Source organism: Ctenocephalides felis, unplaced genomic scaffold, assembly GCF_003426905.1.
Source record: "Ctenocephalides felis isolate EL2017-DRISC unplaced genomic scaffold, ASM342690v1 CF-g0.4_SCAFFOLD_01886, whole genome shotgun sequence".
In the NCBI taxonomy this organism is placed as follows: Eukaryota; Metazoa; Arthropoda; class Insecta; order Siphonaptera; family Pulicidae; genus Ctenocephalides; species Ctenocephalides felis.
Window position 1 is genome coordinate 160,924,585 of NW_020538040.1, and position 72,089 is coordinate 160,996,673.

Below are 72,089 nucleotides of genomic sequence, written 5' to 3' on the forward strand. Positions count from 1 at the left end.
TTGCGGATGGAACGAAGTCCTTATTCATTGAAATGCATTGATGTTCGATTTGCGTAAGATTATTATAAGATAGATCGCAAAGTGTCGATACCAAAAGAAGAATATATGCATATGCAAATAGAACTGCCATGCTCATATGTATATATGTATATTTATATATGTAAGTATAACGAATTAAATTTATGATCAATAATGACGTTCTTATAAGTTCAGGTTAAATTAGTGTGTTTATACGAAAATAAAAAACATTATTTAAATTAATATTAAAACCCGTGAGACAGATAATGGATATTTTATTCAAGTTCATACATGCAATAATAACATTGTATTAAGTTAAAAAGTATCGGATTTTACATATGTTTACATATACTAATTGTAAGAACAAAAAGTACATCCAACACAAATCCAGCGTTCGTTCTTAGAAGTTCAGGTTACATGTAAGGTGTTCATGCAAATATAAAAAACAACATTTAAATTAATATTAAAACCCGTGCGACTAATGATGGATATTTTATTCAAGTTCATAAACGTAATAACAACATTATAGTATGTCAAAAAATAGCGGATTTTACATATGATTACATATAATAAGATCAAAAATTAATATAAGTTAAAAAAAAATTAAGAAATTTTGAAAATCTGGGCTGTGTATATAAGAAAATAACATTGTATAATATAAACATTGTATAAACATTGTATTAATCACATAGCAAATTTCAGTAGCGACATTAAGAATTTGTGTTTGAATTTGAGCGTAACGTAAATAAAATGAGCAAATAAAGTTGAGTAAGAGTAGTGTTCTACTTATATGTATATATATATATATATATATATATTTAAAATATATGTAAAACTAGTGGTGTATGGCATCGTGCCTTAAGGCAAATTGCTGGTACTTCCCGTACCAAAAATTAAATTTAAAAAAAAAGATTAAATATGTTTTAAACTTAGATCTTTGAGAAATTTCAAATCTTTAGTTTGAAATATTTTTGAAATTTTGAACCTTTTTCAAAGCAATCGCTTCAGCTGCATAGAGACGGAATTTCGAAGCGCGTAAGCGCCGCGTCGTCGTCTAACGGACAAACAATGCTACGAAACTCATAGATATGTAAACAAAATTGATACACATTATTAAAATCTCCATAAAATATCTGATAATTTGATGTGCATATTTCTAATGATGATTTTTGACCTCAAAATGGCATTTTTTATACTTTTTTTACTAGATCTCCGAAACCACTAGGCCTGCCTTTCCAAAAATTTAACCAGTTCTGCAAGTAAAATGTTTTTTGAATTATTAAAATTCGTTCTCTTAAAAACTGAGTTACCGTTTTTGGCACTTTTTGCCCCGTATCTTTGAAACGGCTAGATCTGCCCATGCCAAAAACTAATCAGCACGTGTCCTTATTAATAGGAATCGAATGTTTTTTGAATAATTGAAATCGGTGGAACCGTGTTCCCGAAATCGTCGACAAACACACATGTACATCCATTTTTTAAGGTATGCCAAAATGTTCAGAAACCTCTAAAACGTAAAGATATATACAAATGTTCATTTTCGATTTTTTCGGATTACTATAACTTCCCCTACGGGAAGTTAAAAAAATTCAAAGATTTATTATTTTTAGTTATTTGACCGTAGATTGAATAGTGAACGTAGATTGAATATGAACTGAAGTAATAATGTATAATAAGTTAGTAGTAAAAAAATTGAATTAAGATATTATAATTACTAAGAACCAATTGAAATATGGTACGAGATTGTAAAAAAATATAGGCAACATTACTGAAGCAATTATTCTGGGTGGAAAAATTCAAGGTGACATTGTACTTTTACCACAGATTCTATAATAATATAGTTCTTTCTGAATTTGTTGTACTGTTTAAAAGACTGCACTTTCCAAAACGAATATTTTATGTTAAGACCATAAATGAATCACAAAAGCAGGACATTAAATGAGATATTATAAAGTATAGGTTAGTTAGGATATTAAAAATTGTTGGAGTTTTTAAATTGTAGGGGGTACAGGATAACGTCTGTCGGGTCATCTAGTATATATATATATATATATATATATATGTATATATATATATATATATATAGATATATATATATAAGATCGGATGATCCTTAATATGGACATTTTCGAATTTTATTGCTCCCAGGGGCTTAAATGCTTCCAAATTGATAAGAAAAAATTTCTCTTTTTAGCTCTTAATATTAAATTTTAGATAGGTAAAAAGAAAAAACAGAAAAGAAAAAAAGAAAAGAAAGAACGAAATAGGTAAAAATAGAAAAGTAAAAAGTGAATTCTCTATTTTAAAATAATTGATTATATTTATAATAACATTTTTTATTTGTTATCAATAGTTTCTAAGTAAGTGGACATTCCACATGCCCGAAACGTCGAATAAAATAAATGAAAAATTAAATCAATTTTTTTTTTTAAAAATAAGGAATAAAATTAACAAATAATAATTAAAACTTATATATATGCATTATAGCATTATAGCGACAATTATAGCATCTAATGCTATAATTATCGCTAAATGGTATAACAATTGAAAAAGTTAATGAACTTTCTCAAACAAGTACGTACAATATATTTCAAAACGCATTAAATTAAGAACAAACGCGTGCTTTTGACTAAAAACAGGTTTATTATGAATCGTAATAATTATTGTAATATTACCTAAAGAATCCCGAAATAACAAAGACATTGTACTTAATGGTGTAATTATTACGTGAGTCGCCTACAAAGAAAAAAATTAATCGGTCACAGTGTCGAATTACTAATTGTAAAAATGAGTGCTGTTTGAGCACTTTTGATGTTTGAAGTATTTCAAATGTGCCATATATGTGTAAAGACAGCATTTTAATTAGGACAATAAATTATTTCAGTAGGCATTATTGCATATATAAATTAAAGTATGACAATGACTTATTTTGTTTAGTACCAGATTCATATTTTGCTGATTTAATGCACATAATAGCGCGCTATTGGCCCACTTGAAATAAGTCATTAAGAAAACCACTGACTTAGTTATAATAAATAATATAAATTTTCTTTACTTATATCTTATATTTTTTGAATTTTATATTCTTTATATTATTAGATTATTACATCATATATTTTAGTAACAGAAGTTATCACTTTATAATTTAATATTCTTTAATACTTTTTAAAATACAATATCATCATAATCACTTATGAATTGTAGAAAATAGAATTATTATATTCATCAAAAGAACAAAAATCTTATCATACGAATTTAAATCAAAACTCTTTCAAAATAGAGAAAGTAGCATTTTTACTAAAAATCTTTGAATTAATTATCATGCTCGTAATCATGCTTTATATTATTACTATACATTTATTGTGAAATTTATGTTCATAGTTCTTTGTTCGCTCTGAGATATTTTGTTTTAAAATAGTATAAAATGAATTATTTATTTTGCTGATCTATTTTTATAAATAATGTACCTATGGAAATGTTATGAAAAACATATGAATTCGATTGGCTGAAATGGACTCGATCTCCTAATTGCAAATACACCTCTGTATAAACAATTTTATATAATGTAAAATACAAAAACAACGTACTTTACTAACTTCTATATTTCGTCTCTATGCAGTTAAAGCACTACGATTGCTTGAAAAAAAGTTCAGATATTCCAAAATATTTCAAAATAAATTTTTTTTCAAAAAAATGTAAGTTTTTGTCAAAAACTTATAGTTTCTCGAAAAACTATTTTTTTCAGAGTAAGTTTTTTTCAAAAATGTTAATCTTTTTAAAAAAAATATTTTTTGGTACGGGAAGTTCCAGCAATTTGCCTTAAGGCACGATGCCATGCGCCCCACTAGTTTTATTATAATATTTGTGTTCATGAATAATGTTTCATATATAATTTTTCATTAAATTATACTGGTTTACATTAATGGCATTAGACAAAAGTGTAAATTTTCAATGGCAACGAGAAGAAGCCAAAACGTTTGTATCTTTAGAAATAGTCAATAAAGTATGAAAGAGGTAGTGTGTATTCATGTTTACAATTAAAATTATATATATATATATATATATATATATATATATATATTTCTCATTACGTATTAGGTCAATGTCACCAAAAAGATTTCTTTATCTGAAAACATTATGAAATGCATATTAAATATAATAGACAAACAATAATGAAGGTGAAGAAAAACAAATATTTTGTTACGAAGTTTGAAACATTTCAGAGTAATGAACCAATATTAGTGATGCTAATTTAATAATTAACCATTTTCGATGTAATTTCTGAATTTAAATAATAAAACTAACATTTAACAATAATATGTTTTAATTATTAAATAAGTACATTAATGGGATAAAAATATTATATATATTTGGGAAAATATCTAATTTTCGATCGCCAAATGTAATGAATTTTTTTTCAACTATTTTTTCTGGGTCTCCAAAACCGCTGGACCTGCTTTTGCAAAAGTTAGGCTAATTCTTCATTACATCAATGCAAGTGAAATGTTTTTTGTCAAAAAAAGTTTCATTGACAACGACAGGAAAAGATTAAACAAACGTTTCGCACATATTATTAATAACATGTGATGAAAGCATTTATTATTAAAATAATCAATTTTTGAAATCCCAAATAGCTTTTCTCTACACTCAGTGTATTGATTTTTTATATACAATCGCAATTAAGTTCACACAAATGGATAAATAAAAATTATTGGCTCTTAATCCAACACTAAAACATCTAAACTAAGAAATATACAAAAAGCAAAGATAAATAATAAGGTCTATTTACCAATCTTAATTGTTCATAACCCTTGTAATAAAGAAAAGAAATTCATCGATTGCAGCTTTGTATATATAAAAAAATATCCCTGTCGATAATTTAAATTAAGTATTAATTAGATCAATTAAATATAAATTCAAACAAAATGAAATTTCCCAAGTTTCTTGCATTATGCAAGGCAATAATGATTAACCTAATAAAATTATCGTAGACGCATGTGCCGTGTACTAAATATTAAATATCGAATGTAATCATAACCTGAATATCATTCTATAAAACCATTACGCACATTTTGACTCATCATTTTTTTCTTTTAATATTTCAAAACGATATGCCCTCAAAATATAATTGGTGTTTTATTGATTTCTGAACTATAATACTTAAATAGGCGTCCCCAATTCTGAAAAAATAACATTGTTTTAACGCTGACTCTCAAAATTTGCTTAAACATTGTGATAATGCATTGCGTATACAAAAGTAAATCACATGGTGACATGATGTTTTAAAGTAATTTTTGTAAATAAAGCTTATTTGATAAATAGTGCCGATTTCTAAATTCTGACCCATCTCATTTAAAACGCATCGTGCATTAGGGCAAATTGCTGGAACTTCCCGTACCGTAATATTCTAGGAATATTAAATGTTTTCAAATAGATTATTATAGTTACTGTAACTTATATATGTTTACAGAAAAGTAAATAAACAAAACTTAATTAATCGAATTTAAAATGAAGGACAGCAATTGCAAAGTTAAAGTTATTTATGTTAACTATATAAGTGAGCTTTAGAACTTTAGCTAGAAAAAAAATTAAAATTCGAATTATTTTCGATAATCAAAAAAAAAAATCTTTTAGAAATTAAAAAAAAAAATAGTTTTAATGTCTAAAAACAATTGTTTCGTCCACAAAAGGAAAGTTTCTTAAATCATTCAAATCGAATGCATAGTTCTCTCAAGAACTGCCATTTTTTGCACATTTAGCTTGGTATCTCCAAAACGGTCAAACTTGCCTTTGCGAAAAACTAATGACCACTTCTCCCCTTCATTAAAAATTGAACTTTTTTTGGATCATTCAAATCGGATGCTCCATTATCTCAAAAACTCGAGTTCTATTTTCTTAACTCTTTCCTCCGTATCTCCGAAACTGTTGGACCTGGCTTTGCCCAAAAACTAATCAGCACATCTCCCCATCAATGAAAACAAATGTTTTTTAAACCATTGAAATAGGTTGATCCGTGCGCCCGAAAACGTGGACGAAAAATTGTACATACACAAACACACATCCAGTTTTTCTGAGGTATGCCACAATGTTCAGAAACCTTCGAAACGTGAAGAAATGTAAAAATTTTAAACTTAGGTTTTTGGACGATTATAATAACTTACCCTACGTGGAGTTAAAAATAGTTATAAAACACTGAATTTACATACAAATGTGTGTGGCATGATTGTCAACTTCTTATTGCTCAATTTAAATAATTAATTAGAATACCATATTTCATAAGTACATTTAACATTTATTAACTTCCCGTAGGGCAAGTTATAGTAATCGCAAAAAAATCGAAAATGAAAATTTTTATATATCTTTACGTTTCAAAGGATGTATGTGTGTGTGTGTGTGTGTGTGTATGTATGTGTGTATGTATGTATGTATGTATGTACGTGTGTGTATGTATGTGCGGATACAAATTTTCGTCGACGATTTCGGGAACACGGAACAACCGATTTGAATAATTCAAAAAACATTCGATTCGTATTGATAAGGAGACGTGCTGATTAGTTTTTGGCGAAGGCAGGTCTAGCCGTTACGAAGATACGGGGCAAAAAGTGCCAAAAACGGTACATCCGTTTTTAAGAGAACGTAGCGTCCGATTTGAATAATTCAAAAAACATTTTACTTGTATTGACAAGATAAAGAATTGATCAAATTTTCATGAAGGCAGGTCTAGCGGTTTCGGAGATCTAATGAAAAAAGTAAAAAAAATGCTATTCGGCGGTTAAAAATGATCATTAGACATATGCACATCAAATTATCAGATATTTGATAGAGATTTTAACAATAAGTATAATTAACTTCCCGTAGGGCAAGTTATAGTAATCGCAAAAAAATCGAAAATGAAAATTTTTATATATCTTTACGTTTCAAAGGTTTCTGAACATTTTGGCATACCTTAGAAAAAATGGATGTATGTGTGTGTGTGTGTGTGTGTGTGTGTGTGTGTGTATGTATGTATGTATGTGCGTGTGTGTATGTATGTGCGGATACAAATTTTCGTCGACGATTTCGGGAACACGGATCAACCGATTTGAATAATTCAAAAAACATTCGATTCGTATTGATAAGGAGACGTGCTGATTAGTTTTTGGCGAAGGCAGGTCTGGCCGTTCCGAAGATACGGGGCAAAAAGTGCCGAAAACGGTAACTCAGTTTTTAAGAGAACGGAGCGTCCGATTTGAATAATTCAAAAAACATTTCACTTGTATTGACAAGATGAAGAATCGACAAAATTTTCATGAAGGTAGGTCTAGCGGTTTCGGAGATATGGAGGAAAAAGTAAAAAAATGAGCCATTTGGCGGTCAAAAATGATCATTAGACATATGCACATCAAATTATCAGATATTTTATAGAGATTTTAACAATAAGTATACATTTTGTTAACATTTCTATGGGTTCCGTACCAATGCTTATGCGTTGAACAGAGACGCGGCGCTTACGCGCTTTATATTTTGTCCCTATGCAGTTAAAGCAGTACGATTGCTTTGAAAAAAAGTTCAGATCTTCTACAATATGTCAAAATAAAGAAAAAAAAATTTTTTTTCAAAAAAAAAAAATTAAAAAAAAATGTTTTTTAAAAAAAAATTATTTTTTTTCAAAAAAAAGTATTTTTTTGTCCAATTTATAGTTTCTCAAAAATCTTATTCTTTCAAAGTAATTTTTTTTCAAAAATGTTAATTGTTTTTAAAAAAATAATAATTTTTGGTACGGGAAGTTCCAGCAATTTGCCTTAAGGCACTATGCCTTAATTGCCTTAAGACAGAATTCCACTTACAACTAGTTTTTTTTTTACATTTCTATGGGTTCCGTACCATTGCTTATGCGTTAGGCGGCGGCGCGGCACTTGCGCTGTGACATTTCGTCTCTATGCAGTTCAAGCAGTACGATTGCATTGAAAAAGAGTTCAGAATTTCCAAAATATGTCAAAATGAAGAAAACATTTTTCTTTTCAAAAAAATTTTTTGTTTTCAAAAAAAAAATTTTTCTTTCAAAAAAAATTTTTTTTTTCAAATAGTTTTTTTTTTTCAAAAAATAGTAATTTTTTATCAAATTTATAGTTTTTCAAAAATCTAATTTTTTCGAAGTAAATTTTTTTCAAAAATATTAATCGTTTTTAAAAAAAATAATAATTTTTGGTACGGGAAGTTCCAGCAATTTGCCTTAAGGCACGATGCCCTAATTGCCTTAAGACAGAATTCCACTTACAGCTAGTTGTTATAATAAATATGTAAATTTAGGTATACTTTTAACATCAACGTTTCAATACTAGTCAAATCTTCAATTTGTTAGAATTATATTTTTTACGTTGCTAATTTTTAGTCTAAAAATTTTAAATAATATAATAATGATGTAGTTAATAATAAATGATATCATAGGTCAATATCTAAATCCATTTTGTATCGAGAATCCCCATAATCATTTATGTGAAGGTGAAAAGTGATAGTTTCACTTCCAGACAGACCTTCTACCGCATGGTCTGTTCTGTTGCAATTCTGACCACGCTTATACAACAAAAGTAGATTTAAAATCAAATATGTATAATATATATATATATATATATACATATATATATATATAAATCTATACATATATATAATATTGGAGTGTCTGTTTCTAATATTGAAATAGCCGTTTTATAATACATGCATATGAATACAAATAAATGGGGTACCAAAATAACAACTTATAAAATTATTGCATGACCGATTTTGATAAAACTTTTTATGGAAGGTAGCTGATTTAGTTGGACGTCACTTAGGCTACTTTTATTTTAGAAAAAAATCTGATCTTATCTTATCTCATCTAGCGATATATGCGATTTCGTCCGCGTGAATTTATTAAAAAAGTTTAATAGTTTATTTAGTTTTTTTTTCCTAATTCAAATTTTATCTTTTTCAAAATAATTCAAAACATTTTATGAATCTTAAATCTTCTATGTTATAAATCTTACCTTAATTTAAAATTCAAATTATAGGTTATTTTAGTTAGTAACGTAGATAGTAGTTTTTTCGTAAAATAGTTTAGGCTAGTATTTTGTTTTTTTTAATACACGCCTATTGAATATGGGGGCACATCTAGTATATATATATATATATATATATATATATATTAGGGTGGTCCTTAATATGGACATTTTCGAGTTTCCTTGCTCCCAGAGCTCAAATGGTTCCAAATTGATAAAAAACAATTCTCTGAAAGTTTTGATGTGCATATGTCTAATGATCATTTTTGACCGCCAAATGGCATTTTTTACTAGATCTCCGAAACCGCTAGACCTGCCTTCATAAAAATTTGGTCAGTTCTTCATCTTGTTGATACAAGTAAAATGTTTTTTGAATTATTCAAATCTGACGCTCCGTTCCCTTAAAAACTGAGTTATTGTTTTTGGCACTTTTTGTCCCATATTTTCGAAACGGCTAGACCTGTCTTCGCCAAAAACTAATCAGCACGTCTCCTTATCAAAACGAATCGAATGTTTTCTGAATTATTCAAATCGCTTCATCCGTGTTCCCGAAATCGTCGACGAAAATTTGTATCCGCACACACACACATACACACACACACATACATCCATTTATTCTAAGGTATGCCAAAATGTTCACAAGGTTTTGAAACATAAAGATATATAAAAACTTTCATTTTCGATTTTTTTGCGATTACTATAACTTGCCCTACGGGAAGTTAACTAGGTACCATACAAATCTACGCCAAAAATGAATGTTCGGATTCTCCTTTGTAAATAAAAATAAGAAATTAATGGATTAATAAAAAACAATTCAATTTAAATGTAATGAGTTTCAGATTAAAGCTAGCACTTGCAATGACTATTAATAAGCCTCAGAAACATTTATACGTTTGCAGGGTCAGCTAGTATATATTTATATATATATATATATATATATATATATATTCGCGTATGTACTTCTGGATACCTAAACGAGAGCTACATTTGACGGCCTCGAAATTCGTTGCAAAACTGCGTTACTATGTGCTAATGTTACATTATAGAAATTTCCAATGTTTAGTGTTCATCAAATCTCTACATAATGATTATTGTTAATAAAACATTACTCATTTGCTAAATTTGCGAAATAAATCATTCCTCATTATAAAAATAGCTTTTGTTACAATAATCGATTTAGATAAGTTTTGTCTTAACAGATGGGTTTTTTGGGTGATTTGAAGACATAATTTTGAAAGTATGTAGTTGGTAAAATGAAGGTTGAATAATTATTATTTACGATGATTGCCATATTTTCCTTGCAACTATAAACCCTACACTAGAATATAATAAAATATAAAAATTGCTACTTTGAAATAATTAATTTTAGTATATGTTGTTTACTATGAGTTGTATTGAGGCGTATCAAAGAAAAAATATCCTTAATATAAAACAATATCACTTTACTATTTATTACTATTACTACTAACAATTACACAAAGCATTCAAAATGTATTATGACTTTTACTATATTTTTTTCCCGGCGGCATCCGAGTGGAAAAGGTTAAAATATTGTGTTAATTAAAATAAACCACTAAATTGAGAATTGTAAAAAGTATATTGGTTGGTGGATTTACGTTTTAGAATACATTCATTTTCGAAGAATTCGGAATACATTCATTGCATACTTTGTACGTGATCTACATTCTTCTTTTCCTTAAAATTAAGTTTATATATACATACATGTTTTAAAATTAATTGCATATAGAAAAACAATCACAAATTCGATTAAATAGACATCTTTATGATACTGACAAGTTAGAGCAAATGTATGAGTAAATTTACTCGACACTTTACAAATCGATTTTAATAGTTCAAAAAAACATTGATTCTTATTGATGAAAACATGTACTGATTAGTTTTTGGCAAAGGCAGGTCCAGCCGTTTCGAAAATACGGTGCAAAAAGTGACAAACAAGGTAATTCAGTTTTTGAGAGAACGGAGCGCTCTTTTCAAATGATAGAAAAACTGATTGAGTTTTTGGAAAGGCAGGCCTAGCGACTTAGCAAAACATTAAATTCGTTTTTTAACTTCCCGTAGGATTGTTATAGTAATGGGCCGAAAATCGAAAATGAAAATTTTTGCATATCTTCACATTTTGAAAGTTTCTGAACATTTTGTGTGTATGTGTTTTGTATGTCCGCTTTTTTCGTCCACGTGTTCGGTCGCACGGATGAACCGATTTGAATGATTCAAAAAACATTCGATTCCTATTGATTGGGAAATGTGCTGATTAGATTTTTGGCAAAGGCAGGTCCAGCCGTTACGGAGATACGGAGCAAAGAGTGCAGAAAATACAAATCGAGTTTCTGAGAGAACGGAGCATCCGATTTGAATGATCCAAAAAAACATTCAATTTGTAATGATTTGGATAATGGTGTTTAGTTTTTGGCAAAAGCAGGTCGAGCCGTTTTGAAGATACCGAGCAAATTGTGCAAAAAAATGCAGTTTTTTGAGAGAACTAAGCATCCGATTTGAACGATTCAAAAACTTTCTGCTTGTTTTGACAAAATAATTACTTTTGAAAAAAAAAATTTTTTTTTGTATATCGAAAATAATTCAGATTTAAATTTTAATTCTTGCTAAAAATCTAAAGCTCACTTATATACTTTAAATAAATAATTTCAACTTTGCAATTCAGTTTATATAATTCTTATAAATATTAGACAATGTTATAGTATTTACAATGATCTATCTCAAAACATTTAATATTCCTAGAACATTTCGTTACGGTACGGGAAGTTCCAGCAATTTGCCTTAAGGCACGATGCTATGCACAACTACTTTGTTATTACTATTATGGAATTACTAGATTGATGCAATATATTAAGCACAGTATTTATACGATTTTTTTTCAATTTGTTTATAGGATATGAATATTATGTAGGTACCTTTATCGTGAATAATGAAAAGCAATCCTAAAACTTTTATACAATTATATATCGCAAAAGAATTCAAATTTCCTTCGAATCATTTTTAAATTGTACATTTTTTTAAATTTGTTTAAGAAAACATTTTTAACAAAACCTTTAAAGTTTTAAACGTCGTTTGAATGTCAAAGTGCGTTTACTAGATGACATTTCAAAACGGTTCCGTTTGCGGCATATTAGACCATTTCAAAGAAACCACATTAGATGTTTTGCAACCAATTTTACACTAAGTTTCGATATATAAATTTCCAGCTAATCTGTCGGAAATGAAATCCATTACATATTAAAAAATATGTTCTTCGCGCATTTAAAACACTAATAATAAGTATGCGTCATCATTGAGCTGTTGTAAAATAATAATTATATTACAAATGAAATTTGAATATTAGAATAAAACTAGTAGGGCGCATGGGATCGTGCCTTAAGGCAAATTGTTGGAACTGCCAGTACTAAATTTTTTTTTTTAAAAAAAAACATTAACATTTTTGAAAAAAAATTACTTTGAAAAAATTAGATTTTTGGGAAATTTTTGACAAAAATTTACTTTTTTAGAAAAAAAAACACTTTTTGAAAAAAAAGTTTTCTTTATTTTGAAATATTTTGTAAATTCTGAACTTTTTTCAAAGCAATAGTACTGCTTTAACTACATAGAGACAAGATATCGAAGCACTGATAAACATTGGTAGGGAACCCATAGGAATGTAAACAAAATTTATACTTATTAAAATCTCTATAAAATACCTGATAATGCATATGTCTAATGATCATTTCTGACCGCCAAATGGCTTTTTTTTACTTTTTTCACTAGATCTCCGAAACCGCTAGACCTGACTTCATGAAAATTTGATTCTTCATCTTGTCAATACAAGTAAAATGTTTTTTGAATTATTAAAATCGGACGTTCCGTTCTCTTACAAACTGAGTTACCATTTTTGGCACTTTTTGCCCCGTATCTTCGAAACAGCTAGACCTGCCTTTGCCAAAAACTAATCAGCACCTTATCAATAAGAATCGAATGTTTTTTGAATTATTCAAATCGGTTGATCGGTGTAAAATTTGAAATAAAATACAAATGAAAATTTGTATCCACCCACACACACACACACATACATCCATTTTTTCTAAGGTATGCCAAAATGTTCAGAAACCTCTGAAACCTAGATTTATAAAAATTTTCGTTTTCGATTTTTTGCGATTACTATAACTTACCCTACGAGAAGTTAACAAGGACAAAAAATACTTTTGTTATGAATTTTCAAACATTGCCGTTTTTCTCCCGATAACAATGTCATAAGAATCAAAGTGATGGCTGGTTATGCATCTTTTTCCCTCTACTTTCAAATATTATTGTTAAAAGATTTTTAACCTTAACTAAAGAGACATCGGTGGTGGACCTTTTTACCCGCGGACCTTTAGGCTCCGCTCTACCCTAGGTGTTGAAAATGAATGCAACAGACCATTACAAATCACAAGTACAGTAGAACCTCGATTATCCGGACCTCGGTTATCCGGATTCGCGATTATCCGGACATAATAGCGTCGGAACTTGCATATTCTTATGTGCATATATACATTAATACATTCTCTGTTTTGACGTGCATATATGCATTTTTAAAGGGTGTATATCCCTTAAAGATAAAATAAATATTATAGAATCATTAAAAAAGGCGAAACCGGCAGTAAGTTAGCTGATAGGTATGGTGTAGATACATCCACTATAAGCGATATTAAAAAGAATGCCGATTCAATTTTGTCGTACACTTGCAAGTTAGATAGTAAAGAGGGTAGTGAAAATCGGAAAATGGTGAAGAGACCGAAAAATGAACTTTTAGAAGAAGCTCTGTATTGTTGGTTTTTACAAAAACGATCAACAAATTATTTGTAAGCAACTTTTCTTCTTCATTGATACTTTACGTACCACCTGATTATTTTACCTCATGATTAATATAATATGTATAGTGTAATCTAAGAAAATATGTAAGTGTTAATTTTCTAATAAACATCGATTTTTGTTGATATCTATGTATGCATTTGTTATTTTTGATAAACAAAACATTATTCTTCATAATTTGGATTATCCGGATTTTCGATTATCCGGATGCCTATCGACAACAATTAGTCCGGATAATCGAGGTTCTGCTGTATTCTGTATTATCAAAACACAGTGGGAAAACGAGAGGTTAAAATTTAAGCGCCAAATCTAATTTACGTGAATTCGAAAAAGAGAACTCCGTTCAAACATGAAAATAATTTAATAATTAGAGCAAGGTAAATTTAAAAAAAAAATGAATTTATCAACATATTTATATAAAATATGTATGAAAAATTTTATTTAAAAAAATACTATTTTGTGCAAACAAAATCGTTGTAAATACCAATTTTGGGTAAAATGAATGACTATGCTAAATAAAACTGTATTCTCACCTTTAACTTAATTTTTTGTTAAAATTATAGTATCACCTTTACACAATTTTTTCGCACTTATTAATTCTTTTGCTTTATCACAATATAAACATTAAGAAAAACAAACGATCGAAAAAACTCATGTTAATACATTGTCGTAAGCAGAAGTTAGTTGTTTGTTCACGTTATTAAAACACAAAATGTTATTTAAATTATTTTCAAAATACATATATTGCAAAAGTCGCACTTGTATACGCCGCGGCTGCAGTTTGTAAACTGACATGTTACAGAAAACAAGAAACGTCAGTTGGTGGTTCAGGAATTCGCAAAGCGAGAAGAGTGAGGGAAGCAGTGACGTTGCGCAAGGTGCCAAACCGTGTGCACTCTTTCAAACATGAATTAAAGTAAAATCCGATTAATATGACGCCGGATATATTGACAACCGCTTATAATGACGTAATTGCACTAGGAAGTTTGGTTTCCGTATAAAATTCCTTAAAAAAACAGCTGTCTAGTCGGATATATTGACATTGCTTACATTGACATGTAATGACCCATTTTTGCAAAAAATATGTCCAATTATAATGACCGACATGATTTTACATGATGTGGCCAAGTCTACGAAAGCAATTGCTATGTCTTTTGTGCACAATAGCACCAGGGACTGTTTTTACAATAAATTTATGTTAAGATATCAATCAAAAATTTCTGATTATTTACATTAAAAAATCACATTTGTATGTTTATGGGTAGGGTAGACCAATTATTAATGGTCCACCACGGATATCTCGTAAACAAATAAAATTAGATTTTTTTTAACAAAAATATTTGATAGTAGCGATTTGATAGTAGAGGACAAAAAATGTATAAATTCATAACCAGCCATCACCTCTATTTTTATGACTTTGCTATCAGAAGATAAGCAGCACATGAGTGGGATAAAAAGGACCAGCAGAACCTTTACTTTGGCAAAGGTGTAAGCAATAAAAAAGTAAAGTTTTAAAAAAAGCAATTTTACAAGAGATTAATTAAATAAATTGCTATTCCTCGTCTGATGAATATTTCTGACCAATCAGATCAATGTAATATACCGTGTTATCTTTGTAACGAATGTACCCACAGAATTAATATTTTGCATTGATTCAATAATGTAGCGTAAAATCCCTTTAAAATTTAATAGAAGAAATTGCATCTGTTTGCCCCCTGGTCGGCCCACTTTACCGCGTATGTGGGGTAAAATGGGTCAGATACCAAATTTAAAAAAAATAGTAAAAAAATAATATTTATATAATTAGGAATTATGTGAAATTTTTTCTGTACATAGTTTGATAGATGCTTGTTTGATGTGTGTTAGTGTTGCAAGGTTGTTCATTGGGTTTAGAGAGTATAATTACTGAAAGTCAAATTTTGTGCCCCGCCCTAATCCATGTCAATTTTTTTTATATTAAATTTTAATATGTGTCATTTTTATTTTTAATTAAAATGTATGTATAGGATTTTCTTTTAAATTACTGAAACATGTAATATATTTACATATTATAATGTTTTTCTTCAGTATGCTTTGTATGACGACCGGTTAATATGACGAGATTTCGGCGTCCCTTCGATGTCATACTAAGCGGATTCTACTGTACCTGATTGATAGACTATAGATTTCCTCCGATTCTTCTTCACCTTGCAATTTTAGTAAAAAAAACGCTAAATGTAACTAGTGGTGCATGGCATCGTACCTTAAGGCAAATTGCTGGAACTTCCCGTACCAAAAATAGTTTTAAATTTTTTTTAAACTCTAGATTTGTATGAAATTATTAAATTCTTGAACAAAATTTACTTTTTTGGAAAAAAAATAACTGAAAAAATTTTTTTTCTTTATTTTGAAAATTTTGAACTTTTTTTCAAAGCAATCGTACTGCTTTAGCTACATAGAGACGAAATATCGAAGCGCGTAAGCGCCGCCTCGCCGTTAGACAAACGATGTTACAGAATCCATAGAAATGTAAACAAATTTTATACGTATCATTAAAACCTCCATAAAATATCTGATAATTTGATGTGCCTATGTCTAATGATCATTTTTTACCCACAAATGGCTTGTTGGAATCGAATGGCTCGACTAATGGAAGTTAACCATGGCATTGGCCTTAAGTGAAATTGCTGGAACTTCCCGTACCTAAAATCAAAATTAAACTAGCTGTAAGTGGAATTGTGTCTTAAGGCAATTAGGGCATCGTGCCTTAAGGCAAATTGATGGAACTTCCCGTACCAAATATTATTATTTTTTTAAAAACGATTAACATTTTTTAAAAAAAATTACTTCGAAAAAATTAAAGTTTTTGAGAAACTAGGAATTTGACAAAAAATTACTTTTTTTGAAAAAAAAAATTGAAAAAAAAATGTTTTCTATATTTTGACATATTTTGGAAATTCTGAACTTTTTTTAAAGCAATAGTACTGTTTTAACTGCATAGAGACAAAATGTCAAAGCGCGTAAGCGCCGCGTCGCCGTCTAACGAATAAACATTGGTACGGAACCCATAGGAATGCAAACAAAATTTATAATTATTGTTAAAATCTCTATAAAATATCTGATAATTTGATGTGCATATGTCTAATGATCATTTTTGACCGCCAAATGGCATCTTTTTTTTACTTTTTTCTTTAGATCTCCGAAACCGCTAGACCTACCTTTATAAACATTTGATCAGTTCTTCATCTTATCAATACAAGTAGAATATTTTTTGAATTATTAAAATCGGACGCTCCGTTCTCTTAAAAACTGAGTTACTGTTTTTGGCACTTTTTGCCCCGTATCTTCGAAACGATTACACCTGCCTTCGCCAAAAACTAATCAGCACGTCTCCTTATCAATAGAAATCGAATGTTTTCTGAATAATTGAAATCGGTTGAACCATGTTCCCAAAATCGTCGATGAAAATTCGTATCCGCGCACGCGCACGCGCACACACACACACATCATCCGTTTTTGCAAAGTGTGCCAAAATGTTGAAAAACCTCTGAAACGTAAAGATGTATAAAAAAATTTATTTTTGATTTTTTTTGCGATTACTATAGCTTACCCTACGGGAAGTTAACCATGGCATTGGCCTTAAGTGAAATTGCTGGAACTTCCCATACCTAAAATTAAAATTAAAAAAAATTAGACTTTTGACAATTTTGAAATTTTTGAAAAAATAACTTGTAAAATTTGATTTTTTTTATATTTTGAAATATTTTGGAAATTTTTAACTTTTTTTCGGAGCAATCGCGCTGCGTTAGCTGCGTAATGCGAAATATCAAAGCGTGCAAGCGCCGAGTCTTAATCCAACAGATAAACATTGGAACGAAATCCATAAAAATGTAAACAAAATTTGTTCTTACAGAAACATCTGATAATTTTATATGAATTTGCCTAATGATCATTTTTGACCGCCAAACGGCCTTTTTTTACTTTTTTTGTTGGATTTTCGAATCTTAGACCTTACCTCCCAAAAATTTGTCAGTTCTTCATTTCGTCAATACAAATAAAATATTGTTTGAATCATTTAAATCGTCATCTCAAAAACTGAATTAATAATTTTGGCACTTTTTCGCCAATACGAATCAAATGTTTTTTGAGTTATTCAAATCGGTTGATCCGTGTTCATGAAATCATCAACGAAAATTTATTTCGCTAATTTTATGTTTTCTTGAGGTATTAAAAATTATTCTTTAAGTCAAATTTGAAAAAAGTATGTGTACGTAGTGAGCCAATTTTTTATTTTTTGTCGACGTTTACTCAAAAACGGCTGGACCGATTTTAAACATTTAAAAGCTATACGATGCAGCTCGACAATTAAATAATAGCGTTTGTTTTGTGCAACGATCTTATCGTTTTTTTTGTGGCCGTTCCTTTATAATTAGCGAAAAAGTGTAGAATTTTTTGTCCTCATATTAGCTCACGAATCGATTTTGAAAATTCAAAAAATGTTCGAAAAATATTAGGTCGGATGTTGTAACTAGTTTTAAACTTGATATTATAAATAGCCTTGATGGAGCAATTCAATTTTATGAGCTATTATTATTAAATTGAAATAAAGCTAATATTATTTAAGAAAAAAATGTAGACAAATTACTTCCTTGCCTTTGTTTTTCCTGGTCTTTTTTATAACTGGTAACATGCTAGTAACATTGAGAACTAGTCTTAGTGACTCATTAGGAATATTCTCAATTTTTGATATATGAGTACTGCGTTTTATCTTTTATTATTTTATCTGTGTAAGGTATTCTCAAGTCATCATTGATTGTAAAATTAGAGAATTACCAAGGTGCGTGTGTAATATTCCTTAAACTCTTTGATTGTATTCGCTGCATTTTAACAATATTGGACTTACTTGCGAAAACCCATAGTTCAATGCCATAAGTTCAGCTCATACATGCTTCAGAACTCATTTATATATATATTTATATATATATATATATATATATATATATATATATATATTTATATATATATATATATATATATACAGGGCCGGTCCTGGGGTCCTTAGCGCCCGCAAGCAATTTTTTTTTCTAGCGCCCCTCCCCCTATTAAATATGTTTAGTTTATCATTAAAATTATATAAATATTTACATTTTTTTTAAATTAATTTTTAATTCTTTTGGATTTAGTACACAAAAAATTAGATATAATCTAAACGCGTATAAAATATATTGATTTTAAATTTATTTAGAAAATCGAGGCGATTCGCGATATCAAATATTTTTAAGCTTTTAATTATTTTTATGTGCAATTTTATTATTATTACTTATTATTCGATTTATTCTATTGAGCAAATCATGCCAAAAGAGCTAAAAAACTAGCTTTTTATTTTCAAGTGTTATACACTCGTATTTCATGTTGGATTTTTTAAATTTTAATTTAATTTAATTTTTCATTATTCACAATATCCAAAATTGCGTCGTAAACTTCTCCTTATTGATATCGAATTGTATTCATCCTTGCTTTCCCGTCATATTTATAGTATCAGATTGTTTCAATTGTGATTGTGATCATTTTTTAACGGAGTGAAGAGGTATTGTCCAAAAATCAGTAAAAAAAAATGCAAAGAAATTACACATTTCTTGAACTATATTTAAAAAAAAAAACTAATTCTATTTGATATATATTATTTCTCCATAGTTAATAATTATTAAATTTAGAGTATGGATATCACAAGGTATGAAAAATGCCTTAAGATTTTCGTTCCAAAGTAAATTGTGCTTCCATTTTTCATATTTGTTCCATTTCCATAACCCTAATCACGCATATCTTCAACGTTCAAAGTTCATCAGTTGCGAAACATTTGCAATAAAAACAAAGTTACAGTCCAATTTCTCGGAATAAACATGCCATTTTCTAAGCACTGTCTTCCCATTTTTCATTTTTCTGATTATAATTTGTTCATATTTTTTAACAAGTTCCATTTCAACTAAATCAGTTAGCAATTTTTTGTCAATAATGCCCAATAATTAATTTAATCTTTGGCAGGTTTTCGCTTATGTGATTATGAGATTGAACAAAATATTTTCTTTTTCGACTTCACGGTACTTTCAAACAGAGAAAAATTGAATAAGAAGATTAAGCAATAGAGATGTTATTTACTAATTTGCAGCTGTTATTATTAATCATTTAATTGTTTCTACTGATATCACATTGCCAAATAAATATGCTTTTTGTGTCACCGTATTCATAGTTAAGTTAGATTTTTTATTATAATTCAATAAATATTCTAGATTGTATATAAATAATAAATTATAAATTTATTTTCCGAAACTTGTTTTAGCGCCCCCTAAGGCGTGCGCCCGCATTTTTTGCATGCATCGCATGCAAGGCAGGACCGGCCCTATGTATATATATATATATATATATATATATATATATATATATATTATAATACTATATATTCTTATTATAAGCCACTGCAATTCTTGCATTTTAAGTTTGATTTGTTTGATGGATATTTGACTTGATGTCAAATGCACTCTAAGACGGCCGACAAAAATAATACAGCATTTGAAAAACCGGATGCCACAGAGTATTTTCATATTGTATTTGTGTCTGAAAATTTCAAATTATATTTTTGTTTGACACATGTATTAAATATACTAAATAGGCGGGTATTGCAACGTTCAAATAAAATCTTCTTTGCTTCCATCTTGAACCAAGTTTCACTATATAGTGCAAGTATATACTTTGCATGGAACAAGAGCTACTTAGCAACATTATCTGTTACCAGAAAAGCCATATCCAATAAATTTTAAAGGTGCAATACTGCATGCTAATTTACATATAATACTACATGAGCCTGTCCATCGCACCGCATAAAAATTACTATTTTGAGAATAAGATGTGTCAAAAAGCAAAAAGGACAATAATAATTCTTGATAAAAAAATCAAAATAGAGTTCAAGAAAAATGGCTAAAGGGTATGGGCGTGTTTCCATACAGAATTGGCCCCACCCTGGTATTTAAATTATTTTGATGCCATTTTATAGGTATTTTCGAGAAAATTCGATATACCAAATTTCAAATCCGTAGATCATCATTTGGCCGAGATATCAGTGAAAACATGTGAAAGTGGCCCCTTTTTTCAAACTTGCTTTTTGTCGGTATTATAAAAGATATCGAAATAAAATTGACGTGGTTCTATTTGCATTGGTCTTGACTATATTATTTATAATGAATAATGTTAAAAAATTGTCATTTACTGGATGAGAAGTTGGAAATAAGTTTTTATTTGAAATTTTCGACCAGTACGGTTGATTTGACTACTTTCTAAATAGCATCATTTTAAAGCCTGTATATTTTACTTTTATTGTCCAAAATTATATTTAAATTGAAGTGGAACTTTTTATAAAACGTTGAAAAAACCGAAGGTAGTACACGCGGAACCCGTAGAATATCCGTGTAAGTAGCTTCTCTCAATAGCAAACCAGTGCACATTGCGCTTGGCGCGCATCGGAACATACTCTATATAAAGGTAATACTTATTTAAAAAATAAAACTAGATATATACATTTATGTCTTTTATATTCATATATTTATGTATATAATTATTGTGCTTATATATTTATATACAATGTTTTTTTGTTCTGGAATTATACCTAAAACTTTGTGTGCTTTTTATATTTTATATTGTTACTGTATATTATTTTATAACGATAGAAATACATAAATAAATAGTCACTATATTTACCATAGTAATATGGAAGTTAAGTTACCAAGTTATTAAGACACTTTTAATCGTAGTCGCTATCATTGTTAATAGAAACTGTAGTTCTTTCTGTTATGTGTCAATAACGCGTTCCATTGGTACAAAAAAATTATAAATCGTATGAAAAGATTTATATATTACATTTATATATGTGGCGTTTGTTGCAAAATAATAAAATAAAAAATTAGAACGTACCTCTAGCAATTCTGCACCAATACCTAATTTCTGAAATGGTGGCAAAACAAGCATCTGACTGTCGAATGTTATTTGGGTGATTAAGGTACCGATAAACAGTGGAGTAACCTGCCACAGCGTAAGCTGAATTCCCTGAATCACGTGCGTACTTTTCATAACTGAAGATATACATGTTGCTTCACATTGAATATATTTAATATAGAAGATTTCACAAATAAGCATTACTTACACTGTAAAAAATGTCCACTGGCGATCATCTACGTCTATAAAACTGGATCCATCGATATACCACAATAGGAATGTTTGCAGTCTAGTATGGAATTTCAAATAGTTTTGGTCACCAATGTAGCAATAATAAATTTCAAATTTTCTCTGCTCAACATCTAAATTTTAAAAATATTTTGAAGCACCATTAGAACAAAATTTGAGGTAACATGCTGAATGTATTAGAGTACATGTACTCTTAATTGCAATTAATAATTTCCAAATGAGCAAATTTTGATATGATTTTTTTGTGGTGAATAGAATGTAATACTATTTCATATTACATATGTAAGTAAGGCATTATTATTCTCAAAAACATTTATATCCATTCAAGAGCCATAAAAATGAGTTACCTGAATTCCTTGAATGGAATGAATGAATTTGGGTTCCAAAAGGTTTAAAGTTTTTATCTTGATCAACAGCAACTCTAAATTCATCTAGGTTGGTGAAATATTGGGGTGCCAAACAAGGAGTTAGCAACTTTAAAATATCATCAGGTTTAGAATTTTCACCAGGTGTAGTAGGCAACTGAAATCGGATACATATATATATACATACAATGTGCGTAAATATATATATATACAGGGCCGGTCCTGGGGTCCTTAGCGCCCGCATGCAACTTTTTTTCTCCCCTATTAATTTTCACCGTTTTAACAGTTTATCATTAAAATTATATAAATATTCACATATTTTTTAAAAATTACTTTTTAATTATTCTGGATTTAGTACACAAAAAATTAGATATAATCTAGAAGGGTATAAAATATATTGATTTTGAATTTATTTATTACTATCGATATCAATAAATAAAACAATCATAATTTCATATTTTAGTAATATTCAATATGTAGTAAATTGGTTAAGGATGTTAGTTCGAAGTAACTACCATAGCAAAAGAATTAATATTTTTGTTAGATTAAAATTATAGAATTTAAGATATGAATTTCAGAAATAGTATTTATTATTTTGATATAAGATCTTGATATCAAAAAAATACTATTTCTGAAATGCATTTCTTAAATTCTATAACTTTAATTTAATGAAAATATTAAGTGAAATAAATAAATAAATTTTTACTTATTCTGGATTTTTTGCACAAAAAATTAGATATAATCTAAAAGCGTATATAATTTAGTAGTAGTAATATATTTTATATTGATTTTAAATTTATTTAGAAAATTGAGGCGATTCGGGGGTTGATTATAATCAAGTATTTTGAAATTTTCAATTATTTTTAACGTATGTGCAATAAACATAACACTCGTAATTCATGTTGGATTTTTTTAATTTTAATTTAATTTAATTTTTCATCATTTACAATATCCAAAATTGCGTCATAAACTTCTCCTTATTGATATCGTAAGACCATATTCAGAGTATCAGCTTGTTGTTTTAAAGTTAAATTTTTAACGTATTTTAGAAGTATTGTTCAAAAATCAGTAAAAAATGCAAAGAAATTACACATTTCTTGAACAATATTGAAAAAAAAACTTATTATATTTGATATGTATTATTTCTGTATAGTTAATAATTATTAAATTTAGAATATGAACACCACTAGGTATAAAACAAGCCTTAAGATTTTCGTTCCAAAGTAAATTTTGCTTCCGTTTTTCAAATTTGTTCCACGCATGTCTTCAACATTCAAAGTTCAACAGATGCGAAACATTTGCAACAAAAGCAAAAGTTACAATTCAATTTCTCGGAATAAACAAGTCATTTTCTAAGCGCTGACTCCCAATTTTTTATAATTTGTTTATATTTTTTTAACAAGTTCCGATTCAACTAAATCAGCTCGAAATTTTTCGTCAATAATGTCAACAATTAATTTAATCTTTCGCAGATTTGCGCTTACGGGATTGAACACTAGATAATTTCTTTTTCGATTCCACGGTAACTTCAAGCAAAGAAAAAATTGAATAAGTAGATTAAGCAATAAACAGAGCTGTTATTTACTAACTTGCAGAATTATTAATCGGTTAATTGTTTCTACTGATATCACATTGCAAAATAAATATGCTTTTTGTGTCTCCGTATCCCAAGTTAAGTTAAATTATTTATTATAATTTATTAAGTATTCTAGATTTTAAATAAATAATTCTAGATTTTATATAAAAAATATAAATATTATATTATAAATTTAATTTCCGAAACTCGTTTTGGCGCCCCTAACTAAAAGAACAAAATAATGCAAATTAAGAATACAATAAAATAGAAACAGCTAATGCAAAACTATGTTTTAACAAGATAGATTTTAAGTCTGAAATGGTATTGTATCCAAAGAAAAAACAGTTTCAATATAATAATCATGCACAGTAACTCATTTGCGTAATTCTCAATGTTTGATACATAAATACTGTTTGTCTTTAATTACTTTATCTGCATAAAATATTCCCAAGTCATCATTGATTGTAAAATTGGAGAATTACCAATGTTCATGTGTAATCTTCGAATGCGTTTGTTGCACTTTAACAATATTGGTCTTACTTGCATAAACCATAAGCCATGCTTCAGATCTGATATATATATATATATATATATATATATATATATATATATATATATATGTCAACTTTGTTTTTTAATTAAATTTTCGAGCTTTTTCTCATAAGCCTGTGCAATTCTTGCATTTTAAGTTTTATGCGTTGGATTTTTGACTTGATATATGCTAAATTAATTTTCTGTTTCTCTGCATGATCAGAGGCATACACTCTAAGAAAGGACAACAAAAACATGCAGCACTTGAAAAAGTGGATGTCACATAGTCGTGGTAAATTGTATTTTTGTCTTACACAAAAATATGCCAAAAAGCAAAAACGATACTAAAACTTGATAAAGAAAATCAAAATGGAATTCAAGAAAAATGACTAACTTTATTCATTTCATAAATAAACAATGTTGATAAAATTTTTAACAATCAATGAACAATTTTCATGCTTCAAAAACAATTTTCAGGCTTGAGCTTTTTCCATTCTTCGTAAGACTCGCATGTAAGTTTCTTCCAAAGTTTTGTAATCAGAAGTTAATTTTGACATTCTTTCATCATCTCCAAAAACATTAAGAGCATTTGTGAATTCTTGGGGCTTCATTACTTTCTGAAGTTTTTTTAAATCATTTTGTTGTTTCTGAAAATTAATACAATAGTAATAAATATAATATATTACTTAAAGTCTTGGTTACATACTTTAAAAGGGCAATTTAATCTTTGCTTAACTGCCAGTCTATATTCTTTATATTGCTCTTCATTATTGATATTTGTTTCTTTCAAACGCAAAATTTCATAAATCCGTCGTACTTGCTTCGCATTTAATTTATGCTTTGATTTAGCTTCTGCAGCCATTGCTTTGTCATATCCTTTCAATAAATTTTCTTTTGAAAATGAAGCCAATTTTGAGCATCTACAACAATCTACATAATCCCTTAATCTTTGAAAATCTTCAGAAGGATCTTCAACAGTAATATCAATAACATCTTCCATTGGCACAAAAAAATTATAAATCGTCTGAAAAAATTTAAAATTAATTACATTACTTGTGTTTGTTGTAAAATAATAAAATAATAAATTTAAAACGTACCTCTAGCAATTCCGCACCAATACCTAAATTTTGAAATGGTGGCAAAACAAGCATTTGACTAATTCTAGGACGAATGTTATTGGGGTAAGCGTAGTATCGGTAAACAGTGGAGTAACCTACCACAGCGTAAACTGAGTTTCCTGAATCACCTACGTACTTCTCATAGCTGAAGAATACATAATGTGTTTCTTATCATTGAATATATTTAATATAAAAAATTTCACAAATAAGCATTACTTACACTGTAAAAAATGTCCACTGGCTATCATCTACATCTATGAAACTAGAACCATCAACATACCACAATAAAAATGTTTGTAATCTGGTATGAAATTTCAAAAAGTTCTGGTCACTAATATAGCAATAATAAATTTCAAATTTCCTCTCCACACCATCTAATGCAATTATCAAAATAAGTGAAATTAATCATTTCGAAATGAGCAAATTTTTATATGATTTTCTGAAGTAAATAAAATACAATATTATTTCGTAAAAGTAAGCAAGGCATTAATATTCTCTATAACATTTATATCCATCCAACAGCCATAAAAACAAGTTACCTGAATTTGTTGAATGAAATGAATGAATTTGGGTTCCGAAAGGTTTAAAGTTTGTATCTTGATCAACAGCAACTCTAAATTCATCTAGATTGGTGAAATATTGGGGTGCCAAATAAGGAGTTAGCAACTTTAGAATATCATCAGGTTCCACATCTTCACCTGGTGTGGGAGGCAACTGAAATGGGACACAAATACATACAATGTGCGTACACACACACACATTATTTATATAGACTTGTTTACTTTCAATATTTAAATATGTTTAATATGATTTGCAACCAATTCATAAAAAGAACTAGTGGGGTGTATGGCATCGTGCCTTAAGGCAAATTGCTGGAACTTCCCGTACCGTAACGAAATTATGAAAGAATATTAAATGTTTTAAAATAGATTATTATAAATATTGTAACATTGTCTAATATTTATTATAAAAATTATATAAAATGAATTGGAAAGTTGAAATTATTTGCTTAAAGTATATTAGAACAGAATTAAAATAAAAATCTGAATTATTTTCGATATACAAAAAAAAATGTTATTCGAAAAAAAATTTTTGAAAAAAAAAATTGAAACAATTTTTTTTCCAAAATCAGTTATTTTGTTAAAGCAAGCAGAAAATTCTTTGAATCATTTAAATAGGACGCTTAGTTCTCTCAAAAACTGCCATTTTTTACACATTTAGCTCCGTATCTTAGAAATGGCTGGGCCTGCCTTTGCCAAAAACTAATAACCACTTCTCCCAATCATTACTAATTGAATGCTTTTTTAGATCATTCAAATCGGATGCTCCGTTCTCTCAAAAACTCTATTTCTATTTTCTGCACTCTTTGCACTGTATCTCCGAAACGGCTGGACCTGCCTTTGCCAAAAACTAATCAGCACATCTCCCTATCAATAGAAATCGAATGTTTTTTAAACCATTCAAATCGGTTGATCCCTGCGCCCGAAAACGTGGACGAAAATTTGTATCCATACATACATACATACACACACAAACATCCATTTTTTCTGAAGTATGCCAAAATGTTCAGAAACCTTGAAAACGTCAAAAAATGCTAAAATTTTCGATTTCGATTTTTGGACGATTACAATAACTTACCCTACGGAAAGTTAAATAGGGTAAATTGATTTTCAATTTCTTATTTACACAACAGTTTTAATAATCACGAATTAAGCATCATTAGTTTCAAATACTCAAAGTAATATTGTATTTTAATTAGCTTAGAAAATCATATGTTTGTTGTCAGTTTTTATTACAATTAAATTTTTCTTTTTGAAAATTAATATAGTTTCAGGATGTGTAATTTGTTTTTTTCCTGATATCATCTACTGAACGATGACACACATCAAGTGTCGATACAAGTAGATAAATAATTGAAAATCAATTTACCGTTTTTAATTGGATGAATTGGCTGCAAATTGCATCATATATCTTTCAATGTTAAATGTTATATATATATATATATATATATATATATATATATATATAAATACATATGAACACATAACCAGTAAACCAAATAATTTTGTAAAATAAGATAAATATAAAATCGTAATCATGTCAACTTAAATATTTATTAGAGTATTTGTATGAGTATTTCATTTGATATTTATTCAAACATGTTTATATAATACATAAATAAATGATTGCCATTATGTAAAAATTGCATCAGAATTTCATTATCTAAAAGAACTAAATAAATGAGACCAATTATATAATAAAATAAATGCAGCTTATGCAAAACATCTATATTTTAACAATATAGGTTTCAAGTGTCATAGTATTATTATCTAATGAAAAAAGCAATATAAAAAGCAAATATAATTAAAGAACCAAGCTAATTGACTGAGCCAAATTGATTACAAATCTGCAAACTATTTTTTGTATCAGCTCTAGTTTTTGAGATACAAAGAAGTTACCGAACCAGGTCCATTCGAGGTCGTCACGGAAAAGAGCTTTTCACAGTGTCAACTATTGTCCCAACTAAGGCCGAATGGGTCTTGTAAGTTTGTGTGTACGAGTAGGCATTAAAATAACATTCATTAGTGTCATTATTCATAGTGTCATTAAAATAACATTCTGAATTGTATTACTATTTTGTACTTTCGTTCCTTATATTAGGTGCGCAACTAAGTTCTCGCTGTTTGTCAGTATATGGCTCTAGCAGTAAGGGTTGGTCGATTTTGACAAATCCAAAATGTCTTGAAGCAAGCTTAGAGTAAGTGAACAAACTGCTGCAAAACATAATTGATTTCGTTTTTGCATTATATAATTCTGGTTAAGTGAATATATCCAATTTTATGCCAAACAATCGTCATTTGCGCAAAGTGTTGATTTTCGTCTTCCATTCAAAAAAAAAAAAAAACGGCAGCTCAAGCGCATCGAGATCTACGGAAATGTTGCTCTGAGCGAAACAACATGCCGTGAAAGGTTTTGTCGCTTCAAAAATGGTGATTTTGATGTTGACGACCACCCTCGTGAAGGAAGGCCAAAACCTTCAAAAACGCTAAATTGAAGGCCTTTTTCAAAGAGGATTCGTGCCAAACTCAAGAAAATCTTGCTTCAGAACTAGGAGTTACCTATCAAGCCATTTCCAAGCTATTGGATGCGTTGGGGATGATTTAGAAGCAAGAAACTTCGGTTCGTTGTGCGTTGAAGCCAAGAGACGTCAAGCGTCGTTTTTTCGCCTGTAAACAACTGCTCCAGCAGCAAAAAAAGAAGAGGTTCTTCATCACATCGTGACAAGTGATAAAAAATGAATACATTACAGCAATCCAAAGAGGAGAAAATCTCGGTTCGGCCGAATATTCACTGCAAAGGTGATGCTCTACATATGATGGGACCAGGTCGGTGTTATTTGTTATGAGCTGTTAAAACCGAGCGAAACCATCACTGGAGAACTGTATCAAACTCGATTGAAGCAATTTTTTTATAATAAAGTTACATTTTCATGGAAAAAACAGCGAGAACTTAGTTGCGCACCTAATATATCATATATATCGTATCTTGAAAACTAAAGCTCATAGAAAAAAAACAATGTCATTTTTTAAATCAGCGCCCCAAATATACTTAAAAACAGCTACTTACTTTCATTTTTGAAAATGCTTCATCTATATTTGTTGAAGATAACTCATTTCAGTAAAAATATATATAATTATTTTTAGCAAAAACATATATTAATCTACCAATATGAGTCATAACAATGACTCCTAAGTTACAAGATAAAGACTAGAACTTTTTTCAACTTACCTTCTGTGAATACTGCACATTAAGATAGGTTTGTAATGATCCTGCACTATAGTATAATTTAATCCTTAGGTTTGAATATCCAAATATACTTTCATTGTCTCCAAATACTTGATGAGACATGACTGGTTTAAATGTAATGGTATCATCATCAACATCTTCTGATGTTCTCGCTGAAAATGTGAAATATCATTAATTATTTGTTAGTATTAGTAAGTTTGATACACTATAAAACATGAACACAAAAATACCTAATTTGAACTCTAATGCATCATTACTGTCAACTACGTATTTCTTCAAGTTATTTATATTAGCCATGATTTTCAAAGATACTATCTAACAAACACTAAAATTAATTTAATTAATTGCAGAAGTGCCGGCACAATTCTCAAATAAAAACTGAATTCACTCAATTGTTTCTAGATTGCTTCCTTCTATTGTTTTTAAAACGAAAATTGTCGCTGAACCTCGGCTAATACCGGTGGCTCGAAACAATTTAATACTTTTGTTTTGAATATCTATCAAAATATTTTGGCATAGCTTGCTTGAACTTTTGAAGTGTTGACATGTTGTTAACGCGGGAAAAATTACTAAGTATTGCCAGCAGCACATAATTTAAATTAACGGTAGTTTTATTTCAAATATTAAATCTGATAAACAACGTGCCATATAAACATTTCACTTTTAAAATAATTTAGATAGATTTTTTTAATACTTTTAATAACTAAAGAATTTACCTATACTTACATACAAATCACACTAATGGCTACACTAATCAATGGAAATGGCTTTCAAAATAAGCTCGTTCACATGTTCCAGTATGAATAAAGAAATATTTGAAGTTCAAAGAGTAAGCGTAAATTTATTAAAGAATATATATTTAATACACAATTAAACTTTTTAAAGAGCTGCAGCACTTTATATGTATATTAACAAAATGCATTTTTCTCTTTATATCTAATTATAGATAAATATTTGTAACAATGTGTAATGCACAAGATGTGCACAAGCCATAACAATAACAAATGTTATAATAATACAACAATTTATCTTTTGTTTTTAATTTTTTTATAGAATCTATACAATTTTATTGGAATTCATCTATTCATCTAACAGTTTTTGCACAAAACCAAACAGTTTGCTATATGTTTGAACTGTTTGTTTATGTAAAAATTAAATTAAATTTATCTGCATAAAACAACTGTAAATAACGTCATTCGATCTTGACGAGTACAATTTATATAAATTTTTCTGAAACTACAATATTAATGCACTGTGGTTGAAACGGGTTCAAATAGAGAGTCATCTTGCCACCGATCTCCACCTGACAGTAAAGCTTCCGCATCTTCATCTTTAACACACAGGGGAAAAACAATTCCATCCCCCATACTGCCCTCAAAATGAAAAATTTGAAATTAACATTCAGCTGATCGCTTTTCTAATTATTATTTACTATAAGTTATAATTGATAATAACAATAAGTAAAATCACAGCTTTTTCTATGAAAGCGCTACGTTATAGTATTTTTGTTATTAAGATATGATAAAATTATAATACAACAATAACTCTATAAGAAACTATTGGATAACTTGACTAGAAACATGTTTAGATTATTTTATTTTATAAAATCTAACAGCAGGAGCCCTTTATAAGTTCAAAATTAGATTAAATTATCCATCTTTTATAATTGAAAAAAAAAGCACTACTTTAATTGCATTACCTCCAAACATTGACAAGTTTTGAAAGAACAATAACCATTAACAAAAAATTATAGTATATTGTAGAAACATGTGTTGGTTGGCGCAAGCTTCTGCATATACTAAAATTCTTTGAAAATGGACTTATTGATCTTATGAAGTTATGATATAAAATACTATTTAGCAAAACTATTTGTATTTTGTCAGTAATTTACATACAGTATACAAAACATCACTCTTATGATTTTTAAAACACAAACTATGAATAGCAAAACAAAATATGAGTAGCATCAGCACGAGAAGTATATTCTATTTTAGATGCAATATGCATAAAACTAATAAATAAGCAAGCATATCTATAAAATATTTTAAATAACTTTGTAAATTATTTATATAAATACATCAAACACAACTTTCATTTGAAAATAATATTCTCCAAAATATTCTTCCTAAAGCTTTTTATACATATATTGCTATGAATGAGTCAAACTAAAATATTATATACATTTAATGAGCTGCTCAAACTTCAGCATGATAATTTTATTATTACACAAACAGTTGGAAGACAATTGTGCAAGTTTTTTATAATTACTGTTATTAAAATGGAAATCATAAATACATAAAATCCATAGCGATCACATAAAAAGAATAGCCTTGTGAAAGAGTATTTTTTGATGCAATGTTAATAAATTATATGATTCAAAAACTGTTTTAACATAATGTACTTTTCTAGTTCTTATTAAAGTATATATATATATATATATATATATATATATATATATATATATATATATATATGTAGAGCTCCGAACAAAGAAACCAAACAATACACTTAAGAAAAATAGAAATTGGCAGATTTTTATCGAAATACTTTGTTATATAATACACTCACTCACTATTTTATATAACGTCTTCTCTTTCACAATTTTGTTCATTTTATAAAAATCCAGCAATTTCTATTTTACTTAAGTATATTGTTTGTTTAAGATGATGTTTCTTGCCAAATGTCCTGCAGGTGAACCATACTTAGTTCCGAAACGTCGACAGTAAATAAAAAAATTGTTTCAACAAACTTTGTTGGTTTTTTATTACCTTTGGATTCTTTGTTCGAAGCTCTTCAAAATATTTACAAATCCAAGCCTCTACCATCATATATATATATATATATATATATATATATATATATATATATGTATGTATGCATGTACATGTATACTTACATACACATAGTAAAATATATTTTTTTAAATATAAATGCCTTTATCATGAACAAAGTAAAATACATATTTAAATTAAATTAAATCATGTCAAGTTTCACATCTAAATAGAACATTTTCAATATATTTGACATAAATATACACAATGTTGGTGATCATTCCTAATAATTCAAATATAGAAAAAAAATACAGAACTTACACACTAATACGATTTGCGAATACAATGTGTAAATGCACTATATATGGCTGGACTTGCTGCCACAATTCCTAAGTTAAGGCCAACTATCAAAGGTGATTATTATTCTGCATGACAATCAATATCTGCTTGTGAAGATTTCAAATTACAATTATAATGCATTTTATTAAAATTTAAAATACGATTAAATTTTAATAATACCATTATAATAAACACTCTTAAATATACAAAAATTATGTTTAATGATTATGCAGATTGAATATTGTTTAATAAGTACCAAGACAAGCATTATATATATATATATATATATATATATATATATATACTATATTAAGGTGGTCCTTAATATGGATGTTTTTAAATTTCCTTGCTCCCAGGGACTCAAATAATATTAAGTACCACCCTAATATATATATATATATATATATATATATATATATATATATATTATGAACCTGCATAGATGAAATGTTCACTTCAAATCCTCCCTTTACATCATATTTATCATATAATTTCCCAAACTAGTTTTATTTGTGATATCTTATTGCTTTAAATATTCACTTTGATATTATACAATTATTAAGTTATTTCGCATTAAATAGCACCTAATATTAAAGTAATAATGAAAAGTAAGAATCTTACATTTTCATAACTTAATAAAAATGTGTTTTTTAAAAAATTACTTAAGCTCATTATTATCTGATTAAATATCACTTAAAGCATCATATATCGTAAAAGATGAATGTTTCAGAAAGCTCGTCATTTTACTACAAGTAAAACACAAGAACTATAACTGAAACTAATTAATTAATATGCTCATTGTTAAATGAAGGATTCTCAATTTTATTATAACACAAGTATGTAAATTGTTTTCAAAATCATCATAGAAACCAACAAATTATTATTTGCAAAGATTTTCAACAAGCTTTAATAATAATTGGATCTCTTTATTATAAATATATAATTAAATAAAATTTAAACTCCTAACAGTATCTTATTAGTTTAAATTATCTATTTTAGGTATATATATTATTTTTTATTAAAATTCTGTTGCTTTTATTGTGTAAATGTTCACTCTAGCATTGGTTAAAAAACAAAACAAAAGAAGGTCGCATTACGCCTTGTTAATATAGGCCTCAAAACACAATTAATAGGAGCAAAATAATTGATAGTTAGTTGATCAGCTTGTTTCTAACCTTGCTTGTGTGTTTCCCATAGAATCATACACATTAACTTGATGCTGTGCTTGAACAGGATATATGACCCCATCTCCCAAACTAGAAAATAATGCAAGCATTTCAACCATATCAAATATTCTTTCTGTATAGTAGCTTCAATGTAAGATTTTCACACACTACATATTAAATAATGGTTTGATCAGTCAAAAACTACACATTTTTTAATATGTCATCTAACTAACTACAGTAATTACAACTAAAGTGGACTGCACCACACATTTTTCCATACCGATGAGTTCTTAAGTAATTTTTTAATTGTTACATTTCAAAAATACATTTAGAGTACTAAAACTAGTATCTGTTTATCAAGACTCCAATAATGCCACTCACAGCATCCTTCATATAAAAGCTTTCCCATTGAAAACAAGCTTAATGCAATATAGCTTAATGCAAAAAGCAATATTGGAAGAAAAATCTATACTGTTACTCAACAAGCAATTTACAATCATAAAGCACTCAACAAATACTCTTAATTAGCGAATTGCTTTTACACATTCATAAGAAATCACATGTTTTGTATATATAGTAAATTTTATTTATTATTATTTACTGACAGAAACTGATTATAAAATTAAATATTTCATGCAAAATTTTATATAGAAGAGAATTTTTATTTATTATTCAGAATTGAACTAACCTGGTAAACACTGGAATTAACCAAGTTTTTGGATTATCGCCAAATACCTCTCGAAAATTATTGTACTTTCCTAAGCTAAAGCCATCCTTATCAGGTCCAGTTCGAAATATTGGAGCACGAAAAGCTTCTAAAATAAAATACTGAATTACATCTGTCCTTTACATATCAAAGCATATTAACTTAAATTCAGGTTATTTCCAAATAACTGATAATGATATATTAATATCAAAGATACACTTATTTTAATGTAATTAAAAAATAATAAGTTAAGTTTAAAATAATATCGAGCTGCATTTCACTTACCTAAAGTTGATCGGTTATGTAACACTAAATAACAATGATAACAGAACAGGCTAACAAGACTGACAGCAAACATTATTGAAACAAAAAATAAAAATAGTATATGAAATCGACCCATGCCTTCCAATTCACCCTGTAAATAAATTTTCGAAATAAATGAGCATAATGAAAAATACCTATAAATGTAATGAAATTTAGACTTACTTTCCAAAATAAAATAAAGTAATGCAAACTTGTAAAAGATATGTAAAGGCAATATATGAGAGCATATCCCAGGAACAAGATAAAATACTTATAATTAAAGAATGATACACAATTATTAACCCAAGGGCAATGGTGATCCATTTTTAAAACACATGTACCACACACACTACAATGATGTGCTCTGTCAGGTTTGATATGTTGACATTTATCGCAATAACGAGCTACTCCACTAGCAGTCCTGAAAAAAGTAATACCATATAAACAATAAACAATAGAAATTTAGTTGTAAAGCTGTGATATTTCCAAGACCCAAAAAACTCACCTATTTGTAGTAGGCAAGTTAGAAGAAAAATTATCTAAAATCCTTTTTTGCTGATCTGTGCTTTCAGCTTGTAATAATAAATTCATTTCGCTACGTGGTATTTTGAACTAAAAGTTAGATATCTTTCAATCACTATGCAATTCAAACCTCAATTATATATATATATATATATATATATATATATATATATATTTAATGTATTCATATATACAAATGCAATAACTTTAACCATAACATTACCTTCACAGGTACTGTTCCAATTTCAGTAAATATAGTTTGCCAGTAAGACCAGAAAAACATTACAAATAATATATGGAAAAACAGTAAGTAAAATACTTTTTCTAAGTCACTGTTTACTGTAACTAAAACGAAGGGGATTAAAAAAGACAACGAAACAATTAAAATTCAGGAATGCATTTAAACTTACGAAAACATAATTGAATGACATATGCATAGTAAGACCACATTACAATCGTAACAATAAATAATACTGGTATCCATTTAACTGCCCGAATGCACCAAAAGCATGTACTTCTTGACGTTCCATTCTGAAGCCCATCCGAAGCCATATTCAAATGTTGATGAAATTTTATATATCATAAATCCTAAAGCCAACCAAACTAGTTCGAGGATAGTTATGTGCTAAACACATATTCACAATTCATAAAACATTCAATCATAAATAAATAATCACAAGCAAGATAAGACAAGGCAATCCTTTAGCGAACCGATGACCACTTAGACCCATAGTCATGTTGTTGTCTCTGTCATTTTCGAAGTCATCTCAAGTCGAGTGTAAGAGACAGAAATACCTTTAATACTTAAGATAGTTTACAACTGGAATGGAATACTTTCAGAATCGCAAACTGTCAAAATAACAAGTAGACCAACATAAGAATTTGACACTTCAGCCACGGTCCAGTGAAGTTATCACATTGCTAATCATAATAATCACCAAACTGTTGCCTAATTTAAAATAATCTCAAAATAATATTCAAATTAAGGTAAATCATTTATCATAATTTTTTATTCATGTTTACAAATTACAAAACTTTATTACAAATAAAATAAATCACTCATAATCAATGTCTCTGTGGTTCAATTTTAAATTATCAGTTAACATCAAAATCAAATTTATCTAATTATCATTTACTCAAAAAGATTATTTTTGTTGTTGGGAGAATATTATATTGAAGTAATATTTAATCAATAAAACTTTGCTCTACGCAGGCCTTAACACGTTTTTCATATTCCCTACGGTTCTCCTTGTAGAGTTGTGCGGCCATTGAGTTAGCGGGAGAGTTCGGATTTGGGTCACTTAATAAAGACTGAAAAAGTAATAAAGATTAAACAGTAAGAGGTTAATAGTAAAATATATATGTTAATTGCAGGAAATGACAATTTACACAATTCTTAAATTAGACATTGCGACTATGGAATTCCTTGATCGAACAAATATTTTACCGCATTCATATCAATGAACAATCATATTTATTATTATAATTCGATTATATGAAAAAATTATTCTTAATGTAATAATAATTGATTATTATTAAATGTAATTATTCATCTCATAACCCAAAAGTGTATCTTCAAAAATTCATACATTTGAAAAACTATTATGCATAACTTAATATTTATGGCCCACAATAATTTAATTATATGATGGGCATTGTATTACCTGTATGGAAGTTAATATTGCAGAAACATCATATGTAGGACTCCATCTATTTTGTAATATATCAAGGCAAATACCACCATCAGCATACACATTAGGGTGAAACATTTTTGATACAAAACGAACAGTTGGAGCTTTGTTTGGATATTCTTCTGTAAATTCAATAGTCAATTTAAATGTGCCATCTTCAAATGGCGTATCATGAGGCCCAAAAATGACTGCATTCCAAATCATGATGTTATTATCAGTTGGAGCTCCAGATACTCCTGTAGGTGGATCTTCTTGCAATCTCAAAAATTGAAAATATTTTTAATGAAATAAAGTATATTTTTCGTTCAATATAAAATTGCATCTGATCCAATTTACTACAAATATCTTTTACAAATGCGCTTGGAATCTTGCAAATAAACATTTTTAAAAATCTTAATGAACTCTGTGTGACAATTCATCTTAAAATAGTGTTTATAACTCAAAACATTCTTATTAAGAACTAATCACTACTATAAATTATTAATTAAAACTTGGATTTTTGCACAATCAATTTTCTAAATCCAAAAATATCGCTTAGTACTTAATGTATCCTATGAGAGTTCATTTTCTTTCTTGCAAATGACATGTACCTCTTAAAATCGCGCATTAAACGTCTTCTGGCTGGTGTTGACATTTTGGATTTAATTCGAAACTAAACAATCCTTGTATTCGATGTGCTGTTATGAAATTCTTTTTTCGAACGTCACATAAAGAGAACGATAAATTTCAAGAGTAGAGCATCATTTACAGGACCTTGTTAGACAACTGGGATTACGTGTTTTTTGTAATTAAAGAATAACAATATTATATGAAGCAGTTACCAAAAATATGCACATTTGTAGAAATACATTTACAAGAAGAACAATTGAACATGTGAATTTGACATCCAGATATGTGGAGAGAATACATAGGCAATACATGCACTGAAATAATACCAACATAGAAATTGACTCATCGCTCAAACATAGCGCACCCACGTACACATACACAATGCATACACAGGACACACGGGACGGGCTCACACCATATATATAATATGTATAGAATATATTCATAAGCTAACCAGCATGCATGAAAGCCCATTGGTCGTAGACTGATTGTAGGCTCGATCACACTAGCTGAATTTGCGACAGATATATCAACATAAGATTGCGCTTAACACAAAACATTTTCAAGAAGATTTAACTAGTGGGGCGCATGGTATCGTGCCTTAAGGCAAATTGCTGGAACTTTCCGTACCAAAAATTATTTTTTTTAAAAAGATTAACATTTTTGAAAAAAAAAATTACTCTGAAAAATTAGATTTTTGAGAAACTAAAAATTTACTTTTTTTAAAGAAAAGACTTTTTGAAGAAAAGTGTATTTGGAAATTCTGATATCTTCTTTTCAAAGCAATCGTACTGCTTAGACACGAAATATCGAAGCGTGTAAGTGTAGCGCCGCCGTCTAACGGATAAGCATTGGTACGGAACCCATAGAAATGTAAACAAAATTTATACTTATTGTTAAAATCTCTATAAAATATCTGATAATTTGATGTGCATATGTCTAATGATCATTTTTGACCGCCATATTTTTTTACTAGATCTCCGAAACCGCTAGACCTGCCTTCATGAAAATTTGATCAGTTCTTGTTAATACAAGTAAAATGCTTTTTGAATTATTCAAATCGGACGATCCGTTCTCTTAAAAACTGAGTTACCGTTTTTGGCACCTTTTGCCCCATATCTTCGGAACGGCTAGACCTGCCTTCGCCAAAAACCAATCAGCACGTCTCCTTATCAATACGAATCGAATGTTTTTTGAATTATTCAAATCGCTTCATCCGTGTTCTTGGAATGGTCGACGAAATTTGTATCCGAACACACATACATACACACACACATACATCCATTTTTTCTAAGTAAGGTATGCCAAAATATTCAGAAACCTCTGAAATGTAAAGATATATACACATTTTCATTTTCAATTTTATTGCGATTACTATAACTTACCCTACGGGAAGTTAAAAATAGTTAAACGATATTTAAATAAATATGTATTTAGATATTTTAAATTCAACTTTTTCTGAGTAAATATTTCTCAAAACGATAGTATTGAAGTTACTAACTTGTAATTCGACCTGCAAAAGATTGCGCAAACGTTTTTTTTGTAAACCATATTTAAGGTAAAGTAATGTAATACCCATAGATAAGGAAAAGACAATACCATTATTTACCAGGAGAACAGTATCGCATATCAATCAATGTTGTATGAAGTCAAGTAAAATGCTGTAATCAGAATAAAGGCAATAGTTCAGTTCAATTGTCAACCCAATGAAATTTTTCGTCACCGGTAGTTCTCCAAGTTATATTAAAATATTTCAGGTGAGTGGTTAAACAGTATTTAAGTCGTTAATTGTACGATTGTAATATTGAAATATTTTGATAATTGCATATGAAAATCTAATATTAAACATTCTTGAGCAAATTGTGAGATTGAAAAGTATGAAAACTTAAGTAAAGTGTTGATCAGGGTTCTTATCAATTATTATAATAATTATTATAATTATTTTGTCTAGGATTCTTATGTTCTTATGCTCTCTTATTATATTGTCTAGGGTTCTTATGTTTATTTATCCATGGCCACTAAGGCCACTAAGATTTAGTTAGCCGCCGCCGGTCGCGCTCTTGTGCACAATTTTGCACTCATCGGATAAGAAATTTGACGGGGGCAATAAAATAATCTTCGAAAACATTCAATAATGTATTTATCTATGGTTCTAGTTAGTGGGTCGATGCGAGCATAGGATTCAAGATGGATTCGAGCATGAACGCATAGATAAAATAAGCATAAACGTCCGTTGACACATGACAGTTGCATGGACGGTATCCATATCTTTTTGCTCTTTGTTTCTGAACTTGTACTGGTTATAATGTTCGTATCTCTTGGTCGGCATGTTTATATACTTTGCCGCGCTTTATACACTTTCAGACGAATTTGTGATCTGTTGAGCTGAGCACTAATCGTGCACTGGTTGTTTGAGGCGCTATTATGTTTGTGCAATCGTAAAAAGAATTCTGTTGTAGATTAAACAGATTTATTTATACAGTTCTAATTAGGTGTCCTAACCTAATTGCTATTAATTATTATTTATTAATACCCCAATATATTAGTCTTAGTTATTTAAGTAAGTATTTTTTCGCCTCTTCGCATAGGTTTGTATATTTTTGTTGTTGTGAATAGCTTATATAATTTAGTTAGAATATTTAAAATAATCAGTTTTAGAGAATTGAAATATGGACGGCCAAACTCCAAGAGTAGTTCGCAATGAGAGTTTCGATTTGAATCTTAAACATGGTTTGTGCTCCTCATTCACTGAGCAAGAATTTTGCGATATGACATTCGCCGTGGGGAATCACCTCTATAATGCCCACAAAATTGTTCTATCTATTTCTTCAGTATACCTGAAGAACATTCTATTAGCTAGTCCTGCAAAGTATCCTATAGGTTAGTTTTTTATGTTAACTGTAATAATCTGAACTTATTTTTCTAGTTACTCTATCTAAATTATGTTTCTCTTTATATTTTCTTCTATAGTTGTGCTTTCCGATGTTCGGCCAAAGATTTTAGAGTATCTTCTTCAATTCATGTATTGTGGTTCGGTCGAAGTACCTGCTGGTGATCTAAATGATTTTCTTTCATCTGGGAAAAATCTCCATATAAAAGGCTTACAAGCTATTAATTCAGAGCATCTAAGTTCAGTATCTAAAGATAACAAGATCATTTCAAACGAGGTGAGATGTAATTACTTGCTTGTAATTTTAATGTATAAAATATGTACATATAAACATTAGATTACTTCACATTATTTATAAATGAATAATTAAAGATTATGTGCAAATGTAAATGTGAAATGTATAACAACGTAAGCTTCAAAAATTAATTAAAATAATTTCACTAAAATATTATATATTAATATAAATATATATTTATATATTAATATAAATGGAGTTTAATACCACAACAATATTTTTAAAAACTAGTTTTTTGTATGTTTTGATTATATATTATGTACATGATATAATAAACTACCATGGTAATATGTGATCATTCAGCAGATCTAAAAGAACACAATTACTACAAAATAACTGGAAGATGCTAAAACTTTTTTTTTAATATGGGTATACATATTATGCCAAGAATAATATAGCAAGAAAGTTGTTTTTGTAAATGATGAATCAGCAGTAAAATTATAAAATGAAAATAGTGATGTTTATTCCATAATTTTTTAATACCACTATACTTAATCAATATCCATAATGTTTTAGTATTTCATTTTTAATTAAAATGATAAAAAAATATTTCAATTCTTTCGTTGTGTTTTAGATGTGATATGCACACAGATTAAAAAAAAGATTGTAATTATGTTAGAATGTTTCGTAATTGTCAATATTTATTTAATTTTGAAATTCAATGAATTGGCTATTCTATTATGTCAAATATATGTATAACATATTTGTAGTGTGAAATTTTGTATTCTTTAGTTCAAATGTAGATACATTTGATATGGTATGACAAAAAGTAATAAGTCTAATTCATGTTGGCTATTCGACAGAATGATAATGAATCCAAGTCCAGTTCGTCGACTTTGACATTTTGCCCAGATTCTATTAAGAGTTTTACAACCCAAAGCAATATTAAGAGAAAGCCGAAAGATTTGACCTTAAGTCCAACCCCTACGAAGAAATTGAAGAAGAGACACTCAGTTAGTTTTAAAATCGATCCAGATTTTACAAAAGATAATGACGAGGAGTTCTATCAATATGATAATATAATGGAACCAGAAGTGAGAATTCAAGATGATTTTATCAGAGACGATAAGCAATCTGTATCTGAATCAACAACCCCTTCAGGACCTAACATTTCTAACCATGCTGGCAAAGTTGAAAATGCAGGTTATATATAAAAAATATATGTTTGAGAAATACAAATATTTTTATAATATATATCATATTATATATATGTACCGGCATATACCGGATTGAAATTTTAATCTGTTTTACAATCAACAGTTCAATATCGGCTTAGCAGTTAATTTTTCTTATATTTTTATTTCGAATAATGCAGAACTCAATATACATTTTTAAAATTTTTGAAACTTTCTAGTTTTTTACATTAGTATTAATAAATGTAATGATACTAGCTTCCTCTGTGAAAATGTTCTAAATAATGTCTCCTAATTTATATCAAATACCTTACACTGCGCTTATGCTCAACACTATCACACATACTGATATATATCACTGTATCCTTATATTATAGTAAAAATTGATTAATAAATTCACTCATTGATTATCATAATCTCTCTATTTATAAAAATTGAAGAAGTATTTGACTCAATTATGATATTTAATGATTAATTTTGTTTATATATTCATAACTATTTTATGATTTCAGATATCAAATTTGTGAAAGGTGTCTCTGGAAAACTGCATCTGCTTTGCAACAACTATACCTTCCATAAAAATACTATGAGGAAAGATAGAGTGTATTGGCTTTGTGCTGCTTATCAAAGTCAGCTTCAGTGTAGAGCGAGATGTGTTACAATTAATGGTAAAGTTATGAGCATTACAGGATATCATAATCATGAAACCGATTACAAAGAAAGGCTAACCACATCTGCTGACTCTATTCTACTTGATGGCACGTCCATAGCTGATCATCAATCTTGTGTAAGCGGGAGTACTGTTGCTACAAAGCCTTTGAGAAAGTTATCCTTTGTGAATAATACTAAGAATGCCGATAATCAGTCAACTACCCAAGATAATATTGAATTACTGCCATCCAAGAAACACACTGATTCACCCCCAGGTACCAGTAGTTCTGTTATAGATGATACTAATGATACTGTTAAGGATTCTATTTCTGAGGCTGTTAGTAATACTGTACCCAAAATTAAAACTGAAAGTGCTGATGAACATCTTGTTGAACACTTATCACCGCAACTGAAACCAGAATCAATTGAGTCGGATTTATCCTCAATAGAAAATGATGCAATTGCTATTGATAATTCTTTTAGTCTACATAGTGCCAGTAACACAGGTCCTGATTCGAACCTTTCCCCAGTTAAGCATGAATCGTAATACAATTAAATTTTTACCATAAAAAATGAATTTCAATGTATTTCACACAACCAATTTAAATAGTTCTACTATTAAGTTCCTGTTATTAAGTTAAATTATTCTTTATTTAGTTAACCTCAATGCTGATATGTATATGAATAGGTCAAAATTATTAAACAATATTAGTTTTAAAAACATTCTTTTTGACACTTGAATTACAATATTTCTATTACTTATTTTTCTGAAATACATTTGGTTTTCTTAGATTTTGCATGCATGTGATACAAACTAATTACTATAATTTTATGTTGGTTCCGCAATAATTTCAAACCCGTATACCACATTGATGTGATAATTAACAATTTGTAATATTTTTTCTGGGGAAAAATTTATATATTTATTGTACCTGGAACTGAATTTAATATATGCAGATATTTATTTTTGAGATTTATGTTATGTTTGTGTATATTTAAATAGAATTAGAGTGAATTGTCAAAATACATAAGGAAAATGTGTTCATGTTAAATTTGTGAGCATTGATGTTACTACAATATTACGAAGTTAGATTTTTAAACTATACTACGCTAATTCATGATGTGAATTTAGAAATGTTATATGTGAGCAAGTAACGCATTGATATATATATATATATATATATATATATATATATATATATACACATTTATGTATGTGTGTGTGAATAAATGTTGAAATACTCTTAGCTTTTTCATAATTTTATTATAAATTAATTTAAAGAGTATTGTTTGTTTATAGATTTTTTATAAATATGAAATATATATTGTGATTTATTAAGAAAAAGATATGCTTGTTAATGTGTTGTTTACTTTTTTTTTATTATTATAGTCATTAAATATATATGGCAATTTAATTCTCAAACAGAAAGAAAACATATATTTGAAATAGGTAAACCCTGTTTATGTTTTATGTTTAAGTTTTATAGAATCAGATGAACATAGTATAAATCTGAATTTGATTTTGACACCTGTATTTACACATTTGGAAAACTGGGCACAACATCAATTAAAAGAATATTAATGTTATGTCCCTAGACAATATAATGGTTATGCCCGTTTATTATAGACTCAGCAACATATAAATTATTTTTCTGTTTCCAATATTAGAAGTACTAAATTGTCTAACACATTTCAAATGTATTGAAGACATTTTATAAATATATGCTACTCATTGTTAGTAACTTCTTTCTTTAGTGATTAGCTGCAGAATCAATCCAGTTTGTTGTTGAATTTTTATTTATGGTATTTAAAGTACTATGCAACAGCATAAAAATTTTAATATATTACTAGAATATATGGATGAAATTGTTCGTTTAGAGCTCAACGATATTTCCGTATACAAACTAATACAAATTCAATTTATTTGACGGTGTTGTAGAAATTGTTCAGCACTCGTATGATCCTCGACAATATAATAATTATGATTAAATCGGTTTAAATGTGACGCTTCAACGCTTCAATCATATTTAGATGTTGGCAGCACTTTGACGTGAGCATATTTGCGATCGTATTTTGTTATAGACGGTTCGTGAACGGCCATTTCCCACCAAAAAGTCGAGAAGAAGTTTTGGGGTCTGTTCGATTGTTCTAACGAACGATAATTGCAGCTAAATCTTCCTCCAGGTTAGTAGCTGAACCTAAAAATACTTGGTATAAAATATTTGTGCGTATAGCAATATACATAGTTGTCGTTGTGCAATAGTTCGTTGAGAAGCGTTATTGTTCGAAAACTGGTTTACTGTATGACAAAGGTTTGCTCGTTTCTAATTTACTCAAACTGTTTTGATTGCAGATCTATATATTAATACCGTCATGGCTGATAAGAGTCGCATAACTGCTTTTAAGAATAGGGGAAAGGACATGGAGGTATGTATTTGTTTGACATTTTAACCCCTAAACAGTGTGTTAATTTTATATTGTTCCATTTAGACGATGCGTAGGAGACGTAATGAGGTGACCGTGGAACTAAGAAAAAACCGTAAAGATGAGCAATTTTTAAAACGTAGAAATGTTGATCTCGAAGAGGAAGAACAGGTAGAAAACGGTGCATCATCCCCTGTGCAGCATACATTGCCAGAAATAATTGCAGGTTATTTATTAAGTTCATAAATGCATAAAATATTTTCATTGCTTTGCACCTTCAAGTCAAAAATCTTACAAGTGTAGAACGTTATTTCTTTCCTATTTATAGGTATGGCCAGCAGTGATCCTCTTGTCAGATTAGCTGCAACAAAATCTGCTCGTAAAACTTTGAGTAGAGAGCGCAATCCTCCAATTGAATCTATAATTGAGAGTGGTATTGTGCCATCCTGTGTGGACTTTTTAACCCATTATGAACAGTAAGTATTAACATTACTTCTGTAATTTCAGAAAATTAAATTGGGTCAACTTCATCAATTATTCATATTTTTGTCTACATAAAAGTAATAATAATTTTTTTATTATAAATGAAATTAAATGTAAATGAAAATTTCAGACCGGAATTACAATTTGAAGCCGCATGGGCTCTGACTAATATAGCTTCAGGTACATCTGAGCAAACAAATGCAGTCATTACTGCTGGTGCAATTCCGAAACTTGTTGATTTGTTGGCTTCACCTCATGCCAATGTTGGTGAACAAGCAGTTTGGGCACTTGGAAATATTGCTGGTGATGGGCCAAAGGCCCGTGATCTTGTGCTTAAACATGGAGCAATGGAAAATTTATTAAAATTAATTTACGATGAAGCAATTTCTGTAAGTAGTAACATTACTAGTATAACTTCTTTTATCACATAAATCTTTTTTTGTTTAGATTACATTCCTGCGCAATATTGTCTGGACCTTATCTAACTTATGTCGAAACAAGAATCCACCACCGGCTTTTGAATCTGTTAAACCATGCATGCCCGCTTTAAATAAACTTCTATCGCATAGTGACAAAGATATATTGGGTAATACATCAAATTTAATTAAAAGTATGAAATTTATTTAATTTGCACTGAAATTTCACAGCTGATACATGCTGGGCATTATCCTATTTAACTGATGGAAGCAATGACAAAATACAAGCTGTTATAGATGCAGGTGTTTTAACTAAACTTGTACATTTACTGGGATGTGAAGAAGTGATAATCTTAACTCCAGCATTAAGAACGATAGGAAATATTGTTACAGGAAGTGATGCCCAGGTATAATTTCTTATTTTAATTTATTTTAATCACAGTTAATCTAATTACAATAACTTATTGTTGAATTAATACTAATTCCATTTAACTGGATTCAATATTTTTTAGACTGATGAAGTACTGAAGGAAGGAGCATTGAAATATTTCCCCAAACTACTTACACACTCTAGAAGTAATATTCTAAAAGAAGCAGCTTGGACCATTAGTAACATTACTGCTGGCAATATGGAACAAATTGATCAAGTTGTCAATGCAGATATACTGCCTCCATTGATAAATGTTTTGAAAAATGTGTGTTAATTACCTGAATATATACAATATACAGATATATATATATATATATATATATATATATAATATATATATATATATATATATATATATATATATATATATATATATAATATGAATTATTTTGCTAGGCTGATTTTAAATCACAAAAGGAAGCTGCATATGCAATTACCAATTATCTGTCAGGTGGGTCTATTGCTCAAATTGCTATTTTAATCCAGAAAGGTTTCCTGCAACCTTATGCTTTGCTGCTTGATTCTAAAGATGTCAAAACTGTCCTAGTGATTTTAGAAGGTTTAAGTACTCTATTACAAGTAAGTTTAAAGTTCGTTCAAAACTCTTCATATTACTTAAATTCATTTTTATTTAGGCTGCTGAAAAGCATGGTGAAATGGAGCAACTATCTATAATGATAGAAGAATGTGGAGCACTAGATAAACTAGAAGCTTTACAGATGCATGAAAATGAACAGATATATGAGAAATCTTCATTGCTCATTGATATGTACTTCAGCGAAGAGGTATATTAAGCTTAGCTTATGGTTACCAACTTAATTGCATGTAATTTAAATGTTCATGATCTCATTTGTTATAGAAACCTCAGGAAAATGTTAATGGTGAATTCAGTTTTAATGCAGGAAGTGCTGGCACTCCAAATACATTCACATTTTAATTTATTTTTAAATCCTATATTTTAATATTCTAAAATTATATTGTTAGCTTTTTGTTAAATTGTGATCTATTGCCAATAAACAAAATATGAATTGATTTACTGTTTATTTTTAAATAACTTCTTGTTTAGTATATATCAGGTTCTTGTACCTTAAAATAAATATAAACTAATCAGTATGAAATAAACATTGTGAGAACTGATGGAAATGTGTATGTGAACCTGATAAAAAAAAAAATTGCCTGTAGCGTAGTTCTAGGCGTTCGAAACAAATCTTAGCAATTGTCGATATACTTTACACAATACACATATCTACTAGCTACACGTCAAAATTGCTTATCACGTGGTATGTTGATACGTGACGTCACAATGTGTGTACCCATGCCACAGACTTGGTAATCTGGCCAAGGTAGTTTTGCTTGAATTGCAAAGAAAAGATTTGACTATATTCAACATAATATTTACCACATTTTTTTCAGTCGTTGCTGTAATTGAAACTATTTAGTTTCACCAACGACCTAAAAAAATTTTTTTCATGTAGTTACACTTGATTTATATTCCCAAATCCCTATACCTAACCTGTTGTCAAATATAAAATTGCTGAGTCTAGTTAGTAAACAGAATATCGCTTTACTGTCAATCTCGAGGGTAAGATGTAAATATATCGTATATTTTTATATTTATTGAAACTGTAAACACTTGTTTGAAAATGCTTATGTGGCAACATCTGTTTGTTTTATGACTTTGATTGTGCAAAATTGTTATTATCACTCAAAATTTAGAATTTCAGTGAAAGAAATTTGTGTAAATAGTGAAAAAGCACTCTTTTCAATGAGTGAATTAAAGAACAATGTTTCAAGTAAGTATTTTAAACAAAGTATTTTTTATAAGGTCTAAATACTGATAAGTGTGAAATAATTTTTATTTTGTGTTATTAATTAAGAACAAATTTTAATATGATATTCATTGTATTAGGTCATGTACCAGATAATATGAATTCTGAATTAGAAGTTGAGACTACAAAACCTTTAGTGGAAGAACCTATTTTCCAATTGCCAAATACTGTAACTTATATTGAAGGTACAGATGGAACTAAAATATATGTTGTGGGTACGGCACATTTTAGTGAAGAATCCCAAAATGATGTCATTAAGGTAAAGCATGTAATTTATTATGAGAGCATATTTTGTATAATAATTCTAATATTTAGAGTGGTGTAAAGTCATTCATAAAATACTTAATATATATTAAGTATTTTACATAATATATATTATAAATTGATATAGTGAATTCTTATTCGAAGAGTAAATGTTTACTCACTCTTATCAAAAGCATTGCAATTGTTTTTTTTCAATATTTTTAGACGATACAAAACATGAAACCAAATATAGTGATGGTTGAATTGTGTTCGAGCCGAGCTCACATTTTGCAATTTGATAAAGAAGCCCTATTAGAAGAAGCTAGCACTATAACAGTGAAGAGGGTAATTTTTTTAAATAAATTTTTATCTTTTAGTGCATAGAAATACATTTTTATAATCTCAATATTTGCAGATTCAGGCTATATGTAAGCAAAATGGTTTATTTAATGGACTTATGTATATAATGTTGTTGAAAACAATAGCTTCAATAACAAAACAATTGAACATGGCTCCTGGCGGCGAATTTAGGGTGGCTTTCATTGAGGTAATTAATAAAAATGGCTACAATCATAATATGGCTACAATATTAATTTTGATAAATTTATTAAATATTCATTTAGTTAAACAATCACAAATGAGACAATAAATTTCAACATATTTATTATTTTTGCATAGTTCTTACTAAGCTATGTATTATATAAATTTAAAGGGGTTTATTTTTATTTTTAAAATTCTGTTTAGGCTTCCAAGATTCCAAAATGTGTATTTCAATTGGGCGATCGTCCTTTAAGTATTACTATACAGAGAGCATTAGGTGCGTTGAGTTGGTGGAGAACCATAAAACTTCTTTGGAGTTTGCTTGTACATCCAACGTCCATAAGGTTAATATTATAAGTTGGCAATCTTTTATATTTTTTTTTTGATTTTTATCATTTTGACTCTTTAGCAAAAAAGAAGTTGAGGATTATAAAAATTCTGATTTTCTGGAGAAAATGCTTTTGGAATTGTCAAAGGAATATCCTGAATTGGGTCGAGTATTTATACATGAGCGTGACAAATTCTTGGCATATTCATTGCAAGTAGCAACACGTCACTATCCAAGTAAGTGTCGATCAGTTTTAAATAACTTCTGTTAATTTTATTAAAAATAGTAATTCAATATATTGATTAGGCGTGGAGCGTCCTTTGTTAGTGGTTGGTGTTGTTGGATTAGGGCATATTTCAGGAATTGTGAAACATTTTGGCAAAGTAACGGCTGAAGAAATAAGAGAGCTTCTAAGGTAATATATTTAGTAGAATCATCATTATGAATATACATTGTGCTATATTTTTAAAAATATTTTTTAAGGGTTCCTGAACCATCAAAATCTAGTATAATCATTCAAAAAGGTTTTAAGTATACAGCTGTGGTTGCATGTGTTTATTTTAGTTTCAAAATGTTACCTATGAGTGTAAAGACAGGGATATTTGAGATGACTCAGAAGATTTTGCCTTCCAAATGAACCATTTATTAGAAATTAGTTTATTTAAGCATATTTTGCATATATGCCATTTTCATACACTATGAATTTATATATGATATGTATATATGTACATATATATTTATATACATATACATGGGAGTAGCTAGGAGACAGTTGTGGATTATTTTCGTACATTCACAAATCTTAGCTATTTCTATGTATATATATGTGGTATAAATATGTATATATAATTATTGCCGGTCGGACTTTTTGCGGGGCTTGAAGCTAAATGGCAATGCGGAACCTCATGAATATGAACTCGAAGAAGAAGTACTATAGTAATACATGCATTATATGTCAACATTTCACAAATTTGCAAGTGAATACAAAAATGCATTTAACATTAAATATACATTTAAAAATCGATTCAAAGCAAAAATTAAATGTTTAAACAATTAATTTAAAATTGACAAATAAACAATAATTATATATATGTTATCTTGAATTTTAAATAGTATGTTTTGAAATAAGAGTGCTTGGTGCACCTGCCTCTGGCCGGCCATGCATATATATTTATGTGTATTCATATATTTATATATGTATATATATGAAAGGTTTCATATATGTACATGCAAAAACAATAGTAGATAATTAAGGTATATTTTTGATATAATATTTTTAAATGTACTTTTACATACTGAAAATTTTACACTGTCTATGTAAGTATGAAAAATATAAATAATGTTTTTTAATATTGCAATAGTTTATTTGTATATATTTTAAACTCTTTTATTGGCAACTTCTCATCTCATACTCATACTCATACATCAAAGATTCACACAGTGTAAGACGATTTCGGGTTACTTCTGCACTTGAGATAATTTATATCAACAATGCTCTAGTTAAGTTTATGTCAAATTTAATAATGATTTAGTTAAATCAAAATTATCTAGCTATGAAATAAATTCAAAGTGTGATTGACAAATGCTTTGCATTTAAATCTCAAGTTTCCGTAACCCGAAGTCATTGGGTATAAAATGTATATAGCAAACTAAACATACTACCTTTTCCGTTGTTCGATTGCTCTGGCAGTTTTGTAATTGCAATACGTCATCTTCTGTGGTACATTAAGCTTTCTAGTGTCCATGGCGATTTTGGAATGAGAGCCGGATTGCCGGACGTCTTTGTCCATTATCGCAGGAGCAGTGGGAGGCGGTGAACGTAACCCTAAATATAATATGTCTTCATCCAATGTGTACTGGTGATTTATGGTGTGCGCCGGTGCAGTTGATAAGCGGAAAATGTGGTCAGGCGGCGTGGAAGGGCAAGAAACAGTATCACTACTTACATCCGATATGTCGTGTGAATTAAATACTAAAGAACCAAATATGTCACTTGGACAACAATTATTTGAATCTGCAAATAAATAAAAATGGATCTATCTACTATATGAATTCTATGTATACTATTTGGCACGGAGAGGATAATACCTCGTCTGTTTGGTGAATTAATTACATAATCTACATCTTGAAATGTTACTGGTGAATATACACTTCTGCAATCACTACCTCTGCTATGGCCTGAATCCGTTCGGTAATTCTCAGTTACATGATCATCAATCCGATATTCTTGGTCTTGTGAAATATTTGTGTTTGTACTTGTCTGTGTCGCTTGTATCATTATATTTCCTAGAGGTTTTCTTAATTCATTCTTATCTAACCAATATGTTTTCATTGATCCTGTAATGTAATGTAAAGTCATAGCATGTATTGGATATTCATTATATCCGGCAAATTCGTGTACCTTTTCCTTTGACGGTGATATCGCCTCGCTCGGTAACTTTATAATTTGGGGGTATTAAAACCCTAGTAGATTGTGATATATGAATTTTCATAGCGACACTAGTAGATTCCATTCTACTCGCTGTATTTACTGAATCTCCGAATAAACAATACCTTGGCATTTTCAGCCCGACTATACCAGCAACTACTGCTCCCGAGTGAATGCCGACGCGTATTTGCAAGTGAGATCCTATTAAAAATGCAACCCTCGTAATTTCCGGGTATTCATATTCATTCAACAAATTTATCATATTAAAAGCAATGTATTTATGCAGATGCAGTTGAAATGTTTAGGTATTGCAATTTTTTATCAGTATAACATCATCTATTTATATCCACGATAACGGACGGATCAAATACTGCGCTGAGTTAGCAATTTATATATTGTTACAATAACTCACCGAGTATAATTAAATGGTGACTCTTTATTATATTATTAAAATTAGCTCAACTTTTAGGAATACGATTAATAAAGTATAAACACTTTGATTTTAAAATTTTGTGTTGTGTCGGAGATTTATAATTTATACTATCAATAAAATTTAGAATATTTGAAAATGCGAAAACTAAAACCAAAGCTTGACTCGTGAATTGCAGTCCAGATATTTCTAACATTACAAAATAAGTTAAATCTAAAAATTCCATATATGTAGTTTCTATCCTATATAAATCTTTCGTGTGAATATCAGAGCCGGTATGAACATTTCAACACATCTCATAATATTTATATTTATTAGTAATTGAAATAAACCCGTGGAAGGATCTTTTAGATCTGTAATTGCTTCAACCATGTCCAAAGCCATGTTGCAAACTTTTTCGGCATGGTTGTCCTGCTTTTCCGGAGCACCTGATACCACCATGTATGCGTCTCCTATTGTTTCTACCTAAAAAATAACTAAAAATTAATTTACATACAGCACACATGAATGGCTACAAATTTTTGTCCACGATTTCGAGAGCACTGATCAACTGATTTAAATAATTCAAAATTATTCGACGTTAAATAATTCAATTACTGTTGATGGGGAGGCGCACTGATTAGTTTTTGGCAAAGGCAGATCCATCCGTTTCGAAGTTTCGAGTCAAAAAGTGTGCAAAATGGCAATTCTGTTTTTGAGAGAACAGAGCGTCCGGTTTGAATGACGGAATGAGGAACTGATTAAATTTTTGGAAAGCAGGTCCAGCGGTATTGGAGATCCATAATAAAAGTTTAAAAAAAAATTTTTTTTTAAGCTTTCAAAAAAATTTAAGGCACGATGCACGATTTATAGTTTGTAACTATAAATATATTACTTACTTTATAAACATTATTTTTTTCTGTCAATGTATCAAATATTGAATACATAGCATTTAACATGGAAACCACTTCCATAGGCGTTATTCTGCTACAAATTTCAGTAAAAGTAACTACGTCGGAAAATAATATGGACACACTATCGAACATCTGAAATACAATGAAACGTCTGACTACGATAGCATCTTGTATGTTTTAATATGTAAACTTAAGACATTTACTGCACTTATAACGTACTATATGCTTTTCTATAGTGCTGTTAGGTATTTTTACCTCACATGTATCAATAGGATTTTCCCCTGTTCTTAGTCGATCTGCAACTTGTTTTGGTATCATTTGATATAGCAATTCATCTGTACGGCGCATTTCTTCATCTAGCTTTCTCATTGATTCTTCAAGTTTTTTACTTTTTTGTTGCTCTTGATCCAATGCCAATTTCAGCTCGACTGATTGCTGAGTTCCGGCCAACATTAAGTCTCTTGAATTATTAAAGTTTTAAATACTAGTATTATTATATATTTGTTTATTTTTTTACTTGAATGCATTAAACTTTTTTTTAATAAAGGATGAGTACGATAAACGGCTAATAAAGTGATTAACAGTAATATAAAAAATATAACAGCAAAAGAGGGCGTCTCTGTACGGTTTAGAGACATGGACTCTAAGAAATGCCGACAGAACTACCTGGAGATATTTTATATGTGGTGCTCGAGATGAATGGAGACGGATAAAGTGGACGGATAAATTAATAAATAAAGAAGTGCTGTGAAGGATGGAGAAGAAAGAACTCTACTAAGTACGATCATAAAAAGAAAAGAAAACTGCATCGTACTCGTGAGTAATGAGTAAAGAGTGCATGCTGCACTACGTCGTCGATTGTAAAATAAGGAGACTGAAATGATTAAGAGGAAGAAAAATGCGAATGATTGATTACTTTATATATACACAGGGCCGGTCCTGCCTTGCATGCGATGCATGCAAAAAATGCGGGCGCACGCCTTAGGGGGCGCCAAAACGAGTTTCGGAAATTAAATTTATAATATTATATTTATATTTTTATATAAAATCTAGAATTATTTATATAAAATCTAGAATTATTTATATAAAATTTAGTATACATAATAAATTATAATAAACAATCTAACTTAATTAGGGATACGAAGACACAAAAAGCATTTATTTACATTTATTTTGCAATGTGATATCAGTAGAAACAATTAACCGATTAATAACTCTGCAAATTAGTAAATAACAGCTCTGTTCATTGCTTAATCTACTTATTCAATTTTTTCTTTGTTTGAAGTTAACGCGGAATCGAAAAAGAAATTATCTAGTGTTTAATTCCATAAGCTCAAACCTGCGAAAAATTAAATTAACTATTGGGCATTATTGACGAAAAATTGCGAGCTGATTTAGTTAAAACGAAACTTGTTAAAAAATATCAACAAATTATAATCGGGAAAATAAAAAATGGGGAGTCAGTGCTTAAAAAATGGCATGTTTATTCCGAGAAATTGAATTGTAACTTTTGCTTTTATTGCAAATGTTTCGCTTCTGATGAATTTTGAATGTTGAAGACATGCGTGGTTAGGGTTATGGAAATGGAGCAAATATGAAAAATGAAAGCAAAATGTACTTAGGAACAAAAATCTTTAAGCTTTTTTTATACATAATTATTAACTATGCAGAAATAATACAGATACAAATATAATTTGTTTCAGTACAGTTAAGGGAATATGTAATTTTTTGCATGTTTTTGGAAAATACTTTAAAAATACGTTAAAAGTTTAACTTTAAAACAACAATCTGATACTTTGAATCTGATGGGAAAGTAAAGCTGAATACAATTCGGATCTTACGATACCAATACGGAGGAGTTTACGATGCAATTTTGAATATTGTAAATAATGAAAAAATAAATTAAAATAAAATTTAATTTAAAACATAAAATACGAATGCTATGTTTAAAAATTAAAGACTATTCTTTTTTGCTTTTTTGGCGTGATTTGCTCTATAGAATAAATAGCATAATAAATAAGTTAAATGTTTCAAAACCAAAATATTAATATTACACCTGCGTCAGAAATAATTGAGAATTTAAAAATATTTGATTATGATCAACCCGCGAATCGCCTCGATTTTCTAAATAAATTTAAAATTAATGTATTTTATACGCTTTTAGATTACATCTAAATTTTTGTGTACTAAATTCAGAATGATTAAAAATTAATTTAAAAAAATAAAGTAAATGTTTATATAATTTTAATGAAAAACTGATAAAACAGTTGAAATTATTGGGGGGGGGGGCTAGGACAAATCTTGCATGCGGGCGCTAAGGACCCCAGGACCGGCCCTGTATATATATATATATATATATATATATACATATTTATTTATTTATTTATTTATTTATTAATTTTACAAGCCGTCGGTATAATATTTAATATTATAATAAGGCTTAAGTCAATATTTTATAGGTTTAATATAATTTAATTAATTATTAGCTATTTAATTACTTAATTTATTTACTATAAACCTATTTATATTTACTTAATTATAATTTTTTTTTTTTAATATAACTAGTTTGTTCGTTACAAGTGTTTTTTAAAAATTTAATAAGTAATTTTAATAAGCTTTACAATACATACTTTTACAATATTAACTAATTTTAGGTTATTTTATGATATTTTAACAAATTTGAGTATCTTATATTATTATAATTATTATTATTTTAATATTATCATTATCATTTTTATTATTATTGTTAAATATTTTTACAATTTTTTTTCTTTTACAAATTTTTAGGTATTTTGATAAAGGAAATATTTTGTTTCACAATTTTTAAGTGTTTTTAAATATAAGTTTTTGGTTAACTAATTATTAAGTATTTTAACAATAACAGTCGAAATAAAAAAATTAAAATTTTGTTTCACAATTTTAAAGTGTTTTGAATTATAAGTTTTTAGTTAACTAATTATTAAGTATTTTAAAAATAACAGTCTTATGAAAATAATAATTAGAAAAAAAAAAAAAAAAAAAAAAAAAAAAAAATGTTTCTCAAATTTTTTGTTTTTTAAATTGTAAGTGTTTAATTAACTAATTATTAAGTATTTTAACAATATAACAATAACAGTTATATAAAACAAATAAAAAGAAAAAATAAACAAAGAAAGAAATAATAATAATAATAGTAATTTAGAAGTATTTAGTTTAACGAACGAATTATATTGTCACGAGCATAGTAGACATAGACATGGCTGGTAGGTGACATCAGTTAGTTTGGGCCCGTAGGTTCGTAGGGATTTTTGCCATCGTCATATAATGCATATAAATGTATATGTGCATTAATACACATATACATATATTCAAATTCAAGTATTCAAAATTGTGGACCGTAAAATATAAAATAAAAAAATATTTACCGGCTAAAATCATGCATAGAGAGATCATTTATATATAGTCCAGTGGATATCAAAGCAGTTAAATCTGGCATTACAGGAGTGCCAAGGTACATCATCATCCTCCAATTTTCCATGTAAATCATTTGTCCTAATAATCGTATTCTTAAATAATTACTAACACCATAAATAAATTTAATTATTTCATTGTTGAAAGTATAAAACCTTTCAGTCTCAAAGTTTTGTCCTCCATTAAATCGCTTTCTTCATTTTTAAACTCTGCAATTCTTGTATCACCCGGTTGCTCTTGAACTGGCTCGTGAGTTACTAATTCAAAAATATTATTTGTCCGGTTCAAAATCTTCAAAAATAAACCACCACTTTAAACCAAGCGTATTAATATTGCAAATTACTTTATTTATGAATTTTTACCGTTTGAAATTTAAAAGAGATTAAAGGTCGAACTAATTCAAATCTTGACGTAATTTTTTTTCCTAGTAGATTTGGTAGAATCACCATCAAAGAATTGCCTATACTCCTTATGATCATGTCTGCACTACAAATTGAGCATGTTATTACTTTCTGTTACAATTTTGATACATTTATAAAGTATCTAAGGATAAGTTACCCGAAAACTATACAAAATGGAAAAATTTCAAAGAGTACTGCAGCACTAATTGGTAGATGTTTTTCTTCGCGGGTCATTGCTAATGACGCCAGTGTAAATGCTCGATTGTCGAAAGATAATTGAAACGTTACATGCACCGTATCCATTAGCATTTCTTCTCGTACTAATATTATCTCCATTTCCTTGTGATAAAAATGACGTGCCACCTTTGATTAAAAATATTTCAGAAGTATTATTTTGAACAATCAAGAATAAAATTTTATTGGTGAAGAACGCACTACTGAAAATACAAGTGTAAGGTTCAATGCATAGGATAAATATACTAAATTTTATTTGCTTCAAGTTCACTTATCGTAAAGTAATTAGCTGTAGTACAAATGAAAAATCTATTATAAATTTCATAAAGACTTTATATCTGCGTTCAATGATTTTTCCAGATGATGACTTTTAGCATTAACCACACTTTAACACAGTTCGACAATTATGAATGTCCCTCTTATAATATGATACTTTCCTAGCACGGTTACACTTTAACAAAGTTCGAGAATTAAGCAAATATTTTATAAAATAAAAGAAAAAGCTATTAAAGCTTAAATTTATAAAATTAGTGAAATCACCGTACAACATCTCATTAAACGTATTAAAACCAGTGGAAATGATACCTCATTTAACAATTTTAAATTGAAGTGCGTACGTACTATCCAAAAAAATGTCTAGGCTTACCCAAATAGTTGGCCATATTATATAAATAAAGATCCTTCAAATAAAATAAGCGCATTGCTTGTATGTAGCATCAATAAAAAAATATATAAAGATCTTTTCATTAAAACTAAACTATCGCAAATAACAGATTTTTTACGAAAATTTGCAAAGAGGATGAGTCTGAAACCAGTACAAAAAATGCTCAGGGGATGAAGATATCTTGCCAAAAAAATAGTTCGTATTGGATAGCACTTATTGTTAGTTATGACGGAGAAAATGATTATAAAATTTAATAAGTATTACTAGTTAAGAAAATTTAATAAAAATAATTACCTTTATTATGAAATTATAATATGTATCTTTTTTTCTCAAGTTTTGGAACACGACCCCTCTTTTTGTACTAATCCCTGCTCTGTTTCGTATAGCACGAATTCGCGTAACAGTTTGTAGGTAGTTTTTTGAAACGTAACCCTTTGTTATACGGTATGGTTACTTATTGTACATTAAATATAATTATCTTTATTATGAAGGTGTAAAGTAGCAATGTATAATATTAGGTTGTCAAATATCTCCCTTCCGCTTTTTTGCTCTTGGTTTATAATACAAAAAGGCGGAAGGGAGATATTTGACAACCTAATACTAACATTAATGTGTTTAGTACCTTCAGTTCTTAATTCACTAACCTCTCTAATTTGACCCATCGTGTAATACACGAAACCTCTCCGTTTGCTTCTGTAATGCAAGGTTAAACCTTGCCTTGTTTCATTCTCACATATAAAACTTGGTGCTTGCATTTTGGGGTATGAAAATTTCAAGTACTCGTGCAAATTATCCAAACCATTCAAAAAATCCCTCATATGTCTTCCGAGAACCGATAATACTTTGTCATATCCATATTGGCTCACAAAACTCACAAACTGAACACCCATTGCGGTCATAAACTCACGTTCGGTCAAACCTAAAACCTAGAGAAATGGAATGATCGCCACATTGGAATAATTGATATAGTTCGAGGTATAAAATCCCGAACCTGTTGAGCTCTTTTAGCCAACGTGTTCAGTAAGTTTTCCGGATAAACTTGATGAACACTGAATGCTGGGGCATCGATGCCAGCTTGACGTCGGATTTCATGCCATTTGTCTTCTCCGTAAACTTCTTTAATGAAGGACACTAAATTTTCTAACAGTATTCCGTACATTTTTTTTTGAATATTGTCGCGTTAACCGCGACGTACGTACTACGCTTTTGCGTTGATAAAATCCACTGAACCAACTGTTTGCACGCAACTCACCACACTCGTACACAATGGCATTGAATGTACTGGTACCCCCCAATCAATTAGTTCTGCAAATAATGAACGCGAGCCCTATTAAAGCAATTAATCGAAAATGCCCTAGTGCTTCTTCAATTCTATAATCTAACAAAAACAATCCTCCCAAAAATGTTCAATATCTATTCCTTATTATATCCGATCAATTTACGATTATAGCACATTAAAAATATCACCATAAAAATCGAACAAAACATTTTAATTATTATTGTTATAATATTAAACAATGACGCTCACTTTTGAATAATCATTGTTTCATTAATTTTCTGATTAATTGCAAAATGTAATTGCATAAGTATAATCATAGTTTAGCATTTGTTTCTTATATTTTTGTTATTTTGTTAAATTTTTATCCAGATTAGTATTTTATTTTTGTAGAAGCTTATACGGCGAATTATGAAGTCTTATTATTGATTATACCTGAGACCAAGGATAGACTTACATCTGTACGATAACAGTATACATACAAATATTTATATATATATATATATATATATATATATATATATATATATATATATATGAAGTCAGGGTGGTAGCAGCTAGGGAGTATTTAAAGAATTATATAAACATCATAATATAATAGCAATCCGTGGAAAGTATATTTTTAAATACTTCTTTAATAGTAAAAGTAAAGAAATATCTTCGTTATAGTAGGATTTGAGCATAGTTAATAGTAATCGCAAAACAATCGAAAATAAAATTTTTGCACATCTTAACATTTCAGAGGTTTCTGAGGGTATATTTTTGAATAATGGATTTTCATACATCACCTGTATGCGTGTGTGAATCCATACATAACAGAAGAGTGCACCGATCAACCTATAGATAAAAGGGAATAAGATTTGAATGATTCAAAAACCATTCGATTTCTATTGATGGGCAGATGTGCTGATTAGGTTTTGACAAAGTCTGGTGCAAAATATGGCAATTCGGTGAGGAGAGTCCAATTGAATGATTCGAAAAACATTTCACTTGTATTGACGGAATGAAGAATTGATTACAATTTAGGGAAGGCAGGCCCAGCGGTTTTATAGATTCCGAAAAAACGTTAAAAGAATGTCATTTGGCGGTCAAAAATGATCATTAGGCATATGCACCTCAAATTATCAGATATTTTTAATGATAAGTATAAATTTTGTTTCCATTTCTTTGGATTCCGCACCAAGATTTATAATGTTTAAAGTTCATTTACATAGTTCAAACAAATATTCTTAACATTTTCGAGTATAGAAGTTTAAAGCTTTTAAAATTTTCATTCATGTAAAATATTTCTAAATTTTTTGATTGAATAGAGTCGATGAGGGCAGTTGATTTAGTAGTGCAGAATTTAGTCTGAAATAAAAAGTAAAAAGGTTAGAAGAATTTTTTTAAATGATAGATAAAGGATACATACTACCTTATTCTTCATAAGAGCTCACTGTTCAATTGATTAGAGCCGTATGATAATACGGTTTGGAAAGTTCTAGATATTTGATTTAAGACACGATGCCTTGCACCTCTAGTTTTAATTGCATTAATATCATTTAATAATATCACTGTAAGGCTATTAAAATAACTCAAAATACGCAATGATCTGTATTAAAAAATACAATCACTTTCGATGTTCTTCTGTCTTTCTGTTTAAATTTATAGCAAAGTAAATAATTTAAGACATCGAGTATCTTATAATGAACATACATTGTTTAAGAAATCTAATAGGATTCTGATAGAATTTTACCATAAGCATTATTCCTCCTCAAAATAGTTGTCGTTTAGAAACTTAATTTAATTTTTGATCTGTTATCTGGATGAATGCCTGCCCATAAAACTTTTTGTTTTTATCTCCACGTTTTTTTCATCTGAAGAAAAATTATTATACATATACAGAAATATATACATATATATATATATATATATATATATATATTATATTTATATAAGGATTTGAAAAACTTTTTAATTACATTATATTTTATACTTACTGTTATGCTGAACCAATTCATTCATAATATATATATATATATATATATATATATATATATATATATCAGTACCAGAAATAAGTAGTAATAATTCAAAACACGATTGACACATTGATGTCGTTAATATATTAAGTATATATTCTCGCAATCAAGGTCCATGGACAATAATACGACTTCAACTGGTAAACGCGCGTGCTGTTGCAAGTATACACATATATATATATATATATATATATATATATACAGTGGAATCCGCTTAGTATGACATCGAAGGGACGACGAAATCTCGTCATACTAACCGGTCGTCATACAAAGCATACTGAAGAAAAATTTTTAATATGAAAATATGTTCCATGTTTCAGTAAATTAAAAGAAAAGCATATACATACATTTTAATTAAAAATAAATATGACACGTATTAAAATTTAATATAAAAGGGTGGGGCACAAAGGTCCAATTTGACTTTCAGTAATTATACTGTCTAAACCCAATGAACAACCTTGCAACACATAACACACATCAAACAAGCATCTATCGAACTATGTTAAAATTTCACATAATTCCTAATAATATAAATAATATCTTTTTTAAAATTTTTTCAAAATTTGATATCTGTATCATTTTACCTCACATACGGGGTAAAGTGGGACAACCAGGGGGCAAACAGATGCAATTTCTTCTAATAAATTTTAAAGGGATTTTACGCTACATTATTGAACCGATGCAAAATATTAATTCTGTGGGTACATTTGTTACAAAGACAACACAGTATATTACATTGATCTGCTATTGGTCAGAAATATTCATCAGACGAGCCGGAATAACAATTTATTTAATTAATCTCTTGTAAAATTGCTTTTTTAAAACTTTACTATTTTATTGCTTACACCTTTGTCAAAGTAAAGGTTCTGCTGGTCCTTTTTATCCCACTCATATTGGTCGGATATATTGACGTCGCTTACATTGACCCATTTTTGCAAAAAAATTTGACCAATTATAATGACCGACATGATTTTACATGATCTTCTGATAGCAAAGTCATAAGAATAAAGATGATGGCTGGTTATGAATTTATACATTTTTTGCCCTCTACTTATCAAACATTTTTGTTAAAAAAATCTAATTTTATTTGTTTGCGAGATATCAGTGGTGGACCATTAATTATTGGTCTACCCTACTTATTAACAGTAATTTTTGATTGATTTCTTTACATAATTTTATTGTAAAAGCAGTCCCTGGTGCTATTGTGCACAAAAGACATAGCAATTGCTTTCGTAGACTTGGCCATATCATGTAAAATCATGTCGGTCATTATAATTGGACAAATTTTTTTTGCAAAAATGGGTCATTATAAGCGACATTTCAATGTAAGCGACGTCAATATATCCGACTAGACGACTATTTTTTTAAGGAATTTTGTATGGAAACCAAACTTCCTAGTGCAAGTACGTCATAATAAACGGTTGTCAATATATCCGGCGTCATACTAATCGGATTCTACTGTATATATATATATATATATATATATATATGTGTGTGTATATATATAAATGTATATATATATGTATATATACATATATATGTATGTATATATACGGCTGCTTTAAGGAAAATTGGTGGAACGTTCCGACCAAAAATTGTGGATTTCTTTAAAAAATTTGCTGTTTTTATATTTCGATTTTTTGAAAATTTGAACTTTTTTTTAAAGCAATAGCGTTGCGTAGCTGTTTTAAAGACGAAATAACGAAGCGCGTAATAGTAGAAGGGCCAGTGAACTATTTGACTAACCTCTTTTCTCAGAGCTAGAATTTTTTTTAATGATATTTTATTATCGACCCATTAAGAAGAATCACGGATAATCATGGGACCGGAACCCATACAATACAATGTGGAACTACCACACATGTGTAGAATCTTGGTAAAAATATTTTTTAAAAAATCTTTTTCTCCGTTATGTCTTCAAAACCAGTTTACTGACAACACATATATCACACACACTATCTATCTGTGATTTTTTACGTTAGTAAATTGTGAAATATTGCTTAAATGCAAGTTTAATGTTGTGTTGTGCATTACCATATCCTGATACCATGGATTATTAAAATCTATCTAATTGTAAGTACTATTTGCTTTTTTTCTTTTTTTTATTTTCACTCCAATTCAATCGTTTTAGTTTTTAATTTTATTTTTGGCGGTATTTTTACCGGTATTTACAACAAAAATACCGGTATTTTCGGTATTTTTACATAAGCGCTATTTGATACATAATACACTAAAGTTTAAATTGCCCGGAACAAATTTATCTTTAAATTCCATAACCGCATAAACAGCTATATCTTTAAGTGATTCTATAGGATAAACAAATGTCAAATATTATCTCAACTCGCCATTAAACTGAATATTTATTGCTTTACTAAGGGCTTCATATCGTGTTACAATAAATAGAATTGGACTGATAATAATAATGTTTGTTTCATCTGATGTAAAATAATGTAACGGTTTTTTAAGTGATATTTGCACCAAAATATTTTATATCATACAGATTACCCCTGCGTAATCTTTATTTTTTTCTAACTTTATACATAATAATTATGATAATTACTAAATATGTTTGCTTCTTATTACAATTATAAAATATTATTTTTCGAAAACGTTTCGAAGTTTGAAAGTACTATAGAAGCATCACATTGTTTTAAATAACAATACTCATCAATTATAGTAAGTTATTATTTATCTTGTCAAAGTATACGATTTTAAATTAGTGTAGAAAAATTATTTTTTTTAAATATTGGAGATTATGCTAATTTAACACATCGGATACAGACAATACAGTTTATTATAATAATGTAATATAATCTTTTATGAGTTTTTGGTCTTTCTTACTCATAAGTTTGTTTTTGGTGAAAAGTACTCAATATTCTAGATAATAAATTAATTAAATTGAATATTATTTTGTTAAATTATTATTTAAAGAAATAAACTTATTGTTTTATTTTATTGTTTTTTAGTTGAATATAGTTGTAGTTGTATATACATTTTTTTATATTTGTACTGTTAACTTTCAATTTTGTTTACGTTTGTTTAAGATAATAAAAATACCGGTAATTTACCGGTATTCCGATTTTAAAATGAAAATTTACCGAAATACCGGTATTGAAATTTTCCATCGGTATTGCATTCCCTAATTATAAGTGAATTTCACAATGTTTCAAATTTCTGTTTGAATTTCGCGCTTTAAATTGCACAAACAGTTGCGGTCGTCATTTTCCTAACTTCAGCCACTTCAAATGTCAAAGAAATTGTTCGTGAATTAACATAAGCTCGCGTTAATTAAGAGTTTTTAATTAAATCCTTAATTAGATTTAATTAATTTGTGCATCAAATCGTCTAATTAATTCTGTAGATCATATTGATATAAACAATATATTGTGAAATGTTAATTAAAAGCCAAAAAAATGGGTATTCGTGGAAGTGCTTCGGTGTACCTTGAATGTAATAATTATCTCTTTCAGGGCCCCCATTTTGAATCAATTTTATAATTAAACTTTTTATTTACAGTGCTAATGTATCCTTTATTTATATATATATGCAATTATCAAATGTAATTTATATATGTGGTTTTGTAGGTAATACTTGAAGTACTTCCACAACATATCTGTTATTATAGAATTCTAAATTTACGAAAGTCTCTAATATAAGTCCGTGTGTTGTGTAAAAACTTTACTCGGACAATTGCAACAGGTCAAATAGACTTGTAAAAGACTAAAGTTATGTAGTGGTTCTAAAGTAGTGATTTTGTGTCGAGTACTTGAGTTTTCTGGCAGATGCTCCAGAGGTGGTTGAAGTCTTGGATTTGTGTTCTGGGAGCTGCTATACAGGATATCTAAAAATGTAAGTGCAAAGCATGTTTTATACAAAGCGAGTCAAAGAATATATTTCTGGAATTATATACAGACATTTATCGTACTACATCTGATATGTAGTACTTATAATATTTTAAATATTCAATATTTAATTCTTATGTATATATGTTTTTCTTATTTTCAAATTTAAAGCAGTCAAATAATTTTGAAAATTTTTACTTCATCACATATTTTTTTGTCATCTTTAGTGAAACTATAATTTCAGTAGAAATAAATAAAGAGATATTACTCATAATTTATTTTCTGAAAGAGATTTACAAGTAATGACCGAGTTCGGATTGCATGCTACTTTTTATGCTTGTAATAAAAATATTTATTATTAATTATGTATTTAATTCTTGTTTTTAATATTAAATGAAATAAATTCGAAGGTGCTTTGAGAACTTGTTCCTTAGTTATCCGATATAATTTATAAAGCAGTCTGTGTATATTTTAGTGAAATATTTTCTGGTCGTGCATTATTAATATAGTTGTATACATATATCTGCTGAAAATATTGTTTTGTTTATACTATTATATTTGAGTCATTATCATTTTCTTAAAAAGGTATACTTTATTAATTTTTAATGCATGAAATACAATTTATCTTTTGTTTATTCAACTACAACTATTATGCGAATAAAAGATTTTAGAATAATTTGGCAGACATATGTGTGAAAAACTATGTTCTTATTTTATTTGCTATGGGAAAAACATGTTGATTCAGTTTTTTTTTATTTATTTATACAAGTGCCTTTTATACATGTTCTAAATCAATAAAGTTCATATTTCTCGTATGTATCAAAGTCATTGAAAGTAATTTATATTATTACAATTCCGTGAATAGTCTATCAGAAATTCTTCTGTTATATAATAACACAAAGAGCTGATGTTGTGTAGAATTCAAAATTCCTATTTATTAAATTTTTGTTACCAAATTATTAGTTAATCAATACAGTTTTTATTTGCATCGACTACTTATTTGTTGAAGGGGCCCTGGCATCCTTCCTTAGGTAACTCCTAAATTGATGGTATTTTATTACAAATTACAAATTTACTTTGTTACAAAACTCTTTTTTGTGACACCTCTTGTTCATTATTCTTCGGAAACAATTTTTTAAATTACATTTCCAGTATCAAGAATCATGTGTTTTCCCTGTAGCGATATTGACTGCATGTACATTCTTATTTATGGATAACACGATTGTTGGTTTTGATCAAATTATTTAAAATATTTAATACGACTTACCAAATTGTTAATTAAATGCATCTTTCAAAAGTCTTTTACTGTAATTTTATTTTAAATTTATTCAATCATATCGCTGCATAGCTAAATTGTAGATTTTTATTCTTTTATTACTAAAAACAATTTTGATCAAGACATGCAATCAAAGTTTCAACGAGTTGACTTGAATGATTAGATAAAATATAATTTTGTTAACAAGTTTATTATTCGATTCAAGTTGTAAAAATTATTTAACTCGATTTATAAAGGATAACAATCAGCTTTATAACAGTTTTGAAGTTTTTAATGGTTAAGTTTTTGAACATTTTTTATTATTTCATTTTTCAAGTTTTATTGAATTTTTTTTTGGCTTTTTCCAATAATTTGTATATTATTCAAGTCAGCTATATTTGTTTTTTTGTCTCGATTAATTGTAAAGGTTTCACATGTTTTATTAAGTCGTATAAACATTTTTGATTCGATTAATATCATTTCTTTTCATCGATTAATTAAATAATTCTCTCGAATAATTTTTTTTTTTCTAAGTCCGAATTTTCTGATTATAATTCTTTCGAATAATTTTCTTTTTTTTTTTTTCTAAGTCTCTTTTAGATATTTTTTTTTTCTAAGTCCAAATTTTGTGAAACCTTTTTGATTAAAACAGACGAGTTATTTGTGCATGCTGTATTATCCCAAAGCCAACATTCGAATGAATGAGGCCCACATTGAAAATTTCATAACGAGAAAATTTTTTGGGGTAAAGTTAAAAATTTTAACTAAGTCCCAGCAATTTTTGCTCGTTGTGAAAATTTCAACGTGGACTTCATTTCATTCGAGTGTTGGTTTTGGGAATTGGTGTGAGGGAACACTAAAAAACATAAAAAAGTTTCAACGCTGGACAGAAAAGAGAAAAAATTATCTGGGACTTAGGGGGTTTTTTTAGGCCTCTCTCCCTCCCCTCCTTCCTCCTCCTCCTCTTTTTTTTCGCTTTTTTTCGCTTTTTTTTTCACATTTTCGGTGTTGTTTTTTTTTTGCATGTTGCGTTTTTTGGGTAGATTTTTGGGTTCGGCATGCATCCTCCGCAATGTGTGTCTCCCTGCGTGTAACCCCTCGCATCATGAACTTCAGGTTGACCATCACTTCGTGCGTTCGTTTCAGGACCCACCGCGCCTGCCAACAGCCAGTCACCAGCACTGCTTCATTTTTTCTGCTTCAGAGTTGGTCGTCGTTGCCTTCTGCTGGACTCGATCCGTCTCACCTTGTGCCTCCAGGAGTGATTTCACCGAGTATGCGGTCACTTAAACCACTCGGCTATTTGAGTTATTGATGATAATAGTTATTTTTATTCTCATATTATATTAATATTGAATTTGAATAAAGTATATGTATCATACACATCTCTCTTATTCATCATTTGCCTCTACCCTTCTCTTTCGCGCGGTTCTTCCTGTACCTTCGTCATCTCTCAAGTGCGAAACTTGAGTTTTTTTGTTTTTCAGAAATATACTAAGTGTCAAGGTCGAAATGCGACACCTGAATTTAATATTTTGAACTAATATTTGATAATTATGAAAAACGATACATTCGAATTTTCAAGCATCTTCGGGATTTGAACCGAGAAACACTGAGCAATCGAAGTCGTCACTTAACGCTCTCGGCCAATTGGTTATACAGAACTGTTTTCTATTTGTAAAATATAAAGTCTTATTTCTGAAATGAAAAATATAAGTTTCCAAAAAATATGCTGTTTCGAGTGAGCAAATGGCCGAGGTCGTAAAGATACGGTTTAGGCCAGAATAACAATTCGAGGTTTGTGTGTTCGAACCCCATTTATCTGAAAAATAAATTTAAATTCGATAATTTTTTTAACTCTGTAAATAAATAAAACATATAGACAAATATTTAGATTTATTGAGTTTCAGTATTACAAAAATCGACAATATATAATATATAATATATAATATATAATATATATATATATATATATATATATATATATATATATATATATATAATGTATGCATATATATATATATATATATATACACCTAAGTCTGTTTTTACACGGTCTTTTTGTACACGGTTTTGATATAACACGGTTTGAAAATTGAATTTTTTAATTTTTTTGCACGATTTTATTCCATTTAGCACGATTTGAAATATTATGTATTCAATTTTTTTTTTGTCAAATTTAATTTTTGCGAAGTATGTTGATATCACAAAAAAGTATTTATGAAAGAAAAAAGTCTGAAACCATCGATAGTATCTATAGTTTGCGAACACTAGCTTAAAGATTTAAGTGAATTCCCCTTTAGCGCGTACAAACAATTTTACTGGTGCTTTAAAGCAAATGTGAATAGCACTAATTTAATTCTTGTTCTTAAAAATTCTTGTTTTTCACCAATTTTAATAGGTTTTAGAGATTAGGAACAAACCATTTTTGTATAAGATCAATGTCTTTTTTTACACGGTTTTTTTTTTACACGGATTCTTCTGGAACCAATCTCCGTGTAAAAACAGACTTAGGTGTATATATATATATATATATATATATATATATATATATATATATATATATTTGGAAGGGTAGAAAGAAGATAATTTTTAATAAATTCGTATTAACGCCTGATTAGCAGCAAACCAAACCTACTTTGATGTAATTTAAAAATTTTACAAATTTTACTATTTTTCCCATACAAAACCGGTTTTTCAGGGGCTGCCAAAATTGGCCAAAATCGTGACTTTTAAATGCAATTTTAAGGCCCTTAATGAATGAAATTAATAATTTTAATGAATGCATTGTGTAGACTAAAGTACAATCTTTATACCAAACCAAAAAAAATACAAATTTATCATCGTCTTCATAGTTAAAATCAGCTTCAAAGTTAGCAGTTTTTCAAACTTCAAGTTGGTCGTAGGGGCAGAATTTTTTTTTTCCAAAAATTGATTTCATATTCGGGATCGCCGCCTCGAAAACTATTAGAATCGGTCAAAACATTTTGAAAATCGCGAAAAAAAATGTTCATTTCATTAGTAAAATTTTGATTCTGCGAACAAACATTTCCATTTTTCGCAGGGGTATGCAGATTTATACAAAGACGGTTAAAATTTTCGAATTCAGCGACTCAAAATCTATCAAAACCAATCAAAACATTTTGAAAATCGCGAAAACAAACTCGATTCTTTAAAAAAAATCGATTTTGAAACCAAAGATTTCGATTTTTCGCGGAGTGTATGTGGATTTATCCAAAAACGGATAGCATTTTTAGAATCAGCGTCCCAAAATCTATTCGAATCAGTCAAAACATTTCAAAAATTGCGAAAACAAATCCATTTTTTTGCTAAAATTACGATGTTACAACCAAAGATTTCATTTTTTTTTGCAATTATACACGCCCTGAAAGCTCATCAAACAGGATAATTTCGCCTGTTCCTCAAAAAGACTTTATCCAATTAGTTTTTGATTATATTTTTCCTCTACTATAGAACAGACCCAAGATTTATGGTTCCTTTAAGGCATTCTTATAAGTCATAAGCACCTATAATAAGAATAAAAAATTATTCAAAGGATATACCTAAGGTTTTAACTTGATATTTATTATATTCAAATTGAGTAAAATGTGTTTAAAAAAAGCATGAATATAATAAATATCAAGTTAAAACCACGAACTGCCATTCATGCTTTTTTTAAAACTCATTTTACTCAATTTGAATATAATAAATATCAAGTTCAAATCATGGACTATTATGAAATATTCAAAGATATCTATCCACGGATTCAAAGATATATTTACATGGATTTTTTAACAAAGTTTTTGCCGTTTTATTTTTATCAAATATTCAAAGATATCTGATCTATCCATGACTTATTTTTAACAAAGTTTTTGCCGTTTTGATAAGGAAGCGAAACAATATTACAAACCTTTAGCCTCAGCAAAATTAAACTAAAACTATAATTAATATATATATATATATATATATATATATATATTATTTAGATTTTCACCTAATCTAATATATATATATATATATATATATATATAAACTAAAACTAAATCCTAAAACTTATCTGTATCATTCCCAACTAATATCTTTCGAACAGTTTTTGATTTTTTAAAATCGATTCGGCAGTTTGAGCTTAAATGTGGACGAAGAGTTTAAAACTTTTTTTCAAATTACAAAGAAACGGTTTGGCAGATCGTCTTACATAACTGACAAACGATAGTCCTCATTGAGATACATCAAATGGCTTTTAAATTTCTGAAATCGGTTCAGGCGTTTTTGAGAAAACGTCGATCAAAGGTCTAATTTTGACAAATGCCAAAAGAACGATACTAATTTTTGCAAACTTTGATGAATTTTTAAAGCTAAACGAGTTGTCGTAGGGCTGTAATATTTTAGTATGATCTAGAAGACTATGGTATCTACAGTCAAAACAATAATAATAAAAATCGTCGAATTTTTATTTTAAACTTTATTACAAGAAAACGGCCCGGCAGATCTACCGTCAAAAACTAATCAGCACAATTCCCAACCAATATCTTTCGAACGGTTTTTGAATTTTTTCAAAATCGATTAAGAATTGGGGGCTAAAACGTGGACAAAAATTTTTCACTTTTCTGCGATTCATAAAGAAACGGCTTGACCGATTGTCACACAAAACTCAGAAACGCTAGTCCTCATCGAAATACATTGAATGGCTTTTAAATTTTTGAAATAGGTCCAACCGTTTTTGAGAAAACGTCGATTTACGGCAAAAAATCTGTTCACATACACGCACACACACACACATACTTTTTCCAAATTCGGTCTCATTCGATTCAGAATGGCTTGAAACGTTGAGAAAACATAAAATTAGCGAATCGGATTTTTTGATGAAAACATAACCTTCTCCTTCGGGAAGTTAATAAAGTGATACTTCAGATATGACATGATCGGTTTGTCATTGTAATTAGCATTTAGAAATGAACCTTCATTTGAGAAGTGGAGTAATTGCTGATTAATAAATTCTATAATATTCGTTCACACAGTGGATTATAAGTTCATCATATAAACAACGCCTAAACAAATATTGTTTTCGCAACTTCACTCATCATGAAATTGTGTTTGAAGAACTTCATGTAATTAAAATTAACATACATTCATTGACTGCTTGTATTTTTTTTTACTTTTTCGCGATATAATCTCATTCTTTGAACAACTTTTATATCTGTCTTGCCTAAAAAATATTTTCCATTTTAATAAATTCAAAGATTTATAGAGACTACGAATAATATAGAAATAATTTCTAAGAAAGAGGTAAAATATTAAGGAACAGGGTAAAATATTCTTCTGATTCAGGCATTTTTCATAACATCAACATTTGTACTACGATGTAACTTTAAAATGTTTATTTATCTATGCCGATTTCCTTGTCGATATCGGTACGCATACAACGACAGATCTCGACTCTTATCTTATCTTATCTGCTGTAACGCACTTCCGTTGCATTTGTACAGATTTACACCCTAGTCGCGCCTAAAGAAATTTTACTTCAAAATAAGCAAATCGATTTTTTTTGCGAAAACTTAATTTCTTCGGGAAATTATAATAATATTTATAAAACTATAATAAATCATTTCACAAATTTAAATTGTTTAAAACTTACCGCGGTATCCATGCCTAATTTAGCTCTGCCGGTATCATGGTGTAATAAACCAAAACAGTGTAATAAACATTGTTGGTTGGAAGATTATTTCCCATGGCTGTTATCACATAAAATCCCGTGGTATGAAAATAGAACCGCCACCAATAAGATCACACTGACTGCAATGTTTTTAAGTTATATTTAATTGTATTCTTGAGTTATTTTGTTTACATTGTTATTAACAGTGAAATTTTTTGATATGGTTTCCAACGCGTGAAGTTCCCATAGATTCGCACGACTACTCGGCTAGTA

The 72,089-nt window shown here is 28.7% G+C and overlaps 8 protein-coding genes and 1 pseudogene across 13 annotated transcripts in view; 3 read left to right on the forward strand and 6 right to left on the reverse strand.

Annotated features, from left to right (window-relative positions):
* Positions 1-14,625, reverse strand: part of LOC113378783 (ABC transporter G family member 23) — a 43,936-nt gene extending 29,311 nt beyond the window's left edge. The window contains exon 1 of the mRNA XM_026619378.1: positions 14,426-14,625. The gene's annotated coding sequence lies outside the window, so the exon portion shown is untranslated. The remainder of the gene's footprint in view (positions 1-14,425) is intronic.
* Positions 14,626-21,652: 7,027 nt separating this feature from the next.
* Positions 21,653-24,978, reverse strand: LOC113376149 (annotated as a pseudogene).
* A 57-nt stretch (positions 24,979-25,035) lies between these two features.
* LOC113377712 (histone acetyltransferase type B catalytic subunit-like) lies at positions 25,036-29,993 on the reverse strand. The gene is made up of 7 exons (XM_026618119.1): positions 29,731-29,993; positions 29,483-29,652; positions 26,233-26,407; positions 25,914-26,067; positions 25,673-25,838; positions 25,282-25,599; positions 25,036-25,222 (listed from the first exon to the last, which is right to left on the reverse strand). The coding sequence occupies exons 1-7, from the start codon at positions 29,795-29,797 to the stop codon at positions 25,049-25,051; spliced, it is 1,224 nt and encodes a 407-aa protein (XP_026473904.1). The 5' UTR covers positions 29,798-29,993; the 3' UTR covers positions 25,036-25,048.
* Positions 29,994-30,678: 685 nt separating this feature from the next.
* On the reverse strand, positions 30,679-36,074 carry LOC113377086 (palmitoyltransferase ZDHHC15B-like). 2 transcript variants are annotated; one of them, XM_026617277.1, is made up of 8 exons: positions 35,718-36,074; positions 35,531-35,652; positions 35,291-35,397; positions 34,969-35,206; positions 34,768-34,897; positions 34,465-34,591; positions 33,786-33,866; positions 30,683-30,868 (listed from the first exon to the last, which is right to left on the reverse strand). In XM_026617277.1, the coding sequence occupies exons 1-8, from the start codon at positions 35,857-35,859 to the stop codon at positions 30,745-30,747; spliced, it is 1,071 nt and encodes a 356-aa protein (XP_026473062.1). In that variant the 5' UTR covers positions 35,860-36,074; the 3' UTR covers positions 30,683-30,744. The 2 variants fall into 2 exon arrangements, with proteins under 2 accessions (XP_026473063.1, XP_026473062.1); XM_026617278.1 differs by lacking the exon at positions 33,786-33,866 and having other exon boundaries at positions 30,679-30,868.
* Positions 36,075-36,383: 309 nt separating this feature from the next.
* On the reverse strand, positions 36,384-37,997 carry LOC113376712 (ubiquitin-conjugating enzyme E2-17 kDa). Its single transcript, XM_026616732.1, has 3 exons — positions 37,589-37,997; positions 36,972-37,257; positions 36,384-36,618 (listed from the first exon to the last, which is right to left on the reverse strand). Exons 1-3 carry the CDS (start codon positions 37,630-37,632, stop codon positions 36,493-36,495), a joined length of 456 nt encoding a protein of 151 aa, XP_026472517.1. The 5' UTR covers positions 37,633-37,997; the 3' UTR covers positions 36,384-36,492.
* Positions 37,998-39,881: 1,884 nt separating this feature from the next.
* Positions 39,882-43,252, forward strand: LOC113377545. 5 transcript variants are annotated; one of them, XM_026617901.1, is made up of 5 exons: positions 39,882-40,195; positions 40,260-40,487; positions 40,578-40,774; positions 41,596-41,935; positions 42,438-43,252. In XM_026617901.1, exons 2-5 carry the CDS (start codon positions 40,277-40,279, stop codon positions 43,121-43,123), a joined length of 1,434 nt encoding a protein of 477 aa, XP_026473686.1. In that variant the 5' UTR covers positions 39,882-40,195; positions 40,260-40,276; the 3' UTR covers positions 43,124-43,252. The 5 variants fall into 5 exon arrangements, with proteins under 5 accessions (XP_026473686.1, XP_026473684.1, XP_026473687.1 ...); XM_026617899.1 differs by having other exon boundaries at positions 40,266-40,487; XM_026617902.1 differs by having other exon boundaries at positions 39,882-40,167; positions 40,242-40,487.
* A 1,348-nt stretch (positions 43,253-44,600) lies between these two features.
* LOC113376834 (importin subunit alpha-1-like) lies at positions 44,601-47,341 on the forward strand. The gene is made up of 11 exons (XM_026616904.1): positions 44,601-44,760; positions 44,930-45,003; positions 45,067-45,226; positions 45,329-45,476; positions 45,614-45,872; positions 45,931-46,069; positions 46,131-46,306; positions 46,412-46,594; positions 46,726-46,908; positions 46,965-47,114; positions 47,189-47,341. Exons 2-11 carry the CDS (start codon positions 44,950-44,952, stop codon positions 47,264-47,266), a joined length of 1,530 nt encoding a protein of 509 aa, XP_026472689.1. The 5' UTR covers positions 44,601-44,760; positions 44,930-44,949; the 3' UTR covers positions 47,267-47,341.
* Positions 47,342-47,966: 625 nt separating this feature from the next.
* Positions 47,967-50,422, forward strand: LOC113377504 (traB domain-containing protein-like). The gene is made up of 8 exons (XM_026617853.1): positions 47,967-48,122; positions 48,239-48,417; positions 48,627-48,746; positions 48,817-48,948; positions 49,146-49,285; positions 49,351-49,505; positions 49,576-49,684; positions 49,753-50,422. The coding sequence occupies exons 1-8, from the start codon at positions 48,002-48,004 to the stop codon at positions 49,904-49,906; spliced, it is 1,110 nt and encodes a 369-aa protein (XP_026473638.1). The 5' UTR covers positions 47,967-48,001; the 3' UTR covers positions 49,907-50,422.
* A 505-nt stretch (positions 50,423-50,927) lies between these two features.
* Positions 50,928-58,928, reverse strand: LOC113376150 (soluble guanylate cyclase 88E-like). Its single transcript, XM_026616072.1, has 12 exons — positions 58,761-58,928; positions 58,414-58,695; positions 57,029-57,234; positions 56,833-56,956; positions 56,626-56,761; positions 56,425-56,551; positions 53,276-53,480; positions 53,006-53,152; positions 52,460-52,592; positions 51,671-51,898; positions 51,358-51,606; positions 50,928-51,283 (listed from the first exon to the last, which is right to left on the reverse strand). The coding sequence occupies exons 1-12, from the start codon at positions 58,926-58,928 to the stop codon at positions 50,928-50,930; spliced, it is 2,361 nt and encodes a 786-aa protein (XP_026471857.1).
* Positions 58,929-72,089: the final 13,161 nt, after the last annotated feature.

Excerpts from the sequence above, each read along its gene's own strand:
- LOC113377712 (XM_026618119.1), bottom strand. The coding sequence starts at position 29,797 with ATGGCTAATATAAATAACTTGAAGAAATACGTAGTTGACAGTAATGAT. Across the intron at positions 25,839-25,913 it reads CAGTGGACATTTTTTACAGT|CTATGAGAAGTACGTAGGTG; the intron begins GTAAGTAATGCT and ends TGTATTCTTCAG. Across the intron at positions 25,223-25,281 it reads GATTAAATTGCCCTTTTAAA|AAACAACAAAATGATTTAAA; the intron begins GTATGTAACCAA and ends ATTAATTTTCAG.
- LOC113377086 (XM_026617277.1), bottom strand. The coding sequence starts at position 35,859 with ATGGCTTCGGATGGGCTTCAGAATGGAACGTCAAGAAGTACATGCTTT. Across the intron at positions 33,867-34,464 it reads TTAATTCCAGTGTTTACCAG|TTTGGGAGATGGGGTCATAT; the intron begins GTTAGTTCAATT and ends ATTATTTTCTAG. Across the intron at positions 30,869-33,785 it reads ATGGGAAACACACAAGCAAG|TATGGGGGATGGAATTGTTT; the intron begins GTTAGAAACAAG and ends TTTTGAGGGCAG.
- LOC113376712 (XM_026616732.1), bottom strand. The coding sequence starts at position 37,632 with ATGTCAACACCAGCCAGAAGACGTTTAATGCGCGATTTTAAGAG. Across the intron at positions 37,258-37,588 it reads TTAATGCGCGATTTTAAGAG|ATTGCAAGAAGATCCACCTA; the intron begins GTACATGTCATT and ends TCAATTTTTGAG. Across the intron at positions 36,619-36,971 it reads CAATATTAACTTCCATACAG|TCTTTATTAAGTGACCCAAA; the intron begins GTAATACAATGC and ends TTACTTTTTCAG.
- LOC113377545 (XM_026617901.1), top strand. The coding sequence starts at position 40,277 with ATGGACGGCCAAACTCCAAGAGTAGTTCGCAATGAGAGTTTCGATTTG. Across the intron at positions 40,488-40,577 it reads TCCTGCAAAGTATCCTATAG|TTGTGCTTTCCGATGTTCGG; the intron begins GTTAGTTTTTTA and ends TTTCTTCTATAG. Across the intron at positions 40,775-41,595 it reads ACAAGATCATTTCAAACGAG|AATGATAATGAATCCAAGTC; the intron begins GTGAGATGTAAT and ends GCTATTCGACAG.
- LOC113376834 (XM_026616904.1), top strand. The coding sequence starts at position 44,950 with ATGGCTGATAAGAGTCGCATAACTGCTTTTAAGAATAGGGGAAAGGAC. Across the intron at positions 45,004-45,066 it reads ATAGGGGAAAGGACATGGAG|ACGATGCGTAGGAGACGTAA; the intron begins GTATGTATTTGT and ends TGTTCCATTTAG. Across the intron at positions 46,070-46,130 it reads TAGTGACAAAGATATATTGG|CTGATACATGCTGGGCATTA; the intron begins GTAATACATCAA and ends GAAATTTCACAG.
- LOC113377504 (XM_026617853.1), top strand. The coding sequence starts at position 48,002 with ATGACTTTGATTGTGCAAAATTGTTATTATCACTCAAAATTTAGAATT. Across the intron at positions 48,747-48,816 it reads GCACTATAACAGTGAAGAGG|ATTCAGGCTATATGTAAGCA; the intron begins GTAATTTTTTTA and ends CAATATTTGCAG. Across the intron at positions 48,949-49,145 it reads TTAGGGTGGCTTTCATTGAG|GCTTCCAAGATTCCAAAATG; the intron begins GTAATTAATAAA and ends AATTCTGTTTAG.
- LOC113376150 (XM_026616072.1), bottom strand. The coding sequence starts at position 58,928 with ATGTACGGAATACTGTTAGAAAATTTAGTGTCCTTCATTAAAGAAGTT. Across the intron at positions 57,235-58,413 it reads CGATGGGTCAAATTAGAGAG|GTGGCACGTCATTTTTATCA; the intron begins GTTAGTGAATTA and ends TTTTAATCAAAG. Across the intron at positions 51,284-51,357 it reads TAATTCACCAAACAGACGAG|ATTCAAATAATTGTTGTCCA; the intron begins GTATTATCCTCT and ends ATTTATTTGCAG.